This window comes from Melanotaenia boesemani, chromosome 8 (genome assembly GCF_017639745.1).
Source record: "Melanotaenia boesemani isolate fMelBoe1 chromosome 8, fMelBoe1.pri, whole genome shotgun sequence".
NCBI classification, from domain to species: Eukaryota; Metazoa; Chordata; class Actinopteri; order Atheriniformes; family Melanotaeniidae; genus Melanotaenia; species Melanotaenia boesemani.
The window spans coordinates 28,329,661-28,401,749 of record NC_055689.1 but is presented as its reverse complement, the minus strand read 5'-3'; the positions used below and the strand labels follow the sequence as shown (position 1 = coordinate 28,401,749).

Here is a 72,089-nt window from a genome sequence, read left to right as displayed (position 1 = left end):
AATGTAGATATTTTTAAATCCAGGTTAAAAACATTTCTTTTCTCATGTGCCTATGCATGAAATCTGCATGTTAACTTTTTAACTTATCTTGCTTCTAATCATTTTAATGTAATTTATTATTTTATTGTGATTATGTGTTGATGCCTTTTACTATTTCTAAATATCTGTAATGTCTTTGTTTTATGTAAAGCCCTTTAATTGTCCTGTACATGAAATGTGCTATACAAATAAACTGCCTTGCCTTGCCTAGCTCCAACAATCAAGCAGACAACAAGCTAGGTAAATCCTCCTGTTTCAATCTGATGCATCTAAAAAAAACAAAAAAAAAAAACACTTTGGGCTTTTCTAAAAACACATAGAATGTAGATTAAAACAAGTATAGATTTGAACACTATTCTACAGTATAGACTAATTCCTTATTATCCATATTTACAGCAGTAAACATCATTTTAAATCCAGAGCCTCTCCAGAGACTTTAAATCCAGTCAGAGTTGTAACAGCTGAGCTCACTGTTCATCCTGCTCAAACACTGAAACGGGAGTTTAGCCAAGGACACACGTCCACCTCAACAAGCTGCAGTCATCGAACAAATTCCCATCCCAATGGACAGACACACCTCCTCCTGTTGTTGTCGGTTTTGAAACGACCTTGGACTTTTTGTGCTGAGAAAAATTCAAACTAATCCCTTTTCAAGTTTTGTTTTTAATCAGCATTCCTCTGAGTCCTCAGAGAGTTTTCTAAAGTCATACCAAGTTTGTTTGGAGCTTCTTTTTTCATCAGTGGGGCTGATTTTTGTTTTGTAGATGACTCCTGTTATGTTTTATTAGTTGCTGATGATTCTCTTTAATGATAATTATCAGAGCAATAAGTATCTATGACTAATAACTCTTCATCAGCTGGGATTTATAACACCATCTGGCCATACTCACATGATAATTAAAGTAAATACAATAGTAAATCTGTTTTAGCTTTTTTTAACAGTGTAATTACCATCAGTTATTAGAGAACAAAATGCTTATGACTAGAAAAAGTAGCATAAAGTGTATGACAGAGGTCATACTAACATTAAAGTGTGAGACTGTTCATGTACAAAGGTTCTGCTTTGGTTGAAGATTAATTATGAATCCTCACTGTAAGTGGCTTAAACTCATCAAACTGCTCTGTCCCCTGCACAACGCCTGAGCAAACAGAAAGGACAGGAAGTCATTCACTGGCAGGATTTTCCTTTAGAACCACTGCTTAAAGCAGGTTGGATTAAAAATGACTGAATGCAAACAAAGCTGAAGGAGAATGCGAGGATGTTTTAGTTATTTGTAGTGGATTTTACAAGCTTTCTGTTTCTATATAAAATCCTTGTCAGACTGATTTATTTTACAAGACAAACAGAATAAAAGAAAGTTATAACATAAAAGACAACATTAAACTATATATTTTGCTGAAAACAATACAATGGAAAGTAAAAAAAAAACTTCTTACCATACTCTGTTAATGTCTATCAACAATCGTGTTTAACACTGTGCTAAATTGCCTCTACTTTAAACACACATTCAGAAAAATATTTTCTGTAATTTAATGCTCCCAGAGTCTTTGTTGGGGACAGGTCTTGACTACAGGTGGGTCAGTTCAGTAACCTGATTTTAACTTACTAAGCAACTTACAGCTTACTAAAAAATTTGCCTGTTTTTACTGTATTGTATCAACAGAAAGAGCCAAAGTTTACAAATATTAAATGTTAACTAACCTGTATGTATGTTTTTCTTCACTTTTACATTACATTATCACCTAAGTTGTAATAACAAAGTCAATATTACATAAAGTCTAGACCTTAAAAAAGGTCGAATTTGTATATAATTTGTATATTTGTATATATATATATATATATATATATATATATATATATATATAGCTTCACGTGACAGTAACATGGATCTGATTGACATGAGACTGATACATTTTTGTTCTAGCTAGTGCATCCAATAAAAATACTTTGGAGGATAAATATGAGATGAACCACAAACCTTAGTTTCCTCCTCAACTGAGTGATAAACACAACATGAGAGAAAACCTGATCAGCTGATCACGGCCAACCGGTCACAGAACTGCAGGAGAGGGATGAGGAATAGAAGCGGAGGAGGAGAAGGCATATTAAAACAAAACTGCAGGAAAAGTTTTTTTCTTTTCTTTAAATGAAGGAGTGCAGGTGTTGATCCCTCTCACCAGGAAAAGTGTGGGGGATGAGGGGGTGTTAATTCTGTTAAAAAAAATTAACACATTTAATTACATAAATTAGTTACCACCGTTAACGTGTTATTTTTGACAGCCTTATAATTCATGTTTTATTAACACATGAAAACCATGATTGCCACAAAACTTTTTAAATGATTGAGCAAAAAAACTTGGATCAAAGAATTTCTATTAAAAACTAACTTGATATTGGACGTACACTGAACGTTTTCCACAAAGGACAGCGGCTGCTAATCCAAGATGATAAATTCTAAAACTTTGTCTGTTACTGCGATGGCATTCTGGTTTTCTTCTGCAAATTCCTCATGTTTTTAAAAGCATTTGCCAGCATTTGTAATTGCTGTGGTCTGTTGCATGTTTCTTTTAATGCAACAAACTCCTCATGCTCTTTCACGTGATTTCAACCAAAATGCTTTATAAAGTTGCTGGTGGTAAATTTGGCAGCATTCATGTCGCCTCTGGGAACTTCAGCCCTGCATATCAGGCATGTTGCTGTCTTGCAGAATGCTGCAGAATTTTCTGTAATGACGCCAAATTACTAACAATGTCAGCACAACAGCAACTCACATGCAGCTTCTTCTCCGCCTACAAACTCAAAACAACAGTCATGCAATTGCGTAACTTGCTGTGTCTGTGTGTGGCTGTGTTGGACAGGAAACAAAGATTTAGTATTCCATTTCCATGGTTTCGGATGATGTTTAGACAGAAATACCCACCAATACTGATCCCCTTACTTTTGGCAGGAATGGCGATTATTTCCGATGCTAGTATTGGTATCGACCCAACTCTAATATAAATGGGCCTCATATTATAACCCCTTCAGAAAAGAGCTTTTCATTCAACCATCACAGACGCATTTACACACTAGGTGGACAAGAGATGAAAAAATGGAAACACTAAAAATTGAAAAAAAAAACCATCCCAGTATGTGCAAAACATAAAAACTATTGGAACATCAATGAAACAGGTTTTTGTTTGACCCTTTTCAAATAATGTCTGACCTAGCAAAGTAAAACTAAACTCACGTGACTCGCAAGCTGTTTCTGGCCTGAGCTAACAAAGAGCTTGTGTCTCATCAGCATCTTCACAGATAAATGACAACTTCCAGTGCCCTCTCCATTTTCCTCTTTTTGATGTCCACTTCAGTAGTTTGTTTTTTTTTTTTCTTATTCAGTATTAGTTTTAGAGCCTGTACTACTACCCTATGAAAATTCTACTTTATTCACTTCAAACCAAGTAACAAAAACAAGTATGATTTACATTTCTTTGTCAATCAATGCTAACCTGGTTATTGTTATACAGTACACACAACTCTTTGTTACACACAGAATCTCACACAGTCAGAAGAAACAAGGTCACTGTGGTTTTCAGCATCTTATCCAGGGACACTTCAACACATATGGAATGGGAACTTTTTTGTAGCTCATACAGTAAAAGTTCAATCTAAGGGCTGTCTGTAGTATTTTATAGCATAGTATTTTAACATAAACAGTGATTCTGTTATTGGTTAATTAATTATTCATACTGCATTTAAATCTAACAGAACATTTGTTCTGAAGATTGAGGCGATCCCCTCTATTTATGACTGGATTTTAATGGACTGCACCACAAACAGGCTGCAGGTTTCCCTCATAGGTCACATCATTTTGAACAGTGAGGATGTTCCAACTTATAATTTAACAATTTTTCCACCACTGCCTTCATAATAACTTAAACTTAGTGTGACAAAAAAACTACCAGAAAAGTTTGTGATATGAGAATTAGAAGTCTTGAGGAGCTTGACGAGTGGAGATGTTCCACAGTCAGTGGTTTTATATCCATCAGGACCATCTAAACCCGAAGCCTGCCTGCTCTCTGTACTGTAAGCTGCTGCAGATAAGTGCATCTGCAAAGTGGCATAAACGTAAGAGGACAACTGAAATGTTGATGTCTGCCTCATTCTGCTACCACGGTCTTCTCCTCATCATCTTGTTGCAGAGACAAAGATGGCCAACTAGTGCTGTTAAAAATAAAAATAAATACCAAACCTCCTGGCTGCCTGGTTGAGCCAGCGCTGTCAGTCTGACGGCCTCCTGATAGAATCCAGAGGAAACTGGACTCTTCCGAAGGTTTATCAGCAGCAAGCAGCAGAGCAATTACACCACAAACTACAATAGAAATGATTGCTGGAAACAGCTTGAGGAAATTTACATAACCTCTCTCTCTCTCTCTCTTTCTCCCCCTGTCAGTGTCTCTGCTTTTGAGTTTTCTCTCTGCAACCCTGCAGCATCCCAGCATTATTCTCAGCTAAACCTGTTCGCTTGAATTACATGGAGCAAAAGGATTTCCTCACTTTAATCAGACTGTTGTGATTTCCAGGAGAGTGTTGCTCTCTGGCAGGTTTCAGTTAAAGAGAGATTAGTGATGAAAACATGGAGAAAATGCTGCTTTGGAGAGTTAGGCTTCCAGCTCACACTGACTTAACCTTTCTCTGCCAGACACGTCCTCCATCTCCACTGGCAGCAAAACAGCTTTTCATCTCATCTAGTAGTTTTTGCTTAGAATAGATTAATCCAAATTCTGCACGGTATTGTACTTTTATGGAAAGAATTAAGTTTTCCAGAAGGCTGCTGTTATGCAAATGAGTTGAGAAATCAAAGAGTGAGATGCTTTCTATTGGAACTTGTCAACACCAACTAACAAGAGACATGGAACTTGTTGGAGGTAATCATGCAAGACGGCAGAGCTTCAGCCGACATGGTGGACAATCTTAACCGAGCATGTAAAATCACAGGTTTCGTTCGACAGTCTCTTAAAAAAAGAGCAGATGTTGCATGATGTGCAAAAAAAATAAAGCTTTTGAATAAATGTTCAGCTGCTGCCAGGCACTTTAAAAAAAAGAAACCAAAAAAACACAATAACTATTTAGTTTTAAAGTGAATTTAAGAGAACGTGATTTGTTTTGTGCCTCTTTATGCTCATTTCAGACAGAGAGGTGAAGTGTGGTGACAAATCCCCACATGGATTCTTGATACTTTATGCTAATCTGTGACCATTTGCTTCCATTAGTCCTTGACAGAGACAGCTGTACCCTCAGGCTTGCTGGAGAAAGTTTCTGGATTAATGCCTAACACACACTCACAAAAATCACACACGTGTTGATCTGACTTTCTGCAGTGATCTGTGTCAGAACCCCAGCTGCCAGACATTTATAATATTTGTCATCCACAACACTGCAGCAGTTTCTCTGGAAAAGAGCAGCACAGTTTGCCATGAAAGTCGCTCAAGAAAGCGAAATTCACCTGAAAAAGTCAGACTCAAACAAGCGCTATCTCCTAATTAAGTCATTCCACAAACGCTCAGCTATTCAATGTATTATTTACTTCTAAGCTGTACTACGAAAAAATCTGCCAAATAAATAAAATATCATTTAACTCAATATGTTCTGCAGAGGGAAACCTTTACTCCTGTTCCAGTCAGCGGTTCCATCTAAAGTCAGTCTTTGTTTTTTAATGTTTATCCCGTGAGAAAGGGCTGATCATTTATCAATAAATGTGAAGCGAGAGAAATGTCACAGCATTGTTGTGGATCTGCAGATTGGCCTTTGTGGATAAATCTCATTTAGTTGGTAACATTGCCGTTCTGCTGTCAGTCTTTAAAACCAAATGTCAAGAGAAAGCCGACACCTTTGCTCCAAATGATGAGGGATCTCAGCGAGACGATCAAACGTTTAGGAGGCAGAACCACTTGCTCACATTTTGTATAGCCTAAAGGCTTCTCGACAACAGGCTTCGATGGAGAAGAAAACAGAATTGATATGGAAGGAACGACAGGGAAACTGAAAGAGTTGTAGTTGAAAAAACCAAAATGCATGGAGTGTTACATTGGTATAAAAAAGTATTCATCTGGTACTCTTCAGTTCAGGGATTCAGGTAAAACTCGGAAAGATAAATGAGGCATGATGACTATAAAGCTTTTACTGTATCATGGCTAGTCTAATAAAAACATGGCCAGGCCAACGTGTTTCAGCCTAAAAGAGCTTCGTCAGGGCAAATGGCAAAAAGAGTTGTAGTTCTTTGATTACAATTTATACCATACCATACAATACCATATTAAAAATCCCCAAACCTTCCCACTTAATCCTTCATAAAACTGAGCTCCAGAAAATCAGTCAGCTTGCAAAATAAGCGTCACTTCCTCCAAAAGAGTAGATATTTTATTTCTAAAATTAGTTTTAAAAATGGTGTTAGGAATCATGCCGTCTGTGCAGTGCTTCATCATGTGGAATGGACTGGTAAAAGATGAATCACTAAAGTAGAAGTATCTGAATCAATAGCAGGTCAGAGAGGTGGGGCGGCGGTTCAGGGAACAGAGCCAGGTGAGTCGAATTTATCAGACTCACCCTCTTTAACTGAAGTAGAGTGCTGAGGTCATGGACGGCTAATAAACAGGATACTGCACGCCAGCTGGCAAAGATTCCTTAAATACTGGTATTATATATTAGGATCAGTGTGGTTTCCAAGTTGGATGACTTCTATAAACCACAACTAAACCAGTGTGTTAATTTAATATCTGAGAAGCAATAAACTACTAATTGCTTTAACATCTGTGGCTGTCCATGTGTGTCTGGGAAAAGCCACATTAGCTGGAGTTTAGCTGCAGTGTCAGTATCAACAAACAACTTTAGTTTTGGCTTAAAGGAGAAAAATCAGTGTAGAAACAATACTCATTAGGCCTGTATGCACAGTTTTGCTTGCAGTTTTCCTCTTTCTAGACTATTAACTTTTAACCTGATTATATTATAAAGGCATTCTGGGTTTAACTATTGGCCAAGGATTAAACAGCCTTAATAATCAGTTTACTGACAGAATCTCTTCCTATTTACTTGGTAGCATTTCCTGTTAGACACGTGAAAGGGCAACCAAGTATTACCACAGTATTACCACCTATTAAATAAGTTGTTGACTGACAATGTAATGAAACTTAAAGATTCTGGTGGTTGTTGAATAAATGTTTAAAAGGTATGTTTTATGTGATTTCCATGTAATGATGGAACACAGCTGAAAGCATTTCTTTGAGCATTAATTTGAATTGTTGAAGAGCTTTTTATGTAAATGCCAACTGCCTATTGTCTTGTCTTAATTGTGGGTATTATTCTTTTTTTGGTGAGAATACATTCCTAGCTGAGCGGCTACAAATACTACAGGTGAAACATTAATAATAAACGTTTAACACCAATATAAAAATGTTCATTTGTGCCCTTTGGTTTCTATAGGCTAAATAATTGAAAGGTCAAACCCCACAAAAATGCTAGTTTGCGATTCGACCGATGTGCAACATTTCATTATACAGAAAACTGGACAAATAATTCACTTTACAGAGAAGAATGTTGTAGTGTGTTATTAGAAGAATGTAATTGTGTTTTGATGACAGCCATCAACAATTTAATCATCCAGCTTCTTCCTTCCAGTATTTAACAAAGAAAAAATTTGAAAAATGTTTGTGTCTCTTTTTGTGCCAGAAAACCTTAAGTTTGTGCCATAAAATCAGTTTATGGCTCAACAGTTTACTTGTCAGCCCTATCATTTAATAACGGAAAAGTCACTGTAACTTTTGCTATTTTTTCCTAAACAGCAATTCAGTTTTTACTGGTTCTCAAAAGATTTAAAGGTAAGTAAAATGTGGTAACACTCTCAGTTTATACAATACAGAGTTTATAGAGCTATATTATTCTTATTTAGAATGCAGTAACTTTGCATAATGCAAAAAAGGTTCATCTAATGAATGCAAAGACAAACCAATTAGATTTTCTTGGGGATTCACATATATTTAGTATAATACAACACCCAGATGGGTGAAAATTGTCAAAATGTGTAACTTGGGACGTTTCATTCTTTCATTCAGGTTAATGAGAATACTTGGTAATAACTAAAAGTTGTTGATGGCAAATACATGACATAATTATGTCAATAAATTCAAAACCATTTAAGTTTATTCAGGCCTTACCTGCAAGCAATTCAAGCATCTTACATGTATTTTCTAAGTTACATGAAATACAAGTCATTGTTTAATATTTCATAGTATTTACCAGTTTACTATACAAGAGTATGACGTCAGTCAAACACAAATGCATGTTTACAAGACACTGTCAAAGAAATCGCAGCAGAAAGTGTGCTTTGATGCAACTGGCTCAGTGGTGAAAAAACTAGTGAGACCAAATGGCTCCTTCGGCCACATCTTCTTGTATCCAAGAGACCTGACAGGACTGACCAGCTCCAGTGTTCTGCCTGTGGTCCCGATGTTTTCAGAAAGACACGATGCTGTTGCAGCAGCTCAGTGGCTCACAGAGTGGATTCGTGCAGGTGCACCTACTCCAAAACAAGTTGTGAGTGATCTTTCTCTTGTATTTCTTGGTCCTCTGGTGAAGGGTTTTACTCCCCATCATAACCTCAAGACTTACATCAATGAGTGCTTTGGTGTCTTACAAGGAAACCAGTGAATGAGTGAGGAAAAATATCCAACCGACTAATTAGTGACCAGTTATCCGCAAGAAAGGCTCCCTTCATAACACACTCCATAAATTAATTCAGTAACAATTTAATGCAATGATTGTCCCATAATAAACTTGTTATATCTTAAAAACCGAAGCAGCACAAACTAATTTTTTTCAGCACAAACCAGCACTGACTCAGCACAAACAAACTAGACCATTTTTGTTCAGTTTGGACAAACCATCACTAACGCAGCACAAGCGATCGAGACCATTTCCACTGTGTTTTGTGTGGGTGGGGGGCCATCTTCACGCAGGTCTTAAACAGCTTTCCATATGCACGTTCACGAGTTGCAATATTGACTTGAATGCTAGTGGTGCTCATGCGAACAAGAGCATTAACATGCAAACGGTAAACACAATGGCGGATGGTTTTGCAGATCGTCTCTCGGACCTACTGGCATCTGTATGATTTTTCCTTCCCGTTGCACAGTGATAAACACTCGTGCCTTAACAGTTGTCATACAAGTGGAAGCATTTTGGGGGTTGATGCCCTGGAAATACAATGTGACCAATAGGTTGACCTTTTCACCATTTCAAAGTCTAATTCCTATGTACTCCTCCTTGAGGTGACCTGAGCGTTTTTGCTGTGCCATGCTTCCGCCGTTTGCAGCAAGTATACACATAAACGTAGCGGAACATTGACGTGTACGCTTGCGTTCACAGCAAATATATCCCAGCCCTTTAGATAGCAAAAAAGATTAAAAACTATGTTTGGAGAAGTAAGAGCTGATGTGAATACGGGGAAGATATAAGACATACTTTTTATGTATGTAGGTTTTTTAGTGTTTTTCCCCCCCAGAAAATTTGTCTACTGCTACTTTAAAAAACAAAAAAAACAGCAGTTTTGTGTTTGTTACCAGAAGATTGAACTTCAGCACTGATATGAAGCTGAAGTAAATATAAGTGTGCAAAACTGACATATCTGAGTCATTTCCAGTTAGCTGAAAACACACCTTTTTTGAGAATCAGATGTTTGCTTTAAGTCTTTTTAACAATTATAATCAGAATTGTCCGTGACATTTCTTTCTTCTGGTTAAATATGATGAATTTATGGTAATTTTAGTGCCTTAAGCAGCACAATTACTTAATGCCCACCTTTAAGATCCTCTAGATAGTACTAGTTCTTCACGCTTCATACCATTCATCAGCATTGTGCCAGTGTCTCATATTTAAAGCTTTGGTCAATTTAGTAAACAAGATTTTATCTTCAGATGTTGGACCACAGTGAGAGCATTATATGAAATACTTGCAAATAATTACATTTTTACATTGAATATGCAATATATTCACTTGATAAACTGACAGTTTCATGTCAGAACGACAGGTCTTTCAATTTTGTCTGTTAGGATTCATTCCAGCTTTTTTTTTTTTTTTACTTTACATATTTCCATTAGCCAGGTTTGATTTATCTGTATGCATACAAATGTAATCGTCAGTGCTTAATGTAACTCCTATCACTATTTTTCATTTCCCCCTGGTGAGTGACATAAAGACAGACTGAACACAGCTGACTTTGGGGATAACTCCTGTTGAGATTGAAGGTCCAACAACAAAAAATGTCTGGCGGCATTTACAAGAAAGCAAATGCTCATCTGCAGTCTGAAGCAGGGCTCCTGACATGCTTTCACAGTTTCTGAGCAGATCGGTTTGGCAAACCTGCACATCACATCATATCAGCAGCTTCACAGGGTCTGAGCTGCATAAATTTGTCTGACCTCTCTATGTTATTTCACAGGTCTGCTTTCCAGGGAGCGGTCAGGAGACATGTGACCACAGCTTATTGTTGGGGTACATAAATTTGCCCTTAGGCTTTTAAATATTTTCAATCTTTTTTTTTTTTTTTTTTGACAGAAAACATATTAGAGTAGATTTTATGTTTATTTACTGCAGGCAGATATTACTTTGTTGAATATTTAAGCAGTCATATGTTAAGTCAGAGGCCACAAAAGCTGGTCTAAAAGTCTAAAAAATGAAAATTTCTACAATGCATGAGGTATTTGCACAGAATATAAATATCTTTATCCTCAGTCAAATGCTTTGTATTCTCTCATAAAATGTGCCCTCAAAGTTTCACTGTCAACTAACGTAAAAATCTCATTAAATACACGAGGCACAACCCTGCCACATTTTTAAGTGTTCGCAATGCAAACTGTGACTTTGTTTGCCTGAAATGTTTTTTTTTTTCTTCTTCTTCTTTTGGTAGCAAACTGGTGATGGACCTGCTTATAACAAGTTAACCATCAAAAGGTTTTACTGTGTTGTGATTGGCTAAAACAGAAAAGAAGCTTTAAAATTCTTTTGAAAAATATAGTTACTGCAGCGATCTCCGATGGACTGAAACTACAGAAAATTACTGAGGTATAAACAGAGGAAAATAGCTCCACTGTCTCAAAGAACCTCAGTGCATCTGAGCAGTTTTTGTTTTGTTTGTCTCTTTAAGATGAAAGCAATGGAAGAGATCAGAGATCAAGTCATTTGGAGAATGCTTTTCCTCCTCGACTGCAAGTCTCTTCCCTTCTGTTTGGCATGTTTATCATCAATAAAAAATTAACAAAATAAGGCTGTCACTTTTTATTTGAAATTTTTAAGTTCTGTTCAAACATGGGATAACTTTGAACATCAGTAATGTGGTCCAAATCACAAATGATAGTGTTTCAGACCATAGTTTGTACAAACAGATGCACCTGGTGATCCAGAGGATCTGCTAAGTGAGTAAGTAAAGTTTTTTTTGTATAGCACCTTTCACAGACAGTCATCACAAAGTGCTGTCATATTTATGTTGACAGCTCTCATCTTTGCACAAACTTTTCAGGTAAAAGGGTTTTCTCAGGATTCATCCCTAATGGCTAAAGGTTCTGAGAGTAACCTCAGAAAACCTCCAAACTTCTTTGGTTTAAGCAGGTATTGAGCATTCCTAACTGAGTCCTAATTGGGTCCTGATTGGGTCCTAATTGGGTACAATTACAAACAGAGACACCCAACTCTTTGGAAAAATCCTGAGGACAATTTATTCAATATTTGTTCACATACCGTTTATAGTTTTCAGTGTTACATTGTTCTGGCTTAAATTGATTGTCATTTCTTTGCAATTCACAAAACATATGGCGCTATAGTGGCACCATTTAATCTTTTACTGTAAAAACAGAAGTAAGGGAGGCCCCAAAAGGTCCTCTGACATGATGACACATGACGAGGTTTGGAGTTCGATTGACTTCTGATCCCTAACATGGACATAGTTCGTGTTCAGAAGATGGTAGAGGTGGTTAAAATGATTTTATTTGCAATGGTAGAAGGGTGAAACTGATAAAGACTAAATCTCATTGGTTACCTGATTATATTAGTTTCCTCTCTCATTCTAAGATAATTTTCCACTGAATTGTCAGTTTTAAAAATACCAGTTTGATATTAAATTGAACAAAGGCCCTATGTCTCTATTGTTTGGACTGCCAGATGAACAACTTAAAAATGCTCCTATTAAGATACTTTTATGTAGAAATATAGAGAAATATACAAATAAAATGGCCAGACTGAAAACCTCCAACAATGTCTGGGTGGCATAAAATTATTTTTGACATAATACCAATGGAATTCTGGACGCGCAGGTCTAAATAAAAGATTCTGTATGATTTGGCCCCCATTTTAAATCATTTAGGTACTAGATTGACGTCATTGTTTTAAGAGCCCTGATGAATCACAGCTAGGAAACTGAATAGTGTTAGGGCATGATTGATTTGATAATGGGTTGCTTGAATCACACGATAAAGATTTAAAGTAAATTATGCTGAACTCCACAGGAATGTAAGACGTCATCTCTAATGGAGACATTTGATATATATTTATTGTTATATTTTTCCTTTTTATGTGTGAGACTCCAACAGAGACATGACTCACAGAAATAATGTGTTCACACAAATATTACACAGAAACTATAAGACTATCAGTAAGACAATTTCTCAGTCGTGGTGTTTAGGTGAGTTACAGATAAAAATTCCAATAATATTCCTGATTAGCATGTTGCGGAGACACATTTCAGCCTGTTTAAATGCAATCTTCAAGTCCTTCCTAATTCTTAATATTTATATTCTCAAAAAACACAATCTCCCTCACATAATTTTCTTTTTTCCTTTTTCTGTAGCCTTTCTAGTCAACATTAAACTCTGCTTGAGCCAGTGTTGCCTGATAACGAGACAGAAAGAACCAAATCTGTGAAAAGAAGCTGTCAACAATGGATGTTTTTTTTTTTTTAAAAAAACAAGCTCAAAGTGGACATGGGTAACAAACAGAAGAAGTGTAAGTTGCAAGATGCTCCACGATCCATGAATGTGATTATTTCTCTGAATAATGAATATAGTATGTAATAATATTCTGGTTGTGACATAAAAAAGGAAGATCTATATTGTGTTAATACAACAGAATGGACCTGTTCCAGAAAGCAGGTTATGTTGAAACTATGAGCATGTTAACCCGGAGTTGGGCAAAATTCTGGGTTTCCCTTCTAGAAAGCGAGGATACGTCTTACCCAATCTGTATCCATGGCAACTGAGTCTGAAGTGAACCTCCTTATTGGCAGGTTGAAAATAAAGGAAGCCTGAGTTTCTACCCGTCTCCTCTCACCTGAAACAGCTCTCAGACATGTGCTGTCCATACCAACGCGATTCCATAAATTTAGAAGCTGAATACAGAATAAACAGAGAACATTTTAGAAACATGTCGAATTACACGTCTGAAATCATAATTCCATAAATGTGATTGTGCTATGGGCCATCTTCATTTATTCTTCACCAGCAACACATAAACTGATATTTACACAAATCTCAAGTGTTCCCTTTACAGTATCCAAACAGACCTTGTGGTTTCAGAGATTTACTCATTTTATTGTGGGTATGCAATCTTTAAGCAGAGGCCTAAAAAATTGGCACAGGGCTCAAAGGATAGAATTACAATATATGTGATTAGTGACTGGTTGTTGTACTAAATGTTCCTTACCTCCTATTCCGAGTGACATTCAACTTCCAAAAAGTGGACAAAGAAAGTGGAAAGTGTACATTTGAAGGAGTGTAAAGAAGACAGAAAATCTGGTTGGGATATTTCTTATTAGAGGTATTTATTCCAGTTTGATAAAGCCAACAGTACCTGACTCCCAGGTAAACCTCCACATCCCTAGTTCACAATCTTATTTCTCTCGTCCGTCGGTTACACAATCATCACAAAATAGTGAATTCTCCCTTGTGTCACATTGTGAAACACTCCAGGCATACAAACTTATATTTACTATTTGTACAGTATATCATTAAATCCATTCATTCACTACTCCAGCCACCCCCTGCTCACATGCACACACAAACACTGTACAGATTTATCAGGAGACGAGTTCAAAAGGCTGCTCGCCTTAATGTTTTATCATCTGGTAGTCGTAAAGAAGCAGCCGAGTACCGTTGTTTGCTCTTATTTGTCAGGTTGGTTCTCTGACAGCTATGAGATGATTTGTTCTATAGGTCAAACTGAGAATATGGCGTGCAGATATAATACAGTGTTATTAACCTTATGTGTTCAGAGGACCTTGGTCCTGTTTTTCAGGGACAAAATGAAGGAAAAAAATGCAGTTTACAAGAAGTACAAAGAAAGCAGAAGAAGCCAAAAAAGTCTTCCCTCTCTGCATTGTTGTAGCTTTAGCTCTCCTCTTAGTCTATAAACATCTAAAGCAAAATTAGGGCCAACGAGAGGTCAGCTGTTTGTTTTTTTTCTGTTCTCCCCAGTGTGGTTTACACCGGAGTGACTACAAGCCATGACATTTACAGTACAGTACATAGGGGTCCCATTACGTATCAAAAACCTCCAATACTGACACCTCGTCTCTAATACAGCCGACTGAGGTTTCTTCGTCTGCTCAGTAGTTGCTTGGCCCACAAAATGTAAATGAATCCAGTGTCAGGACAGGCAGACGTCACCTTTGCAGTAAAGTGGCACAAATGCAGCTGCGAGAGAAAAATAAGATACTGAAAAGTGCAAAGAGACTAAGATTTGGTCACTAGTTAGAGGAACGTCTATGTTTTGGCTCATGGGACATATTTTTGCTGGCTTTGTGGGTCCAGAGTCTGTATGAACGGAGAGCCAGATAAGCCAGGTTGGTTTGAGATGAAGAGAAGCTGAGCCGTGCCAGGCCAGGCTTTTTTTTTTTTCTTTTCTTTTCTGGTAGGGCCATGCCTAGTTAAGGAAGAGCTCTGCATCGGGAGTGGAATGAAAAGAAGCTCATCCTCTGGCATCTACCTGCCGAAAATGCTCTCATACTCCAGCAGTATAAGCTCTACTATCTGGTTTTGATAGACCATGTGGACGGCCATGTTCCAGGTCTCCGTTTCAGGTCGCAGCAGCGTGGGGCCGAACACGATGGCCACGCTCTGGGTGTTCATGCGGTTTTCCTCGCCATGGTCAACCACTCTGGAGGAACAGGAAGAGTAAGGTAGGATAATGATGTTTTCAGTTTTTAGTTCCAAATGAGATCAATCAATGCAAACACTGATTATATGAGTCACATACTGTCATATAATAAATTATTCATGTGCAAAGAAATGATACCTATGCAATTATTAAAGTCAGGCCATTTTAAAGAAAAAAAATAAAATCTATAAAAAGTTTTTCTTACTTCCTAAGGTGTTTGAAGAGGGCCTGCATGGTGTCGTGGTTGGGCTTGGGCAGCTGTCTGACCAGCTCTTTGATCGACTGTACTCGCTGCTTGTAGTCATAAATTTCTGCAGCAGGAGAGAAAAAAAAAAAAAAAAAAAGACATCAAAATCTGCATCCGTCAGAGTTACACACACTTAAATTTGGCTCGAGAACAACCAGCATCTTGTGTATTGCTGATGTTGAGAACAACTGGACATTGAACATGTTGTAGTTTATTCACAATTATTTAAAATTTATCCCAATTACTTAAAAGCAAAATTAATACAGTAAAAAATAAGAAAAATAAAAAGACTAATAATATAATTATTAAATAAATGAATAACAATAAATGAATAACAACAGATAAGTAGAAAATACAAAAATAAATACATAAATAAAAGTAAATTAATAAAAAATAGATTGATTAAAATAATAAATAAAAAAAAGACCAGAAGTATTTTGTACTGCGGTGTAAATATTCTGCTAGTTATCCATGTGTGGGAGATTATTGTACATGAAACTGAATTCACTGCATAGACGTCTTTAAGTTACTTTAATGCTGGTTTTGTGAGATCATGCTGTGCTTTTAAAAATAAAGATTTTACACCCAAATGTATGTTAGAACTTTATTTCTAATGTGACTGTTTTTACAAAAAGAAAGAACACCATCCCTTGTGTTGTGTTTCTGTTTTTTTTTATTACATTTTATCTAATTTTGTACTGTTATTGACTTGTTTGTGTGCTGGGAACTGTGAAGCATGCTCACAGCGTCTGGACCAGCTTGAACCTAGTTAAGTGTAAACACGAATTTGGTCAGACTAACAACTTTACATATATATCTTAAACGTCCAGTATTGGTAGAAAAACAGTGATTTACTTTCTTTTTGTCCTGTAAACGAGTGAAATGTGGGCTGTAGCAGGGTGAGGGTATCCAGGAGAGACGCCTGATCTAAACACCTCACTACTTCTTTAGCAACTGTCAGTCTGGTAACCAAGGAAATGGAAACAAAGCCCTTTTGGCTACATTTCTCTACCTAGAGTGGGTTTTTCCTATGACAATCGAGACTGAATCTATCACTAAAAACAGAAAAAAATAGGCATCCTGCTCAGTGCTGGCAGCAGTGAACTTCACACATAAGATATAAACAGAATTCCACTAACATCACGCTAAGTATAATTAGCTCACAGTCAGAGTATAAGCACGAATAAGAACAGAGGTCTAGCTGCATGCTGTACGTACTGATAGCGTTGACAAAGTCGTTGAACAGAGCGTAGGTGAAGAGCGGCTCCGGCAGCTCTCTAAAGTACATCTTTAAAGCTCCGGTGGTCACATGGATGTCCTCCCACTTCCCGTCTGCCAAGTTCACCTTCTCGTCTGGACACACAAAGCCAAAATAACTAATTATATTCATTTATAACTTTTCAGTTTCTCTGTGGATTTCCTTCACTTTTTTCTTAAATGATGGTGAGAAACAGTTTCAGAGGGCAGGGACTCACCATGATTGACAGCAAAGCGTAGTTTTTGAATGACGGCCAGATTGCCGCTGACTCTGTAAAGCCCGTCAACAGAAAGTCCTGCAGGGCATCAACACTTTCAGTAAAGTTTGTTCACCAAAACAAAACAGTAAGAGCCTGTCAGCCACACCTTATCTCTCACTTCCTGGGTTAATAAGAGGCAGTAAACCAAATCATCTTTTACAACAGGTAGGTAAACAGAAACTAGAATCATTTTATTGATACTCGAGTCTAATAATAAAGACCCACCACTGTTCTCCACGTAGTCGATGCACATCTTGACAAAACTGGGCACTGTGCTGTTTTCCCTCTGACACAAACTGGACAGGCTGCAGCCAAACAACTGATCTGAAGAAACACAGAACCACTGTTACAAAATACAGATTTTTAAATTGGCCTCCAACAAAATCATCTAGTGCAACAAAACCGTTCTACAGGCACTTTAAATCAACCTCTGCTGCCCTTTTGGGTCACTGGAGGACAAAAAAGTCCCCTCCCAAAATCTGCTAAAACATTTCAGATTAAAATTTTTTCCACTTCTTTTCTTACTCATTCACTTAACTTCAGTCATTATCAAAACTACAAAAAATGTAATTATTCTAATTATTTTAACCTTTTAAATTCCAGTATGATCACATGAGTCAGAAAATGAGGAATGAGATAGCACAACCAGAATGGTGACCAAAAATTAGCTTACCTTAAAGAACTAAATAAAAGTCCCTGATGTCTTTAAAGGTTTAAATGTAGGATGCAAAACAATGACAGTAAATATTCTATTTCCTCAACACTGACAAAGTGAGGACATTTAATAGTTTTAAAAAGAATCTTTAAAATATTCCAGAAAACAATACAAACAGTATTTATAGTATACAGTCTCGTGAACGTGCGAAACCTTTTATGTATCCTTTGTCTCTGACGGCCTGCAGGGTCGGACGGCGGGTGAGGAACTTCTTCAGCTTGTGTCTGGTCTTCTTGTTCTCAGAGGCGTCCACACTGTTTGTGCTCTTCATGGCTGTGGAGGAGAGATGGGACATGAAGGCGTTATCCACCACTCACCCCAGAACGCTGATCGCCATGCCAGCTGCTCGACGTTTTGAAGGAATAAAACTGATAAGCAGTTGTTTTTATAGAGCATGTCGAACACATGAGGTGTTTTTGTACTTTGTGCTTTCAGTTTTGGTCTGGGAAAATCTGTGTTTGGAGCTCATTGTTAATTTTTCTTATTTATAGCCAGTTTCTCCGCTCCTCTTATGTAGCATTTTATCCGAAATTGATATGCATGTATGGTAGAGTGAGGTCAATACCACACAGACCTCTGTTTTTCTTGGATTCTCTGTGTTCTTTCTCCTTGTCGTGTTTCTCCACACCAGGCGACTCGGGCATGTCCTCCTCTATGGCCTCATCAGAGTCCCAAGGCTAGCACACACACGGAAACAAGGAAACACACATATCAAAGAAGGAAATGAGATAAAGACTGGCTATAAAAGAGCCCTTTGGCTTCTTAGCAGAAGTAAACAGTAAAACCAAAGTCAAACTGAGCATTAAAACACTCTTTAACATCAGTTTTTATTTTAAACTATCGTTTTTAAGTTGATTCTGTTAAAATCAACTGTTTCTTTGGTAGCTTTTATCTTTCTCTTGGCTGGCTTTCAGAGTATACAACTAAATTGCCACGTATCAGATGGTGTTGTTCCTCTTAAAAACAACAAATCCACTGATTTCACTCATCTAAGTTTTATTCCAGTCAGTCTGGCTGAACCCATGGAGAGGGTCGTGACATGGTGAACATGTCCTCACATGTGTGCTGATGGTGTCCTGCAGCGCTCTGAACCAGTCGTTGATGACGCCGTCATTTTCAGACTGGATCAGCAGCTCCGTGCCCACTCGAGTCCTCAGCTGCAATCAGGAAAGAGACCACATCGTTCCCTTAAGTTCCAATCCTTCATCTTCATGAAATCTGATACATAAATCATACAATTTTTTAATGTCTCTGTTTGTTCTGAGTATTTAATCGACCACTGATGATTCAATCTACTTCACACTTGATTGTTGAGTTGAAAAGTGAGGTCTTAAGTGGTTTAGGGGAGTGATTCTCATGATGTGGCTAACAGCTCATAAGTTATGGTGCTTCTTGAACCATCTTTCCTGTCCTCTCCTCCCTTGAATTGGTCAGACAGATACTATCCCTGCCTGGTTCTGGTTCTGCTGGAGGTTTTTCTTCATGTTAAAAGGTAGATATTCCTCTCCACTGTCACGCATCACCATGTGTGTGCTTAGGATTGAATCAAAGAGAAGATTTGATGCAATCCATGGATTCCTCCACTAGGTAATTATTTTCAAGTAATTAGCATAATATGAACACATTTTTGTTAATTTGACTAATGTGGATCATGCAATACATTTGTTTTAATTGGATTATAGTTGGACTACAATTAACTAGACTGGATCGTGTCTTTGAAGATGCAACTATACTACAGCTGAATTGAACCAGTTGTAGCCTCGGTTAGCATTAGCTCAGTTCCTCTGACCCACATCATGTGTACATGCACTCCTCCGTACCTCTAATATCCTAATAGCAGTCCTCTTTGTACATTAACGTTATGCTTCTGTTTCTACTGCTCTGTAACAGCAACCACCTGTCTGCTTGTGAAAAATTGGGAGAACATGTATATTTTAGCTAGAAAACAACACCCTAGCTCACACTCCATCTGAACCACTTTACTGTGGAACTTCTGGTTTGCAGTTTCACTTTTCATCCAAGACAAAGCAAGCTGATGAATGAGAGGACATTTTGGGTAAATCTTTCATGTTTATGGCTGGTTACCACTGTAAGGTTCAGGTTGTGAAAAACAGTGCAAAGGTTAATCATTGCGGTTAAGATATCTGAAACTTCTTTTTTTTTTCTCTGTTTAAAAACTACATATGAAGTACTTGAATTTAAAAAGTCAAAAGGAAAACACTAAAGAAGTGTGCCTATTCCCACCTCTAAAACATGCTTTTTGCTGGACTTGTCTTTGGACGCCCAATCCACTGAGCCTCCTCTCAGGTCCACAGTGAACTCTGGTTTGGATTGACCACCTCCAAACTGGACGGAAACAGAAAAGATGGCAGATTAACACTCAGGAAAACATGTTTACAATCCAACAATGGTTAAGAAAAAGATGAAGTGGTAAATGGAGTGGAGTTAATGCACATTTGTCCACATTGAGAAGCAGTGGGAGGACACTGGACCTCCTGAAATAAGAAGGATTCAGGCCTATTTTGGGTTAAACAGGACAATTTGAAGCACGACTCATTTCAGAGTTGCCATGTCCAGAGTTAAGGTAGAGGATAAGCCCTAAAAAGCCTGTTTTAGCTTTTTGGCCTTTATATGATTAATTACCAACAGCTTTTACGTTTGGCCGATTTGCTCCCACAAATCTGTTTTTCTTTGTGTGATCATTTCAGTTTCACCTGATACCCAGCTCAGAGTAAAAATGGTGGCGACAAGTTCATCTTCTATTTTCCAGGTTACCAAGGTGATGATTTAAGTCCATGTGATTGTGGGAAAAAATAATACATAAAAAAGTAATGGTTATGGCTGCAGTTCCGTTTTTTATGTGGAAGAACTCAATGCAACGGTACAAAAAATGGAGCAAACTAATCCTCAATGTGACTAAATACACTCAATTTTTAATGGGAACAATTGAAAAAAAAGATAATTATGCTCAGGAAAAAGAAGCTATGTGGACACAAGCCCTAAGATTCAAAGTCCGCTGTCAGAGCTGCTCAGACTGTAGCAGGAAGATAAATAAAAGCAACTGTGTGACTGTCAGTCAGTCAGCTGTTCATGTTGTCATCTGCTGAAACCTGCAGGTAGAAACAGAAAGCATCTTTACCCGTAAACAAATCGCTATGATAAAATAGTCCAACCACCTTTTCTTCTTGATTTCTGATACTTATATGTTGCTGTGATGCGCTATGCTGACTGAACTCTCCAACTAAAGTCTTTTGTTGATGTTTCTGTTTGACAATTTGTGGAATGAAATTAAAATAAAAGAGAGAGAAAGACCTGATTTTGGATGCAAAACTCTCACTTCATTATTGTCATGTACAGAAGTTGCACTTTTTGGGGATATCTGATCACAGCTGGTCTCTCGGGAAGAGTGGATGCATGTTGATGTTGGATTTATAATTGTCTGCTTGTGATTGGATCATCTACAATAGACGATCTGCAAAACATGGTCAGCATCTCCGAAACTCATTTTTACCAGAAGATGACCCTGTCACTCACCCAGCTGGTCCCGCCTCCTTGTCCTTTAGCAAACAGCAGCATTGAACCGTCAAGGACTGTCCATGAGGAAGTCCAATTCTTCCTGCAAAATAAACAGAATTATAAACCAAACTGAACTACAACCTGTCTTGTGTCTGCTAAACAAACATTTAAAAAGGCACAAATTAATTTATTCTTCACCAGTTACACATTTACTGACATTTACACATCTTAACAAATCTCACAAGTATTCCTTTTACGATGATGCCAAAAGTATTGAACTAGGCCTTGTGGTTGTAGAGATGTACGCAGTTCATTGTGGGTATGCAATTTTCTGGCCTAAATAATAGGCATATAGCTCAAAGTGTTCAACAAAGCTACAGAAAAAAACCCTAAAATAACAAATAAAATGAAAACACAGACAAAGGGCGGAGTAAGCATCACTTACCGTACTCTCTTGCCATTCTCAGTAATCTTTGTCACATTCAGAACTCCACACTTTTCAGAGGGCTGCAGAAGAAGAAAACAAATGAAATGACATGGTGGGGAAAAAAAATAAAAAAAGAGAGATAATATGGTACATTAGTGTCACTCGCATGAGCTATTATTGACAGCTTCTGCTGGATCACAAAACAGTAAGATGCTGTCAAACCTGGATAACCAGAAAGCATTTGTCACTATTTGGAAACATCACCACCCATCCCGCCACCAGAGCAAGAACAGCCTGAAGGAAAAACAGACTAAACCACTTATCCTGTTCAATAACGGCCTTTTACCTCTTGGAAATGAACGTGAAAAACATACCAGTGGAGCTTTTAAATTTAGAAAGTGACACACAAAGATATTTCTGGATGATCAACCCACCAAGAAACAGAAATCTCACTAATCTTTTTAATAAAAGATGGGAAAAAAAGGGCCAAGCAAGACTTTAAAAGCTAACTACTCTTCCTAAAAATTTTCCTAAAAAAACCAACATTCCTACACAGGATCAATTACTTTAGCTTAGTTTTTTTGTGTGAAATATTAAAAGGCCATGAGTCTTGTTTTTTCCTTTTTACTCCAGGTCACAATCTTAAAAAATTCCAGGATTTTCAGACCTGTGTAGGAATGCTGCAAAAAGCTGCCAGATGTGTTATTGTCTTAAAACCCTGGTCCACGTTAAACCCACACGAGGTTAGTGCTGAGTACTAACAGAGGCGAGGGGCTTGGGAGACGAGGAGCAGGAGTCAGAGTCGGGAGAGGGGGGCTTGGGGCTCAGAGAAGCTTCCTAATGAGGAGAAAGGAATGAATTAAACATAAAAAAACACAAACACTGTCAAACAGACAAAAGAAGGTTAATGAGAGGATGATGCAAGGCTAAGAAGACAGAGACAGCTGAAAGAGTGTGTTGTAATTAGCAGGGAGATTATGAGCCTGTTTTTACTGTGTCAGGTACTTGCGTGCTGATCAGGAAGCTCAAGTGGATTATTAATTAAGATGTGGGTGCTGGAGGGGTGCTCATTGAGTGGTCATGCAACTTAATACCATGTCGAGATTGGAGCGATTGTATTCAGGATAAGTCATAATGTGCTGCAAAATATTTAAGGAATTGTTCATGTGTATGATTACAGTTTTTTTTTTTTTTAGCTCAATCGACTCATGACAGTGAATAAAGAAAGGGATTTTTCTTGGGTGTGATTTTTTTTTCCATGCAAACTGATTGTGAGTTTGGATTTAGGAATGAGGTGCTGATTACTCCATCGGCCGGACTACTGACTTGGTGTTTGTACGGGTGTGGCCGGGCGGAGCCTGAGCGTAAACGCCGGGTTTTTAACAGCCGCTGCAACACAATCAGTCTACAACTGAGAATCTTGACTTGTCAAAAGTGATTGTAGTTAATGCAAGAGATAGAATCTGCATTTTAATCTGAATAGTTTCTTTGCCGCCAAAAAAGGGCAACAATGAGCAAAAGTAGCCCAAGGAAAAAATAACTTAACATTCAAGTTTCATAGATTTGCTAATTAGGTCGGTCAGACCTTTTCGGCTGGCTCTAGGTTGGAGGTGCTGTGTCTCCACTTCGTCAGGACGATGGGCTCCACATTTTTCCTGTCCAGACTGCGACTCTTCTGAGCATCTCCAGGCAGCGGAGGTACGGGGAGGCTGTACTGTAGGGAGGAAAACAGGTGTTTGTTGTCTCTCCTAAATATGGCTCACGATATTAGCAAATTCTCTGTTATTCCAATTGGACAAGCACAAATGAATCAATGAGAGCTGCAAACCATCTCTAGACTATATCTGAAATTAGTAATGTATATTAACGTATTTGTTTACATATTGTAAATTGTATTGTCATAGCAATAATTCCTATCATTGTGCAGCCTGTAGTCAGACCATAACGCTGTACTCTCCTTCTACTCTGCAAACTGATGCAGAAGCAGGCTCATTATGTATAAAGAGAATAAAATCCATCAATGCTGCAGGAACACATGGCGGTTTGGATGCGTTTATTTGTGCTTCATAGTGTAAACACTGTGAAACAGACCGTAAAAGAGGGTTTATATGTCAGATTTATTGTTCTGTTGTGCAACCTGTGCAGCCAGTCTAACGTTCAATAGCTTAATTGTTCACTGCTGCAGCTCCACCTCACTGGCTCATAAAAACTGGTGAGAGGCCAAGTTTGACAATGAAATGTGCTAAAACTGTAACTTAGTCTGCCTTTAAGCATCACAGCTGAGCTTTCTTCCTCAAAATATATTTAGAGCTGAAACTATTTTAATTGTATTGATTTTTGGTAAGAAATTGTTTGCAAATCAGCCAAATCAGCAAAGGAAAAATGTTTCAGTACATAAATGAATTTTTTCTATTTACCTGCCTTTTTAAAAACTGAAATATTTATATTTTGCAACCATAAATTCTCTTATTTTTTACCATTTCATGCAAGAATTGCTCACTTTTACCATCATTGTGTTATGTATAGAAATTCAAACAGGTGATTCTGGCCTGCCAGTATGTTGTTATCAGCTTTTCTGCCAGTACAGCTTTAATGTTTATTCCATTTTTGATGAACTAAGAGGATTGATCAGCGTCTTACCTTTGGCAGCTCCCATTCTGACCTGGAGCCATCGGCACTGTAGTAATAAGGTCTGCCCTGTTCATCAACATGTTTTAACCACTAATGGCACAAAGACAGACACACCAGAGAGTGAGCAATGGTGCGACTCCCAACATTTTTATTTTATCATTCATTTTTCTTTTAATATGTTTTAACTCACTGACCTACAGAAAAACTGTCAGTGGGTTCAACAGTAAGACAAAGATTTTATTTTTATTTAGACTATTCTTTAAGAAATAGAAAAGTAATTAAAATACAGAAAGCACCGTAAGAAGAATTATCCACAAATCAACCCAAAACCCACTTCCCGATGCACAAACCACCACAGTGTAGACACATCAGATGCACTCTGAGCAGCAGGTACCTTCTCATTAGTATAGTCGCTGACGTACAGCGTGTGGCCATACTCATCCATCTCCTCTGACCAGCCACGCGGCGGCGAGCCATACTGGCTGTCTGACTGGCTGGAGTAGGTACTGAAGCAGGTGTCTTCCGAAGACAGAGGCTGGAATCGACCAATGGAGAGCGAGAGGAAGGGGAGGAAAGACGGCGAGAGCGAGAGAGGAGTGGTCTGACATTAGTGTAAAGAGAAAGAGAGAGAAGGAGAAAACAGAGGCCATATTTCACCATGGAGGTACAGAGGAGACAGTCATGCACCCAAAACCAGTAAATCATCACAAGCTGCCCAACACCAGTTAGATACAGAACAGAGACCCAGAAAAGCCCCGAAAAGCTAAAGACTCTAATGTAATTCATTTTAGACAGAGTGGTAAAAACCTGTGGGAGACTATCTACAGTAAGATAAAGTGACTGCTTTGGGTCTGTAGGTGGCAGTGTGGTGCAGCTAAGTAAAGCAGAGGCTGACTAGGAATCAGTGATGACCCCCCCACCACCACCACCACCAGAGGATGCAGCTTTAGGTGGCTTGTCAGTTAAGGGGTGTGTTTGTGTGAGAGCTGATCATAATCACAGTAATTCACTGCTGAGCAGCTGCAGCCATCTGATCGAATTTCTACACTGAGCCGCATGTAATTTTCATTTCTGTTTTTCCTTTTTCCAATAACAAACGACCCTGGTGCGGGTGGCTAATTGAGCTGCGTGCCAGACAGAAAACAACATTCATTCTGACTGAGTTTTACTGATAATTCAAATCTCTCATAATAATCTGTCATGGCTGACAGAGCAATCCTGCAGCCGCCTGGTTCTGTCTTCAGGAACATCGCTGTTAGTGCACAGGCAGCCACATTGTGTGATCAGGTACTACCATGACAGCTTTGTTATCTATTTAAAGTGATTCGCTGGAGATTTGACACTGTATAAATGTTTGAGTACCTGAGTGCTTGTAATTCCACACTTGTGAAGACCAGGTTCCTTCTACTGTCATTATTATTATTATTATTTATTATTATTACAATTATTGTTATTATTGCAATCAATGTGAATATTATTAGTAGTGACATTGTCATATATGTCATTTCTAGATAATAACTATTTATTTATGATTACTATTTATACTTAGACATATTCAAAACAGTAATATTACTTGAAATTTGCCAGATTGTTTTGAATTCTAATTCCTTTATTGTAATTTTCTTTCTTCTTTCCTTCTCTTTCTTTCTCTTCCATCCTTTTATGTTCTGTTTTTGTTTTACCTTATTACAGATACAAACTGTAAAAAAGTTTTGCAACCATCTGCTTCTTCTTAACCTTACCCTGCTCCCATTATAATATTTTAGAGTAATACTTTTGATTTGTGTTGTTAAAATTAGGATTCTTAATTAAATATTTGTCGTAATTAGGTCTATTTGGTTAATTGAGGTTTTCAAACCTCATCATGGACTAATTTTCCATAAATGACTGAAACGCTGAGACCAAAAACAGAGGACAGAAAACAGTCCAACATCTGAAATGTCCTGATGAAGTAAATAAAGATGATTTTACTGAGTGGAGTCGCTCTAAATATTCTTAAAGTTCAGAGCCCAGAAAACGTGCTGACATTAATAAAGACGTAGAGAGATTTTATTTATCTATTGAGGCATGCCAAGGACCAACTTTATTATGTGCTGCCACTAGTTTATTCAGCCCACCTGGTGTTACCACTGAAATTTCTTACGATAGATGCTAACTGTACCTCTGAGCTCTCTCCAGTGCTGTGGCTCTCTCCTCTGGAGTTCCCGGTGCTGATGTCTTTGGTTCTAGGTGGCTTCCAGGTCTTCTCCTGGGTGGAGCGGTTGTAGTAGTAATGCCTGCCGCTCTGGTCCTTGTAGGTCTCCCAGTCACCAAGGATGTGCAGGGGGGACCCTGAAGGTTGAGGGGGCAGATTCGTCTGGGTGATTTTCAGTTCCTGGAGGTTGGTGTAGACCGGTGATTCTGACCGGCCGTGGCCTGATGTAGATACAGTCTGGGTGAAGAGAAAGGGAGATTTAACTGAGTCATTTTGAAACTGTTCCTGGATTGCGATCATGATCCTACTGAGCTGCACTTGGAGATGTGTTTGTGGCTTATGTTACACAGTCTGCTGCTCTGGAGCACAAAGGGAAGGACTGAAAGTTCATGAGAGAAATAATAAGCTGTATTTCAAGCTGACGTAGCAACTGCTGGCCACACAGGAGGTGATCACTGAATGAACCCAAGAGGATGAGAGGAGAAGGAAGTCGCTGTTATATAACGCAGTGTTATGGACCCATGTCAGGTAGGAATGAGGAAGTAAAACTGACATGGGACGCATGCGGAACGTTAGCGTGACAGTTTGACCAGTCTGATCCCAGCAGCTGTAAACAGACAGAACAAAAGAAACTGTACACACAGAAACAAAGATCTGATATGCAAGAGAAAAAAAAAGATGATCCACAGCACTTTGTTTAATCCAGAAATTAGTCACGAGAAGCCTGATGGTGTGTAGCGTGAACTGTGTGGGACATACGGTCTAAAGTCAACAGAAGAATGCAGACAGGCGTGTGCTTCCATTTAAACTTTATCAAATCAATCTTATTCCAGCTGATGTGTTTACATGGATGCTGATGAGTTGTGTTTACATGATGGGGAGATTTAATATGATTTGACACGTGCAATGTGTACTAATTTGGAAGAAGACACTAACAAAGACCTATTTTTTATTTCGAGCCTTTCCGTCTTTCATCAAGATGCTCCATAATCTTTAATTCTTTCTGTTTCCGATCAAGACGTTTTATCCACCACAGTCTAGTTCCGCTGCCACCATTTATCTTTCCTTGAAACTCATCTCGTCACCTAATCCCCAAGCACGCGCAGAAGCAGCATACAGCACAGACATCCGAATGACAAAACATGCTTACTTTTTCCTGTTGAGTTGATCGTGAAAAAGTTAATACCACTCCTCTCGATGGAATTGAAGATTCTTTCCAACTGAGACTGATTGGATAAGTTAAAGTGTTTACATGAAGCATTTTTTCTGACTGGCGGTTTGATCGGATAAAAAGTGCTCCGCACTAACAAACGCAGCTGCTGATTTGTATTATGTTTTGAGATTGTTCTGAGAGATGAATATGACCAGCAAAGTTATATAAAAACGTACATCTCTTACTCGGTTTCAGCCATCTGTTATTCACAACTAATCAACTTATAATGAATGAAATAAGATGGCAATTTTTGTCACATTGACGGCAAATTGGAGATTTAAAACCAAGATAATCACGCTGATGGCAGAAATGATCATTACAGAGGTGTGTGGTATCTGTGTAGGAAACAAACGCCCCCTTCTACCCAAAGGGAAAATATCTGAGTACTAGCTTGCTGAACAATAGGGGGCCCAATTCCTGAATAAAAAGGAGCAAAAAGAAGAAATGATCTGATAAAATCTGCCCCTTTGCTGCAGCAACTATTTTACGAATGATTCGTTGATTCGTTCTGAGGTAAAAATAAACAGCTAAAAAAGTGTATTCAGACATGTAAAAAAAAAAAAAAAAAAAAAAACTGGTTGCTTTTTTAGAGTTTGAAGGATGCGTATGATTTGTTTCAGAACCCGTTTTAACCTCGCCTTGTGGCAAACCACGTCTGCTGGAAGAGGAAACCAAATACACTGCAAAAATGTCCCTGTGAAACAATTTGCGGGCCTCTTATTTTATAGAGAACCATAAAAACAAAGGTTATAATAAGCCTGCTGTACGTGTCACTAGTTAATTTTATTACTGATGTTATTACTTTAAATAAAGTTGCTTCCTAGTAAAAACTAAACAGGATGAGATTGTTATTCTGAGATAATTCAGCATCAGGTGATTATTTTACAAGGCAAAGGAAAAAAGCTTGTAGTAAAAATGCTTTGTACATTTTTATAAGAATAAAATAAACAAAGTGTGCAGACACTGAATGTTGAGCATGTACAATTATGTTCATCAATGAATTGAAAATGAATTAGCTTAAAAAATAAATAAATAAACAGTAGAGCTTCTCTCAATCAACACCTGCAATTACAGAACCTAAACCAGTCGAACAGGAGCTCCTGTCCAGTTAAACAAGTACAAATGCAGCCAGCATGCTGTCTGTAATAACACAGCATCATTCAAAACCCAGATGAACAACTGAGCCGGTCAATGAACTGCTGCTCATGATTATTTCATGTTGACATTACACGGAGGCTGCCTGGCTGCAGAGCGACAGGGTTGAGAGTCATAAATAATGCCAGAGGCCCGAGGCCCTCCAACACCAGCTCTGTGATGTTTTTATTGCAAGGGGATCAATAGGGATGAAATATGCAGGAGCCGAACAAACAGCTGGAGGTACCCAAGGAGACTGGGTATTCTCTGGACTACAGGAAGCTGCAGCCGTTCAATACACTTCCACAGTCTTATCATACAAACACTGCTCGTTATTTTAGAACATTTTAAGCTTTTTAGTGTACTTGTTGAAGAGCACTTTTTTAAACATGGAGCTGTGCTTTAAAAATAACAATTGTTATGCTAATAAATTTAAATACATATTTTATTACCTCTGGTGGTGAAAAACTAGTAAACACGTCGTCTTCTCCGTGTAGTGAGATGACTCGCATAAGACTTCTCCTTAACCATACCATTGCCATCGTCCCTTGTTATTTTGATTTTGAGTCGAGCTCTGCTGCAAACAGCGTGCAATACTGGTGACACTTCTGTCTTCCTGTAAAAAAGCTGCTTTAACATGTGATGTAGTGCATGAATCTGTCAAAGGGGAAGTCCTGGTGGTCACTAGACCGTTAAAAAGTCAGTGAGGTGGTAACCCACTTCAGCATTGGCCACAAAACCACATTTTCTGCATGAGGCCAACATGAATTTAGACTTTAGATGAGTAGAAGAGAAAAATCCAGAAAGAGATGCTCTTTTTTCCCAAGGAGAATTACCAATTTTCACAACTGTTAAACCTGTGTAGGATTTAAACAGATGTGTTCCAGTATTCCCGTCTGCACAGGCCTCACACATTGGAAATTTTCCTAAATTGAGGGAGGAGAGGTTGTAGCTAAGGAAAAGCAAATCCCTCTTATGCAACTAAAGTCTCATTTAAAATGCACACAGTCTTTTAAATGTGCATGAGAAGTATATTCTTGAACAGCTGGTGCTGGACGTCTGCTTTGAACAGACTGACCATCTAATCAATACAAAGCTCCAACACCACTAAACCACAGATGGACATTAAGAGGTTTGACCTCTCACTGTAAGGAATCTGCTCTTTAGTACGCTTTAGGTAAAGGTTTCCAAGGAAACATATGTCCCCACCTACAAACATTTTCTGCAGAAAACATGACTTCCTTAAGTGCAACACCTCACCAGAAAAAGTGCAACTCTGCACGTCTTGGGAAACTGCAGCTTTTGTGAAGTGAAGAAAAATGGGAACAAATATCAAATAAAAAGATGCTGAATAAATACTGAGGATGTTGTGAATAATCGCAAAGCAAAAACAAATTCTGTGTTTTGCTGAAGAATCAAAACTTAAAATTTTACATTTCACTTAATTTCGGTTGTTTGAGGAGCATCAGGCTTTTAAATGTTTCTCCAGAGATGCTTTCCTGGGTTCAGGTCCACACTTTAGATGGATTTTACGAATATTTCTGTGCCTTTTTGACACTATCCCCGAAATGTTAACATTTGCCCCAGACAGAAAGTTTTTTTTTTTTTTTTTAAACTCAGGATTGTTCTTTTTTTATTTTATTTTTTTTATTTTATTGTTTCCAGTACCTTTTGCAGGTCATCTCTACAGAAAGATGCTGCTATCATCATGTTTGACTGCAGAGATGGTACTAATAATGCTCTTCCTGCAGGTGCACCTGATGGTTGTCTGCAGTGTTTACTAACAGACCATGGGATGTTTTCTGTCTCTTTACAGCTGTAGCAGCTGGCTGTCTTTTGTTTTGATTGTACAGTTGTGGTTTTCTATCTTTTCAATCCATTTAAAGGCATATTTTATCCTGTCCTGCAGGTCTACAAACAAATCTCTCTATCCCACAGGTTGGTTTTCATTCACTTATCACCACCCCACATCAACATGCATGTCATTGCTTATACTTATGAAAATACAAACTTTTTATTCTTTATAATTATCTTGTTGCTTTGTCATTGTGGATAACTGTGTGAAGATTGGTGAGAAAAACGAAGTCAATTTGAAATATGAAATAAATGTGGAAAACTGTATGGGTGTGAAAACCTCTCTTACATAACATTAACTGAGATCAGTTAAAACTAAACTGAAGTCTGAGACCTCGGATGGAGCTGATGTGTACACAGAGACTGACCCACTAATGCACTGACCACATAAAGAAGCTTAGAGGAGCCTGAGGGTACATCACACAGCAGCAGCCGATTAACAGTTCTGACTGCCTCTCGGCATAAAGTACTCTTAATTTACTATTTCTGTCCAGAGCAGTGCTTAATGGGTAGAGAAAGAATCGAAGAGATGAAAAAGCTACTGGTTCTAAGTGAAGGACAATAGTTTTATCAGTACTGCCTGCAGAGCTGCATAGTAATCAGCCAGTCCAGTGTTCTTCAGCTGGAGGTAGAAGTCATCAGAACAAAGGAAAAAAGAAGAGAAAATAATAAAAAAAATTAAAATAAATAAAAAAATTTAAGAAGGAGCAGACTGAGCTCTGCTTTAGGCACTGAATGCATTAGAGTTAATATTAGCCAGGAATGGCTGCAAATGTTTTGAGATCACACAGTTTATATTCTGACTATCTGGTGAGAGAACACTGTTCATTTCATGTGAAGCTGTTGTCCTGATTCACCTGAAGTTGGGTCACTCCAACACTGCTGGGCTGCTTTTCGAAAGCAGATGGCCGGTGAAGTCATTTGGGTGCTTTAAGTAAAAGTTTCAGTTGTGGTTTCAGTGGTTCTTACAGACATGTTTGTTCATCTGGTTTCTATGTTTGTCCTACTGAAATTGCAACATTGGGAGAAACATGTAGTTTATTAAAATCTGTTTAACTAGAAGGCGGGATCAGTAATAATTTCATATTTTTCAATAGTCTTTTAACTGTAAGAAGCCAAATATTTTATGTGACTATCATTCCAAAATGAGACTGTCTTGTTTTAACCAACATTTGGTAGTAAAGCATTACTACCACCACAAGGTGGAGTCAATTTACCAAACTGTGGACCAACATCCAGGAAAAAAGAGTAAGAAAAACATTGTTGCTGGTATTTCGTACAAAATGTGTGGCACTGTGAGATCTGATGCTCATAAAGCAATAATATAAGAAACATGAAGTCAAACACCATCAATAGGTTCTGTGAGGAAAATGTTTGTGAAAAATAAATAACAAATAAATAAATATTAAAAAAAAAGGAAAAACAAAAATGAGATCCAGTGCTACCTCTGCCAGGTAAAGCTAGCATATCATAAGTCTACCATAACTCTGCATTTGAGAGCGAAGCATCCAATAGAAGGTCGATCCACATCAGAAGTCAGTAGCTTTGTTAGCAGACAAAGTCAATTTTGGGGAATTCACGGAGCCTCAATTTACAGTCAGCTTAAGACAGCAGAAAGTAAAATAAAACTGTAGGAGAGTTGAGTGTTAGGTTAGCAACTGTTCAACAGCAGTCTCAGCATAGATTCATGGACAAAGAGTTGTATGCTGCCAACACATAGCATGTGCTCAACTGGAAAATACTCAGCATACCTGAAAACCTGTCAAATGTGCTTTCCACAGAACCTGAACACAGTGCGCATGACGATGTCAGCAACATGTTGGTAGCTAACAACAAACATTTGCCAGGAGGGTATTCAAAGAATGGTCAAATAATTTGCAGGGATTGCAAATAGTATTTTTATAAATCCCCATCTCTACTAGCAAGCAGTTTTATCAAGTAGTTGATCAGTACAAGAACAATATGCATCATCATGAGCATGACAATAAGCTATGGAGAACAAGGTTGATGGTAATGGTTCAAATTAGCAATAACATATTTAACAGATCACATAATCCTTATTAGCCAACTCTACAACAGCATGATAAGATGTTTATTAGAAACTCCGTTTTACTCTAAATATAACATTTAGGTTTTGGATATTTTAAGACATCTTGACTAAAACTGAAACCTCATGCATGTTGGTTTAAGACAGAATGATTTAGCTTTGCTCTGCAGAAAAATATCATACCCAAGCAAAAGATAAAGCTGCTGCATCCTTTAGGTGGCAGCCTGACAACAGAGTTAGTCAAAGTCTTAAAGAGATGCACCAGTGATTTAAGAGGAGGAGCTCGTCAGCTCCTCTCAACTCCCATTTTCTGTTTGACACAGATGAACCTGCTCTGCTGCATACCACAGAGAGACAGGCCATGCAAACACATAACACACATACAGGTAAACATACAAAGAACACTTTAATACTATGCTACTCTGTGTGTGTGTGTGTGTGTGTGTGTGTGTGTGTGTGTGTGTGTGTGTGTGTGTGTGTGTGTGTGTGTGTGTGTGTGTGTGTGTGTGTGTGTGTGTGTGCGCTTGACTCATAGACACACATGCAAGTAGAACACAGAGAAGACCTAGCTCTGCTCCACTTCCTGTTTATTCAGATTACAGTTTCGTTGGGACAAACAGACATTATGTGTTAGAAACTTTCACAGGGCTGTTTACCCACATTTGTGGCAAAAGGTTAGACTTGTTTGTTTTAGATGCCAGAAGGTAGAGACTGCTAGAGCTGCATCAGCAGCTAGATGTGTGACAAACGGATGATGAAACCAGAGTGGAAAAGTCACAACACCAGACCGAAACAGGAAGAAGGGAGAGTATATCAGATAAGCTGGAGGCATGGAATTTAGCCAGGCTGTCATTCATGATAAGAATGCCTCTACAGATGCATCATGTGAGAGATAGTGAATTAAACAAATGTGTGATTTGATAGAAGCTCTCTACAGTATGTATCTACATCTTAAATCCTCTGTGAAGAAAAAGAAAGAAGAGGAAAAAAAAAACCTTTAGGCTAGATTATCACTGCACAGAACTAAACATGAAGGGCAGGAAACAACAGCAGGTCAACAACAAAAGGTCAAACACCAGAGTCGCTCATATAAGTAAAGAAATGATTTTCAGCAAGAAAGAAAGAAAAAAAGGATTTGAGGGAAATTAAAGGAAGTTGGAGTGACCTCAGGAAGCACGACTGACCCACAATACCACAGTTCAACCATCAGGTGGCTGCGTCCATATTCAGATAAAGAAATTTAAGATCATTTAAAGGGAATACAGGCGCAGTCTCTCCTGTCATCAGCTTAAAAGTTGAAGGATTTTCTTCTTTAATGTGGTCACTTTCTTGATTGCTAATAAAAATGTTGTGCACAATGTAATAAATTGATTTTTTACATCAAATTTAGTGCAAATGAAGACATATTTTCTAAAAAGCAAGGCAAACATCCATATTGGAATATTGAAGAATTGTTGGACAATTTACCTTAAATAACAATTTATGGAAAAATAAGACAATCAGCCTGTTTTAAAAATGTTCATTATATGATATGTTAACACACAGTCCGGTATTTATTTCTGTGAAATTAGGTAAAATATATTTAATTTACAAAAGTACAACTATTCACTCTTAAAATACTGGAAGCTCTGAGTATTTGTGGTTTTCTGTTTCAATAACTTTACACATTTTTAATGCGCAATGAAGACAGATTAATTTATTGTTAACGAGACAACATCCACCGATGGCCATGGCAGATATTTTAGGATGTGTCTTACTGCATTTAATTTTGCTTGGCACAAATCATAATTAAAATAAAAATTTAAATACAATAAAATAAAAAAGAATAAATAAACGAATAGAAATTTTAAATTTAATTAAATTTAGTTAAACTGACATGTTACAACTGGCAAGTCATTGGCCTACCAATAGATTAAAAGGCCAGAAATTAAATTTTCCCCATCTTCATAAAGCATTATTTTCTACTTTGGCATGTAAAGGAGAATAAACTACAAAAACAGAATTAGCATTGGCCAAAACTTTTTAGTCCCAGGCCGACACTGAATACCTTCAATATGTCTGTTCTATTAGATCATAAGTATATTTGATCTGTTATGAGCGTGATCTAAACAAGAGTTTTACCAGAGGTTTCTTATAAAGAAGAAAAAGTTTGTTGTTCTTTCTCACAGATCAGCTGCGAAACTGCTAGAAAGGTTCGTCCACTGAGGACCAAGTCCAGGTCTGGTTCTGAATTTAAGTTTGACAAAGTTTTATTTCTATGTGAGCTGCAAATGAGTCAAATGTAGTAGAGAGCAGGAGCAAAGAAAAAGCACCACAAAAAGTCAAAGAGGGCAAGAAAGTTGCAAAAGGATGTTTTAAAAAGATCTAACAGTCTAACAGTTTGTGCTGTACATGGTTTTATTTAAGATAAGTATTATAAAATTAAGTTTTCTAACCTTTCTTTAAAATAAAAAAAAACAGGCTGTCACCACACGTAAATAATTATTTCATAAAACGTTCTTAATTTTAACAAAAGATACTTTTGATTAAAATTAATTTAATAATAATGAATTCCTTTATTAATAATAATGTATAACACAATTATATTTTCTTTTTTCTTCTGCTAGGACTTTAAATAACTTTAAAAATGTTTTGAGTGACGATGCAAAAAAAATAGGCTGAAATAGTAAACATTTCCAGATGTGTGTCTCTAAATGTGTGTGTGGGTTTAAACAGCAGCTGTTTGGACGCTGCTGTTTCCTGCAGGCTGGAACAAAGACGGCCAATACTGCAGCACTCTTGGTTTTAAGGTAGTAATGCTTGAAATTTGGATATATCTACTATTTAAATTAGAATGTGATTCAGATGATGTTTGGAGTTGTTGTGGATCATTTTACTCTGAGAGACATTTATTTTATTTTCCCAATAAAGCCTAGAAACAGCTTTCTAATGTCCTCTGAGGTGAATGCATTATATACAAGTTGGTACTGTGGTTGTAAAATTTTTCAAGGCCACAGAGAACTTGAAGTATTACAGCAGAGGGCTAGTCGACAGCTTCAACTGGATGATTAATCCTCTAATCTACCATCTACCTGACTGACTGCAAATGGCTGCAAGCTGAGGAAAAGCTAGTATGAATATTTAGGGTGAATATAAATGGATAAAGGTATGGGCGTTGGGGTGTGTGTAAATGTGTAGGGAGTTATGAAAGAGGTGATGACATGATAAAATGGGTTGTGACTTACAAAGATTCATGTTACGTGTAGCTTTCCCCTCAGATCTGGGCTCCACGAAGGATTTTATGAAGTTATCTGACACTGTTGCCAAGAAGGAACTATTGCCATTTTTAGAGAGGAAAATTTTCATGAGATAAGTAAATGAGTTCATTTTAAACCTTCTGTGGAAACTTTTAAGCTCCATGAAAGTTTTAAAAAGATTTTACATATTCAAACTAAAGGAGTGAAGTCTTCAGCATGAACAACAAAGTCAGTACACATGCCTGATGATGTTATTGCTGCAAGAGAAGCTGATTTTGGGCATGCAGGTGCCTCGTCACAGCTGTGAACCACCAAAACTACTTTATCCTGCTCCTTTATAAGGACAGTTTTCCAGTCTTATATTTAGAGGATGCTGCAAGATGACACGTTTGATACATCCCACAAATAATCACTAACTTGTCGCATGGGGGGTCGCGAACACCAACGTATGTTATCTTGGGGGTCGTGGGTCAAAAAGTTTGAGAACCAGATTCAGTCTCAGCTCTTTCTTGGGAGACTGTTATCTATCTGCCGACCTGTTGGAGTAGACTAGATCACGCCACACACCAGAAGCGGCAGCAGAATATACACATTTATTACTTATAAATGATTATGGTGCAGAATTGTCCGCATCGCGATGCATTGTAGAAACTATTAAATTCAACACATTGCGTTTATACTCGTATTGAATACTATACACATGACTGAATCAGTCAGGATGAATTCTGAGTTATAGTTGATATATACTTTTATATGTGTAATTTAGAACATGGTAGTGCACTATGGTAGATTTAGTCCACTTAGAAAGTTACACATTGTCATTTTAGATTATTTCGATTCATTTGCTTGTTACCAAGTGGAGCTATTTAATTAATTTTCACCAAATTTACCAGTTTGAACCCAGGTCTTCCTGACTGGAAGCCCAGGACCATATAGCTGCTTTCTAGCACCTACAATTTAAACTAGCGGGCTGGCTCAGAAAACCAAAAGACAAGCAATGAAACTCAAAAAAAAAAAAAAAAAAAAAAAAACTTTGGAAACGTTATTTCAGCCATTTCTCTCCTGTAAGAATAACAGCAGCATACATTTAAAGCGAGGTGTAACTTGTAAGGTGTTTCTGTGTAGTAGTGCATCTAAACGTGTGTTAAAAAATGTGCAAAATCCCCTGGAATGTTCAAATTTTAAAGCAACACTTGCATGAACAAAACAAACCCAGGTGGTTAGACAGTTGCACAGACAACGTTTACTTCTCATTGCCTGCAGCACAAAATGTTAACAGAGCACCTTGTACAGCATACCAAACATTTTACAGTGAAATGGAAATTTTAAAAAGCTGGAGAGCAGAAAACCTGCAGTTTTATGCACCTGTCCATTCATTTTTACTTTTATGTGCAAATCCAAATATGCCCATGACTGCCTGGTTTCCACTGAACTCTGCTCGTTTTTCCAAACAAGTTCTTCAAGTTTAACAACAAACTTTTGGCAACATACAGCAAAGCAACTCAACATCCCAACGAAATCTGTCAGCATCTGCAGTACATACTGTAAGGGTACTTCACGTTTTGGCTACACTTTGATCTGAGGTCCCTACAAGGTCTTGAATGGCTTTTATGCTCTGGTCTTGTTGAACTCCTTATAAATCACAGTGAAAACCAACTCCCTGGTTCATTTGGTCACCTCAAATAAAATATCTAAATGGTTTCAAGTTATTTTGCCCCTCTTAACCCAATTTATATACAGGACATGTTTAGTATTTGCATGCAGCTTAATGTATAACAGTATGTTTTGTTGTTTGTATACAATGTCTGTAAAACTGTTATTGTAAAGAAAAACATTTAATCTGTCTCAGTGAAGTCAAAGCCTGCATGGCCTTAAATTTTCCTCATTTTAATGAAAAGAAGACAGAAGTTATATTTTTAGTCCTGGTGCTGGTGGGTCCTCTCCTGTTGACTCGGGTCCTCCTGCTGTTACAAAACTGGGTGTAAAAATGGACAGTGATTTTAATCTAGACAGGCAGTTCGGTGCAGTGGTTAAATCTAGCTTTTTCCAGCTGAGGCAGCAGGGGCAAAGGCAAAACGCATTCTGTCTAAGCAGGACTTTGAAACAGTAATTCATGCATTCATAACAACACAGCTGGATTACTGCAATGACTTATACTTTGGTGTCTCTTAAAAAATCTTTGTCCCATCACCAGCTGGTGCAAAATGCTGCAGCAAGTCTGTTGACTGGAACACAAAAGAAAGAGCACATTTATCCTGTCTTAGCCACACTGCACTGGTTGCTTCTTCTTTTTAGGTTTCATTTAAAAATCCTTGTTTTTGTTTTTAAGTCTTTAAATGACCTTGCTCTGCCCTACCTCTCTGAGCTGCTACACATGCACTCCCCCTCCCGGTCCCTCTGGTCAACGATGCAGCTGTTCCTGGAGGTGCTGAGGACGTGGGTGAAGCTCAGAGGGGACAGGGCCTTTTCTGTGGCGGGGCAAGAGCTGTGAACTCTTCGTCACTGCAGGTCAGACAGACTTCATCACTGTCCAGTTTTAAATCCCTGCTTAAGACTCACCTCTTTTCACTGGAGTTTAACCCAGTATGAGTTTGCTTTTATTGCTTGTATTGTTTTAATTTGTATTGGATACTATTTAATGTTTTAATGTTGTAGTTATTTTATGTTCAGCACTTTGTTCAGTGGTTGCTGTCATAAAGTTGGCTTGGCTAAACAAGGGCCAGTCATTAGTTTTTGCATTTAAATCTATTAAAAAAAGTTTTAAAGAAACCTTGCAAGGATCTGAGTAGTGGTCAGTCCTTTTTTTGGAATCATGTGCTTTTTCAGTTCACACACAAATCAACAAAAACAGACTTGAAAAAATAAATAAATAAAAAGTATAAAATTCACAAACTTAGTAACACTATGAAAGCTAAATACAAGACTAAGTAATAGAAATCTAATGGGAGACTGTATGAAGATTTTAACCTTCTTCGTGCAAATACAATCATAATATTTTTTAAGTTTTTCTTCTTTTTTTAACACTCCGATATTTTCTTCTTAAAGTGTGTTAAAAGGCTTCTGCCTGATGAATTTGTGCGACAATATTCAAAGTTGATAGATTTCCATTCATTCATGCCGTTCATTCTGTTTAACTGATTTGATTTGAACGTTTGAACATGGAGGGTGAATCTACAGTCTGTAAATACAACGAGCGGATTCACAAGCTTTAGCTTTAAACATCAATGAGGATGAACTAATTCAGGTGGATCAACATGTGCACTAACCAAAACTTGATCAACCAGATGATTTTTCCCAGGTTTGTTACCATGACAACACTGAACCAATCAAACAGCAGTATTTACTGACAGAAGGTGGATCGTACATTTTGTAAATCATTAAACACTGTTTGATGATTTCCAAACACATAACAATGGACTCTGTCTCACTGCTGAGCAGCTGAACACAGATGTCCCTGCCGAATGACTAAAAGACCAAATCCAGGGGGCAAGAACAGGACTGGCTATTATTTCTTCAAATGCAGGGACTTCGGTCTTTCAGGGCCAATCGGTCCAAATGTGCTGCACATCTATTCATGAACATGAATGAAGCCATGCGTCCATTACGTCAGAGAACAGGGATGCAACACAGATATGAGCTCAGCAAAGTAAAATAGCAGGATAAAAGGAGGCTCAGTAGGGAACTGCAATTAATGCTTACAAGCAGACTTTGTTCATTCAGAGCTAAATGTTTGCCCCAAGTCGGGCTGAAACGTTGTAAGACACGTCCTGTTAACAGAAATGCTGGTTTTTAGTGCTGCTTCTGGGCCAGAACTCCCAACAACAGATAACGAGTGTGGGGACCACTTCTATTAAAGGAAGAAAAATAAAAAATGTAACGACAGCACTCTCAAGAGGCTTCAGCTGCAAAGTAATGGAAATAGAGAACACTTTATTATGCTATTTCGACTCTTCTGAGCTTTTTACAGTGTTATAGTGTCAAATACTCATCAGACAAATGACCAGGGCTGTTTTTTTATCACATAAACGCATGTTCGAGTTTTCCAGTATGTCTCTAGATTCAATTTCCACGGTGCTGAAAACAAAAGTTTTTAGAGAGTTTTAGAGACTCAGTGGTTGGTGATCTTCTCCAGGGTGTAAACCTTCACTGCTCAGTATCACCGTGGTGGACACTGCAACATTTTCAGTGTCAACATGTCACACAAGAAATTCTTCAGCTATGAGGGAAAGCAACATTTGTTCAAATTCCCGGAGGAAGCAACGGTTAGACAGCAATGGAGGAGTTTTTTTTTTACCTTTGGAGCTAGCCCCAGGGTTTCATCAACGTTTGTGTTCGTGACCGACACTTACCGGAGACTGCTGGATGAATAAGGGTCGGTACAACGAGGAATTTGGGACCAGCCTTTAGCTGAAAGGAGGGGTCTGTTCCTACAATCAAGGACTGCGTTTTCAATCCTGAGCCACAGGCTGTAAGTAAAGCCAAAAAAAGGTGTCTGTTTTATTTTGAAAGTTAGTGTGTGAAAAATGATCAACTAAAGGAATTAACCCACACAGTGAGTCGTCTATAACGGCCATGAGGTTAAACTCGTGGGTGACAAGTGAGATGCCAGCAGGGCTCATGAAGGATGGAGTCTGAATAATGTTTATATACTGAACCAAGACACAAATTAGCTTGTAAAGTTCCCATTACAATGACGCAATGTTTAACGGACAAACAGAAGAAAGAAAGAAAGAAACCAGAGAAAGCTCGGTTGGGCTGTAAAAGCACTGGACACCCCGAGTTTCCCCCCTGAGTTTCCATTAGCCAACTACCAATGACAAAACCCAACGGGGGAACACATAAATGAGTGGGCCATGGAAAATGATGAGTCAGGCCTGAAGAACAACACATGCTGCCTTTTTTATAAAGACAAAAATGTTTTGAAGATAAAATAATGGCAGAACACAGGAATGACTAAGTGAGAAGAATATACAGCTAAACAAGAAGGCTTGTGTAATGTGGTAGCAGCTGTGATTTAAAAAGGTTTGTTTCCAAATAAATCAAGTGCACAGCACAGCTCCAACTACAATAGTTTCAAGAGAATAAATAAATTTAATATCAACCGTGAAGATAGTTTTTTAGATGCCTAAACAAGAGAAAGCTAACTTTCCTTTGCATTTCTTATATAACACTGGCCTGATTGGGTGAACTAGGTTGCTGGAGTGTATATAGGACATGCTTACAGATGGACCCAGTTCAGCTTTATTTAGAGATCCAGCAGTCATGCAGAAACTTGTCTCTTGTGCTTGCAATGCACAGAAATGAACAGTGCCTAGTCTTGATGTACTTTTAATATAAATACATTTTAGTTTTCAGCTGCTTAAGGCAGTAGCAAAGGGGTTTATGTGTAGGTAACAGTGAATCCAAAGGTGTTTCCTACCTTTAAATAATCACTTTAATATACCGAAAAAACACTAGGTTCATGAGATTAAGTAACTCAACTACATAAAATAGATAAATCAAAAATGGCAAAGAGATGAATTGTGAAAATAACTGGTTTCAATCTTTAGTTCCGTGGAATAAAATCAAACATGAGTTTAGAATAACCAAGAATACATAGGAAAACAATAGGCAAGTACTACACGCCCTTAAGGCCAGTAAGCTGTTTAAACACCATGCAAAACAGTGAGTGAAGAGGCAGTAATTTCCAGGCAGGAATGCAAGGCAGCCACATGCGTTGACACAGAGCAATTAGAAAAGCTTAAACTGTAATTGAGTTAACCTCTGTGTCCAAATGTAACTTAAAATTCAAGAACAGAGAATAAGAACCAGAGGAGGGTGAACTAAAACTAGTCACTGCAAAGATGTAACAGCTCTCAACATAACTTTATTTGGACTGAGCAAAAACTATTTCAATAGTGCATGTCTCAGGAATGTGCAAAAGTCCCAGACTTTCTTGTATTTTCTAGTCATCTTGAACAACGGTTCTCCAGATTTTCTGAAGCTCTTTCAAAGTTTTTCTTTGGACATGAGCTGCTGATTCACTTATTTTCAGACCATTTGTTTGTTTGTTAAGCCACTTAATATTGACCTATGGATGATTCAAGCATAGAAAACAACATCCAAACACAATGTGTTTGTGTGTGAGTAAGAGAAATTAGCCACACACAGCAAAGTTGTCTTACAAAAACTTCAGAAAATGCTTACGGTAACAGATTTTGACAAACATAAAATAATAGTAAAGTATTATTTCTACATCAACATGATGATTCTCCAGAAGCTGTTAGAGGAAATCTTTGCATATCTCAGCATAGTGAGCAATGTGAGCTTGAATTTAAGGAAACTAGCAAGTGGAGGACAAAATAAGTGTCAACCCTAAAGAAAATTATTTAAAGCAGATAAACAGTAACGACCTGAAACAGGACCTGAGAGATGCATCTGGACCCTCAGTTCATTTGCTGTTTCATGAAACCCCATCAGAAATGGTCTCCATGGCTGTCAAGAAGCCATTCTTCAGAAAGGAAAACAGGCTGAAAAGGCTGAGGTATGCCAAATCACACAGGAACTGGACTAAAAATTAGTATCAGGTCTTATGAAGAAACCCTCCCACCCAGAGACTGGACCTCAGTATTACTGAGGCGGGATCATGCTGGCAGAGAACAAAGCAAAAGGTAGCCAATGTTCAATGAAGAGCTTTGGAAAGTAATTCTCCATCACTGGAGTTTCTCACCAGCTACCCATTTATCATCGTCGTCATCGTGTATTTCACTTAAACCCCAACAAATTGCAAAGCAATGGCCGTGGAAAGTCAATGAAACCGATTTTATATTAAAAAGGGAAACCAGAGTCAACAGGCTGAATTTTCCTCAAAGCTATTTTAAACATAATTCATTACATATGTTTCTGTGTAACACTTCCAGTTAAGTAATGATTCATTTTGTCTTTTCATTTTGCAACAAAATCTGGTGTGAAAATCTGCACAAACCATTATCTGTTATCTTTTTTTCTTCTTTTCGTTGTGCATCTAAGTGATCATTTAGTACACACACTTCTTATTTACAGCAGGATCATGTAGCAACCTGTTTTTGCACACCTTAAAGAATGTGGTAAAGAGAAGGGGAAAAAAAATGAACGCCCTCAAATATTTCTCCTCCAGCTACCACGGAGAAGCCACAAGTCTAGTTTTCCTCACAGCCGCATGCCTCAACAGTACAACTCTTTTACAGAGGCAGGAAAAAAAAGATCCTTCTGGCTAAACATGATCATACAAACAGCTTGTAGCATACCAGGACTTCTGCTTTTTATTAACTACTTTGTGAGGTTAATAGAGAGAGTTTTATGTCAGTAAAGGAACTGAGTATGCAAAAAAGAAGCAGCATCTCTGCTTCATGAACATATCCAAACACGTTTTTATTCTTTAGTTCATTTAAGCCTGAGACACCATTTTTTGGGCTACAAACTGGAAGGTCAGTAAGATAAAAACAAAAAACAAACAACAACAACAAAAAAACAATAAACTAGGTCACGCATGGCGTTAAATCCCAGCAGTGATACTGGGGCAGTTAAGTCCAGATGCTACTACTGTGTCTGTTAATGCAAAGTGTGCTAGGGCGAAAAGGACGTCTGTGTTCAGAAAGCTTCACTGTAAAAAATAAAAGCACAGGTTTAAAAATAGAAACGGGTGGAAAAATGACAAAAACAGATAAATATTGCACAGTACAGGTGGTGCTGGCTGTTGTAGCTTGTCTTTAAAAATGACTCCAAGCAGTTCTGCCTCCCCGGCTTTCAGGGTGGAGCAAAATATAGAGAAGAGCAACGTGAGAATGAAATGCTTCGGTGGCCATGCAAAGCCTGCAAGGTCATTCTGATGTAAACCAGAGGGGTAAAAAGAAAACTCTTGCAATTTATCTGAGCTTTGAAAATAAACTACTGCATGTGGCTACCTCATTTAAACATGTCCCCACCTAAAAAGAAAAGTTGGATGCGCACCAGAACTGGACGAGTGGCTTAGAGACTAAATTTATATCAGTAAAAGAAAAAAAGTCAAAATGACCTGAATCTTATGCCTTGAATGGCTGAATCTTAGTTTTCAGCACTCTTTACTTTAATTACTTTGTCTTTAAATGAACTTATAACTTTATAAATCTTATTATTCTCTGATCAAATCAAATCTAATTTTATTTCTAAAGCACTTTTCATACAAAAAGTAGCACTAAGTGCTTCAACTAAAATCAATTTTGGCACATTAAAAACAAGTCTTTACACACCAAAGTATAAAACCTAACAATTTTAAAAACACACACCTGATCAAATTCTTGCTGTAATGCACTCATGCACACACACAAACAAAATGCATCGCCCCTCTAAAATTCATCTATGTTGTTTAACATTACAGCTCTTTGGTAAACGCTGAACAAACAGAACACTGAACAACAGTCATCATAAAAATGTAAAAGAGAAAAAATAAGAAAATCTAAAAATCTGAGGACTTCAACATAATCATAAAAGGGCAAAAACTGGTTTCTGCTACATCCAACAGTTCGTTTTACACAGAAAAACCCAAACGTCAAACCAAATCATCAATAAGTTTAAGACGGTGAAGAAGGAGTAACAGTAGACTTGTAGACAGTGCAGCTTGTCTGTCTTTTGAGATGCAGGACAGCCACCACAGAAGAAGAAGCTGACGCTAGGTTTTCCACAAATGAAGACGGCAGGTTAACTACAGACCACCCGTTAAAAAAGTAAAGTTCAGAAAGGCTAATTTAGGTCGAGCAAACACATGAATCACACATTTTGCACAAAACCTGAATATTGTTAGTTGGTGATCAAGTCCTATTTGCCAAGATTGTGTTTAAAAACAAATTAAATCAAATTCCTTCCAATAAAAGAAGAAAATAATAAAAAGAAACCGCTGCTATCTTTGTTGTAACTGTCCTTCAGGGACAGAACCGGGAGCTTTCTTTTTTTCGCCCTCTCTTTGCTCATTTTATCTCCAACAAACTGATAACCAAAGCTGCAGATGTTTGCATGCTGCGTAGATTCAGTTTCTCTGTCAACACTTCTCAGACACATCTCCTCTGTTCCAGTTTGAAACAGAGCAGCAACTCCAAGCATCAGATTAAGCATGGATTTAATAGTCACCTGACTATAGTAAGAAGGGCTGGCAGATAACAGCCAGTGTTGTGTGGTTTGACTTGTTCATACAAAACTCCAACTGATCTATAGCTTTCTCCTTTTCAGACTACTTGTTATTTACAGGGCCTGAACCTGTATTCCTTCTCTTAAATGTGCATGTCTCTGTAAATGTGAAACACCTGCTCATGTCAAACCAGTTAAACAATACAAAGGGGGTCACTAAGTTTCCCAATCTCATTATACATCTAATGTCATCAAGCACTTCTTATTACTGCAGGCAAGAGTGAGGGGAAGAGAAATGGAGGAGGCACGTCTCCAAGAATAATCTACTAATCTAATCTGAAATGGAATTATAGCAGTGGCTAAACCTGAACAGGAAGTTAAGGAGCTTTCATCCTGCTAGAGACGCTGACACTGTGCAGCCAATTCCCTCAGAATGACTGCAGGTCTACACGCTCATTCAGTAATCTTCATTCTGGATCTTTTACCAATTTGATCACCATCTCCCACTGCGAAAGAAATTCTATACAAACCACTTTGAAAGGTGCAAACTTGGAGAGACACAGGAGAACACAGACATTCAAGGCTGCACAGCTGCTGTCAGTCTAACAAACGCAAACAAAAACTTTAAAGCAGGGGAGACTGTGTGCATGGATAAATGAGGTACCCAGCTTTGTCAAGTGTTGAGTAAAACTTCAGAAACAATAGAACCATATGCTGGAGGCGTGTGAAAAACTCATTGTCTTGAAAGGGAAGTAATTAAAGGACAAAGAGACTAAGAAAATGCTATCAGAGAGGGTTTTTAACTGAGCTGAACCATTGCACCCCATCTGGTTCCAGGCAGAAAGGGAAAAGATAGGAGGCTCAGGGTGTGACAGACACCTGTGGACCTCAGGGGACTGAAGCCCTGGGGTGTAAGACTGTGGGTGGTCTGCTGGAGCTGGGAGGCAAACATCCATCCATCTCCCCTGTGCACCAGGTAGGAATAATTCAAAATATTTTCAGGGTCCAGTAAACAAGTTTTGCTGTTTGATGTGCTGTGTTAATGCTGTTGTTTATAATTATTCATTAACATTCAATACATGATAGATTAAATCATACAGCAAAAAATTTACATGTTTGTGGCGGATGGCCTCTCAATACAGCCGTCTTGTAAATTTGCGGCTACTGCAACAGCCCGCCCGCCCGCCCACCCACCCTGACTCTATTAGCATATCTGGAACCAATGTGGGATTCAGTGTCTTGCCAAAGACACTTCAGCATGCAGAGGAGTTGGAGACTGAAATGCTGACCTTCTAGTTGGAGGAGGACTGATTATTCATGACCCTGTATATATGGAGTTGTGGCCATAAAGGTTTTTACCAGAATATTTAGAAAGCTAAACAAGGTTTCTAAATAAGCCATATTATCACGGTTCATATCAAAGTACCACAGGCAGCTTATTCAGGTCTCTCAAAAGAAGACATTATGCACATTTCTGACATTGGAGACGAAAATCATTACAACTGACCAAGCAACAAAAAAACATGATAATGAGCACCATCAGGATTTCTGAGTATAAATGAAGTAAAACATTCACTTGCAGTCAATTTTGCAGGTTTCTTGGTTCCCATATTAGCAGCAAACGCTAAGACCATGTGTGCCGCCACATTTAGCAAAGACCAGATGTTTTGAAAGTAACAGCAAATTACTTTACTACGAACATACATATATGTAGAAACTACGTACGTACTTTAATAATGAATTGGACAATGTAGACCAGGGATAATGCATTTTAGAAGTGCATGTGGATGAGTCAGATTCAGTTCTTACAATTATCTGATTACTCCCAGATATTGGACTTTGATGGTCTTGTTAGTCACCATTCCTGTAAAAATTTATTCAATTCCTGGATTTGAAGGTCTGCTTTCACTTGCCTGTTTGTTATGGCATAATTAGGCTTATGGGCTGTAAAATTTCTGCAGATTAGTGGCCCATTTTTCAAACGTCAAAAGGGTTTTGTTGTGATGTAAACAGACACTTCAATCTCTGTATTTAGTGTACATGTAAACTTAAATTTGAATCTTTAATCAAAATCTTTGATTGAGGAAATACTTGCATAAATAGCCATTGATCTTTACTTTAATCTGTCTTGCCCACTGAGGCTAATCTCCCCAGTCATGTGCCAGTATCACCTAAAACACATTCACTGGAGATGTCTGATTTAACACTGATCTAAGTGTTAAAACACTGAAAGCATCATGGAGCTTAACACCAGGAACAATGCTGGGAGTCCGCCCTATGAGCATAAGTCTATTGCCCCAGTGCATGCTGGGAGAGCTGCCAATACAGCAGTCATGTGGAAGTTGATTATGGTTCCAACTCTGTTTCAATAGATAAAAGTCACCAACATTTGTCAAACCAAAAGTAAAATATTAATGATATTGAAAGGTGACAGCCAGATTTAAGCCAGATGCATTTAAAGAGATGAACCCTGGGTTTAAATCTGTAGATACATAAGGAAAAGGTGAATCAGCCAACTGTTAGACTACACTACAAGCTGCCGTCGCTACACTGAGGAATACTTGTCTTAGCATGTCTAATAAGGTAATAACTGATATACCTCCAAATAAGGAGGCCCTGAGCTATGAGGAAATGTTGGAACCTGTTTCATTTCAAGAACACATCCACAAGATGTGGCAATCATCAACAACTGCATTCACATGCCAATGTGGGCTCATCATCTTGTGTAGGCCGAAAGTCCTTAAACCTTAAGCACATAGGCTCACGCTTTGATTCAGTTACTCACGGTAACCTGTTGTAGGTGTGTCAATTTCTTACTTCAGTAATCTGCATGACCAAAGGCAAGGCAAGGCAGTTTATTTGTATAGCACATTTCATGTACAGGACAATTCAAAGTGCTTTACATAAAACAAAGACATTACAGATATTTAGAAATAGTAAAAGGCATCAACACATTATCACAATAAAATAATAAATTACATTAAAATGATTAAAAGCAAGATAAGTTAAAAAGTTAACATGCAGATTTCATGCATAGGCGCATGAGAAAAGAAATGTTTTTAACCTGGATTTAAAAATGTCTACACTTGGTGAAAGTTTAATCTCCACTGGCAGTTTGTTCCACTTGTTTGCAGCATAACAGCTAAATGCTGCTTCTCCATGTTTAGTCTGGACTCTGGTTTGGACTAGCTGACCAGAGTCTTTGGATCTAAGAGCTCTGCTAGGTTTATATTCTCTGAAAATATCACAGATGTATTCTGGGCCTAAACCATTCTGGGATTTGTAAACAATCAGAAGGGTTTTAAAATCTATTCTGTGACTGGAAGCCAGTGTAAAGATTTCAAAACTGGTGTGATGTGTTCAGATCTCTTAGTCCTGGTTAAAACTCTAGCAGCAGCGTTCTGGATGAGCTGCAGAGGTTTAATGCTCTTTTTAGGAAGTCCTGTTAAAAGACCATTACAGTAATCCAGCCTACTGGAGATGAATGCATGGATGAGTTTCTCTTGGTCTTTCTGGGAGACTAAACTTTTAATTCTGTTGATGTTTCTGAGCTGGTAAAAAGCTGTCTTAGTGACAGCTTTGATGTGGCTGCTGAAAGTCAGGTCTGAGTCTATCAACACTCCAAGGTTACGAACTTGGTCGGTGATTTTAAGAGCCCGAGTCTCCAGGTGTTTGCCAATGCTGACCCTCTTCTCTTTGCTACCAAACAGAATAATCTCAGTTTTGTCTTCATTTAATTGTAGAAAATTCTCCTTCATCCAGGTATTTAACTGAAAATGTCTCTAAAATCTTGTCATGATTTACATAATTACAATAACAGCTTTATTTATCAAGCAAAAATAAATAACATTCACAAAAAGCCATATGCAACACAAGAGCAAAGCTTAAGCTGGGATGATCCTGCTATTGATGCACAACCATTTCATTTTACTGCCATGTGCACAGTGGTTACGTTATCCTGTGACCTTTACAGTGTGTGCACGTACCGACGCTGCCACAACAAGCCCAGATACAAGAGAGGAGCTTGAACTTTGTGGAATGTTTAAAAAAAGGGATGGGAAAAAGAAAACTCATTTGCAGAGGATGCGGTGACCCAGTTACATAAAGGCTTTCCACTGTAAGCTCTGAGGAGAAAGTAGGTCTTTGTAATTGAAGACCAACCAGTCTGATTGAATTGTCCTCATTTGAGCTTTAGCTGTTGAAAACCACATAAACATATGTGCAGATCCTTTACATCCCACCATTTAATCTATGCCGTGGAAACTAGGGTAAAGGCTACCCTTATGTGTGGCAACGGATAAAAAAAAACAAAATTTTTTTCACAAGTTGAAAGAGTAAAGAATAGATGTAAACCTTTAAAATATCTACCCAAAACAAAATACTGATGGGTGTGATACCATACATAGGTACATATACATAGGCTGTACATACAGAGCTTTAAATGCAGGCACAATGTGTCAAAAATGGCTAAACCCACACACACCACAAAATATGAAGGCTAAATTTTTTGTGTTTAAGTCAGTGACATTTTCTTTGAGAAGGCTGTTTTTACGTTTGACACCCATGAATTGCAGCTTAATTCATCAGCAGTTAAAACAGTTACAACACTGGCCGTCTCGATCTAAGCCGACAAATAAACCAGGTATTTATGAAGACCAAATTCACTAGAAGACAAAGAAATGCCACACACACTGTATAATGTTACACATCATCCACTCCACTCACAACTGTTAAATAAGCATATTTCTATAATTACTGTTCTTCCTGCTCACAGTTGCTGTGTCAACTGAAAAGGACAATAACTAGTAGTTAGGCAAAATTAAACTAAACAGAAATTAGAGCATAATAACAGACTGAGAAATTAAGAGGAATAATGCAGAGTGAGTGGCCTACATCATTTACAATCAATCACTCATTTCTCTCACAGTCTGGAAACAGCTGTTTGATTTCCTCATTTCTGGACATCTGCACACAGAATACAGTGGGAGGAGACCGTTACCACACCACACTCAGACCGAAGCTCTAATATACAAAAAAAAAATTCCATGTTGTCAAGTTAGTCATTTCACACGTTGAACTACACAGAGAGCAAAGTGCACGAAGACCGTCCTTCCTGCTGGAAGTGATTGTAGTGCACAGGACAGAAAGTAAACCTTTATTTACACTAAGCTACAAGATTACAGTGAAACTGTTAACTATCATTTAGTGGCTCCTGAGATTAGGTGATATGGTGGTTTGAAGGGGCTGATCTCATTGCCTTAGGGAAATAAAAAAAAAAATTCTTTTTGTTGTATACTGAATTCTTAACAGCAATCTAACTTCATGGTCCTTTGATACAATGACAATACTAATCAAATGTTTAATATTTAGCACATAATGTAGGAAATCTTTCCCTTTAATGAAAATGAGCCAATTCTATGTTTAGAAGAATTTTAAGAAAATGTCCAAAGTTACTGAACTAAAACATTTTCATAGTTTTAAATCAGTTCCTCTATCACTTCAAATTTTCAATGTCTATGAGTCTTTTTAATGCCTCTGAATGTACTGAATGTCATGACACCCGAAACCATGAAACCAGAGGATTTCAGAGTGAGACGTGTCATTTAATGTCACAAAACAAAGCTGAGGTGAAAGATCATGCTCGTTAAGCTGCAGCAAACACCAAACAGCACAAAAGAACGGCCGCTAAGGAAGGAATTTATTGTTTTCAACCTACATCCTATTGATAAAATCAAAGGGGGGATGAAACTGCTGCAAAACCTTTCTAGACTTAGAAGGACATGAGCACACAGCAGTGGAGGAGTGGCAGAAACTACCAGCAGACAGGTGCAACACACCTGTCATTGTTGCCAAAACCCAAAACAAGCATTAATGAAGCATGACATTAATCATCACCCTTGTTTGGTCTTTTGTCTGTTTTGGGTTTTTTTTCCTGTGATGTATCAGAATTTTAAACGATCTTTTATAAATTCAAGGGTACCAATATCTCTGACCAAGACGGGATTGTTTATCAGGAAAAAATGTAGAAGGATTTTTTATTTTACTAAACAAACAATATAACTGCATGAATAATTAAAAAAACAAAGAATAAAACAAGTTATAATTCCAATTTGTTTCCACTCTCATAAAGCACTGCTCAGTAAAAAGTTATCCGTATATAATTAACAGGAATATACATGCCAATCACACAATTTATTTAAAATCTAAATAACTATAACTGAATATTGTGTCCCGTCTGCAGCTCCTCCTTCCCTGCTGTGCCATGACTGCTGCTGCCCGAAGCTCTTCTAACCAGGCAGCTGTCCAAACAAATGTTACGTATCTGCTTATGTAATGAATCAAGGCGAGTTCTTTGCACATCCTCTTAGCTATCCTGCCTCATGCCATCATCAGTTCAAGCATCTCAGGATATGTTTTAACCTCCATCTGGTCCTCCTGGCTACAGATTTTCACAGATTTAGTCAAAAAAAGTAAATAAAAGGCAAAAAACGACAGCAGGTTGAATTCTCAACCATCATGGATCACTGTGAATGCTCATGCTGAGCGAGTGGATGATAAACGCAAGTGTGTTAAAAGCTTGTGAACAAAAGCTGCAGGATCAGCTGCATTGTGTGGATGCATTAGCTGAGTTTGAGCGTGACTGAAAGCTTGTGTTGGTAACTTTAAGAATCTGCAATGTGCATGCATGAATGGGACAATAAACCAGATGTTTGCTTACAACTAAAATGGCAAATCCAACAGTGTTGTAATGTTCCTGAAACCACGAAAGCTTGATTCTTTGAATGACACTATGTTTGAAAAATTTACAAGTCATAGTTTGGTCACATTATTTGGAGTTAAACATGCTGAGGGTTGTGCCAACTTGGCAAAACATGCAGCAGTACAAAAACAAAACAAACTTGCAGTTCAACTGTTTTTGTGTTTTAGAGCGTCCCACCTGCCACTGCATGCACAGATAAGGAGACTGCCTTACCGTCTCATTCTCGTCTGGGTACATTTTGTCCTGTAGCTGAGTTACTGCCGTCGCAGAGGAATAGTAAGTCTTGTAGCCGGCGGTGCTGACGAGGACAATGATGATGCAGAGAAACACAGCAGCCCCTGCCTCCTCACCAACACACTCTGACTGACATATCACTGTGGCAGACTGGATGATGCCACGCCGAGACCCCGCATACCCTCCAATATGCTGACGGATTCACTCATTCTTACATAAACATAGAGAGAGCTCAATGATGCTCGGTCTCCCGGAGCTGCCACAGAGCACACTGCCTGACCTGTCCTTTCATAATGCCATAATACTGCCCTTCACAACACACAACGCAGCAGCTGACATACACACACACATGCACATACACACACACACACACACAGATATCCAATTGAAGCTGCCAGAGGGATTAGGAAAATCTCCACAGTGAGGAACATTGTGCCCACTCTGCCCATTTAAACACTTGCATATCTTCAATCAAAGAAATCATACTTAGCATAGTAATGCTTATATTGGATTATCAAATTACTTCTATGGAGGGCAACCCAGCACCATCCAGGATATTTTGATTTAACAACCCATCCAGCACATCATGATATACTTCATCAAAGCCCCCCAGTGAGAGGGGGCACCTCTACTGAATCTACATTTATGTGCCTTTTTTGTTTTGTTTTAGTGTTATTCTTTTGTCTTCCATAACAAAGACAAGATAAAATCTGTTCTGAGGACATCCTTGTCTGGACATCCAAAGCCCAACCAGCTGCAATGTAAAGTAGTTTTTCAAAGTAGTGGATCACCTGGATGTTACTATGTACATACTGTGCAGAACATTAATGCACAGTCAGAATTAGAGGAATTAACACTTACAGTAGAAAATAACCCCATAATCTTAAAAAGACAAGTATATAAAGGCAAATCAGGCTAAAAATGCTAATGAAGCATTACTTAAGTGTAAAGAGTTAAGATAAGGTTAACGAAGCAAACTGAAAAGTGCATCTAAAGAACTAAGACATGTCTTTATCACAGATTGAACAATGCAGCCATTCTTTTACAATCAACGCTTGTATTGGATCCCTGTAAGGATTACCATAAACCAATGAACAGGACACTTTTATGGCAGTACAGGATTTATGTCACTTGGGAGGATGTAAGTTGTGGGAATTTCATACAACTGAATGAACCAGAATGGCAGAGCTCAATTTACAAAATCTATTCACAGAGGATTTGTCAAATGATTAAAAAAATACATTAGATTGTATTTATTTTACATACAAGTCTTATTGGAAGCAGCTTTTATTTAAAGTTAATTAAAAAAAAAAACATGTGGAGGTATGTGTGCTTCTTTTGTGGTGTTAAAAATGAGTAAAACTGCATAGCATCGACATGAAGAGTTAAGATGGAAGAGCTTGAGTTGGAGCTGAAAAAAAGCAGGTGAATTAAAAAAAGACACTAATAGAGTCCACCCGCCTGGCCGGCCTTTGTTACACAAGAACTGAGCAGGTCAGACTGCCTGAAGCTTTGTGCGTTTATGTGAATCCCAAGTTCAGAACATTACAGAGCAGAACTACAAACCCCCTGGGGCTGCTTCATAACATCAAAGTTGAGCAAAGTTATAACACTGTCTGTAGTACTCCGTTGAGAATTTCCTTTCTCTACAACAAACGTTTGCTGACTTCCCTAAAAGAAGACATCTCTACAATCATTCTTGGGTTCAAATCCCCAAACATCAATATCCACAATAAAGAAACTACACAAAAGCAGTTATCACAGGTGAAAGGTGCTGATTAAAAAAAAAAAAAAAAAAAAAAAAAAAAACACACCTTTTTTCCGGTTTCCCAAGCAACACTGCCTGAAGCTAAAGCAGGTATCTCAGTTCTAGGAAATATTAACTGCTTAATTAAACTGTCATAGTTTGCAAGTTTGCAGCCCTTATAAGCACAATGTACAAGTCAACTTCAACTCCAAAAAAAACTGAGGTAAACATGGCACGATAAGGTAAGGTACAAAAATAATCCAGTATCAGACCTTTTGAAAGCACCCCCCTGCCCCGCTAAAAAGCTTGTGTATTCACATCAGTTGAGAAGCGTGCTTAACTACACAGTGTTTAAAAAGGTGTGGCACTGCAACGATACACAAACGCCGACTCAACTTCCTGCCACATTAGGTAATCACAGAAATGAAGAAAGCTTCCCCCAATCAATCAAATCCTTAAAGAGTAGTTAGAGTGTTTTAGCTGATTACAGGCGTCATACAGAAGTGAAGGGAGTCTTCAAGGCTGAGTGGTGTTATTAATGTGAAAGTTAAGGGAGGAGGGGTTAAATGAGGTGCCGACAACTTTGAAAAGTAAAGCAGTCAGCAAAAGTCCAAAAGTGTCAATAGCCTCTGATTCAGTTACAATGCTCAGTTTGACAGAAGCGCTGTAGGAGCGTCTGTGTGAATGAGTGGGGCTACATCAGTTTGGACTTTTTATCATTTATATCAAGACTAAAGCCAACTCACTATGTTAGCAGACAAACAGCCACAGATTAGAGAAGTTTCAACAAGTTTGAATGAGGACAGTAAGTCCAAAGAGGCATCAAACTTCATGTTAAAGATCAAAGTGTGAAGTTGCAGGTAGTTTTCTGACTCACACTCATGTGTTAAACACATTTTCACACGATCTGACTTTGCATGTGATAAGGATATGACGGCTTTGCTGATTCCTGCAAGGGAAACTCATTAAATAACTACCTAATGACCAGCTGGAGCCCTGTTTACCTGTATCACATAATAGTTTCATCCATAAAACAACATTTATCAAACAACCATAGGATTAAACTCCTAGGATAAGCCTGCTCTCATGACCTGTACATCACACATTTCACAACAGGAAAATCATCAATAACAAAAACTATTTCAGTAAAAAGAAATCCAATCAGAAAATGCCACATTTTAATAAAAGGTTCTGAGACAACAAATGATAGCTATCTGTCAGACATGCAGCAGCCAGGCAGGTAAAAAGTGTTGCTTTTATGGCGCAACACTGAGGGTTAAATTTAAAGTTAATATTAAACTTGTTATGTGAGGTTCTAACAAACTGTTCAGCAAATGATGAAGGATTATTATGGCCCTGAAGGCAGTGGGATGAAGAAAAGCAGTGGATGAGACAGTGCAGTGAAGCAGCAAATTAAAACACACTGAGACCTTGACAGCCATTATACTCACCGACTACAGGGAAGCATCTGCTTCATTGAAGATGCTGTCCCACGTGGCTAGAGGCTTTTTGACATACTGTATGCATGGAGGTACCCAGTGATATCTCAGCTGTTAACTCCAGCATTTTCCAGCTAAAAGGTCAGTGGCTAACAGGTTTAAGAGAAACTCAGTAATAATGTTGCCACAAGGATGCTTCGCCCCCGTTTTTTTCTATTCCCTGCATCCTTTAGTCTGAATCCTGTACCTTTTTTATAAAACAGTGGAGAAAGTGTGGAAAAAGAGCAAGAAAAAAACCAAATCTACATATTTATCTACCTGTTTTATCATTGTACTGCTTTTCAGAAAGATGTTGCATTTATAATCAAAAGGTAAAAGATGCTGGCTCTGGTCATGACAGAGGAAAATAACACTGCATCCATTTGATTAGCTGATTCTTTTCTCTTTGCAGACAACTCTAAAAGGTTAATGGCCCTAAATGAACATGCAATGGTGAGTCACAATTACTCCTCAAACCTCTGTTTTCTTTTAAATGTTTCTGCTGTTGTAGTTTTTAAATTAACAATCTGCTTTAACTTGACATTAGGCGTACACAAACTGAATGAAAGGATGCCAATGTGCTACAGTATGTAATGAAAATAAAATTAGAATATAGACTAAAATAACATGAAATAATTTATAAATGCATGAATGTGAATCATGAGTCAGTCACATGCTTAGCTGTGTACTGGAGTGTACTAAATTTTAACATCAGTAGCTCATTTATCCGATAGGAAGTAGATATATATTATATATAACTTTCACCTCTGTTTTTAGGGTTATGTGTTATACAGGGATGGATACATTTTTAACTGTATCTGTTTTTATTGTCAATGCCCTAATGAATGTTGTAATGCAGCACTTTTTAGCCAACGACAAATTTCCTTCTGTGCAATAAGGTTTATGTTAACTCAAGGCTGTAAGCCCATGTCAGTCAGCTTTAACTCAGGAGAAGTAGGACATTATTTTTTGTTACACTTGATCTGACAGTGTTTTCTAAGTAGGTTTCACTACTAAGATGTGTCTATGGAGCAGCATGATGTCTGCATCTCAGGCAATCATGCTTTTGCTGATACAGATTTTCCACATTATCACTGAAAGATGGCCAACATCTCATTAAAACTACCATTAATTATATTGTGTGGATCTGCTGCAGTAAAGGGAAAATATATTCTCAATTTCAATTAAATTAAGTAACTGAGGTATGTCTGCAGTACTATAAGAGCCATCAGTAATCATATGGAAAATGTTAAAAAACGTAACAAGCACTTGACATGATGATGACTATAATTAAAGAAAAAGGTGAGCTTTGGCATCTGGTGCAGTGTAGCAGCTAAGATATGAGCACACTCATCCGAAGTTTCTTGTGTCAGGAGCTGGATGAGCTGGCAAAAAAGAAAGAAGCTCCTGGATACACAAACATGGCTTCCTGGTATTTACACTGCTGCTTTGGTTTAACACTCATTCTTTCCCTGTTTGCCCCTGTCACAATTATTCCCTTATCCTTTAAGAACCATCACAGAAGAAAAGTCAAGAGCCTAATGTATCACATGAAAGGGGAAAAAGTGAAGCTGGAGACTGGGAGGCTCAGTTTATTTTAGAAAGTCCAGCCTCACATCTGAACTGGTGTCACCAGCAGCATGCTGTCAAGAAGGTTATGGAAAAAAAAAAACAATCAAACCAAAACTGCAGCAGTTTCTCATCACCACTGTGTGGGAACCACCCACCTTCTGGCTCGCATGAACGTAACAAGACTGTGGATCCAAATGACTAAATACACAATCAATCACAGAATGAAGAGATAAATGTTTGCCTTCATAAATCCACTCGATGACACAAGCACTGCCGTATCATGGAGAGGTTTCTACTTTGTATAGATATTAATCACACAGACAAGATGAGTTCAGCTTCCTGATCTAAGATTTGGTTTATAGCAGTAAAACATTTCCCACAAATGCAGCACATGATGGAGAGAAATCATCTTTTTCTGTAGCAGGACACTAAATGTCACCTTGTGAGTCCGACAAATCTTGGCACAGTTTGATCACATTCTCAAAGATTACTGTTGCAGAAGAAAGTAAAATCAGCAGCACTTTGGGGTCATCAGCGATAGGAAGTACAGCGTGCTCATCTGGCTGAGGGGTAACCCAAGATTACTGATGTGGTTGCAACATGTACGATATTGTAACTGCTTGTGTTATGCAAGTGTCACCTCACAAGGAAAAAAATCCAATCTGTAATCTGTCCCCTAACAGACGTACTTCTGTAATAAAGTACAAGTACTTTGTTTGTGCACTTAGGTATGTTTTCATCTGTACTTTACTTATGTAGATTTAGCTTTGGAGACTTTTATTTAACATTGTGCAGCAAATATCTCTACTTTCTACTTCACTACATTTCTGCATTAAGCCCTGTGTTATAAGTTAGTTACATAAGCAGGATAATATAAAGTTCAATGGTCATAATCAATACATAAATCCTGTTTCCTCCTGAAAGGATTTATGTCATTATACCAAAAGGGGAATTGGTCCACTAAACCAATCAAAGCAGGAAGGTAAAGTCAGACCCTCCTTCAACCACAGCACCAGTATCAGCACCAGTAGGACTAACTGGTGGTAAAACATCCAAACTGGATTCTGAAGATCATTCTTAAAAAATATAACTTAATTTTGATTCACAGAATAATAAGTCCTATTGTGAACTGTGAAACCCAATAAAAACAATAACCTTTCAACCACCTAATTTCTTTGTTGTTGAAGCTTAATTCAGAACCCATTTTAATTACTTTGAGCTAAATCAGTTGGATAAACATATCTTGGTTAAAAATCTCATCCAAAAGAGTTTACAGGAAGAAAAAAGGAAAGTACCTCACAAAACATATTTATGACCAAAATATACGAGCAGAGATTTAAAGAAAAGTATTTTCTGCCACACAAAGCTGAACTGGTTAAATACATAACTAAAACAAGTCTGACGGCTTTGACCTTTGTCTGACATTTAAAAGGAACAAAGAACAGCTGAGAAAGGAAGGAGCTCCATTGTGGACGGGGCTGTTTTATGGACTTTGAAACTGTATATGTTCACTCTCTGATAACATTTAACACAAAGCATGCAGAGTCTGTGATTATGCTGGTGTGTGATGCTACAACTACGAGTGAAGTTGGCAGATCCTGTAAGAGGCTGCCTGACTGTTGCAGCAGATATAAAATGTCAAACATAAAAATGCTGCTTAGCAGCTGCACAGCTACAAAAGGGGTATCTTTACATTTGTCTGGGAATGAAATGTATCTATTATCTAATACGGAGTATTTTAAGGTCAACCAATATTATTGATTTTAACCATTTAAGCCACATAAAAACCCTACAAACAAGGACAGAGAGAATCAGCTGTTATATCAGGTCTTAATCGGTTAAAAATGTTTTTATTCACATGTTTAATGTTAAAACTTCTTGAAAAAGAGGAATAAACTAATGACCTGTAAAGAACAGGATTATGCCTTTTTGATTCAGTGAATATTGCATCACACTCAAACATATTAGGTTGTAAAGGATTTTAAAAGCAACGCCTTACAAAATGGATAGTTTCTTTTAGAAAACTTTAAAAAAAAGAGGATAGGTTGCATCAGTTCAGCTAGATTTGAACTCCTACATCAAAAAACAAAAATATTTCTGCAAAGCAACAGATGTTTCCCTTGTAATCAACATTTCCGATACCTTCCTATTGCACAACTGTAAAAACAAAGCAGTATGAAAGAGTGTAACATAAGCACAACTTATAGAGCAGAATACGGTCCTTAGCAAGCACAAAACACCATCTACAGCCAGCAGCACTGCTGAGACCTGGTTTCATCTTTCTCACCTCTTTTGTTCTGCAGCCGGCGGAGCAAATCATTTCTAGAACATCCTGACAGACAAAACTGGTGCAAAGCTGCTAATTAAAAGCTTTGGCCTCTATAAGACAGCTTTCATATTTGGCTTTTTTTTTTTTTTAAATGAGTCAAAAAGTAAGATTAATGAATTTAATACCAAAGAGAAAAAAGAGATTAACTGCCTACTTGAGAATTATAGCAAAAACAAACAAACTCACCTTCTGTGTAAACTACAGTTTTCTGAAACTGATGACTCCAACAATCAAACTAGATCTTGTAATTAAAAGTAGCCCCAGCGTTTAATTTAAAAGCATAAAAACATGAGGTGTGACTGTACCTGGAGATGTTCAGTGGAAGAGCTGCTCAGTTCATCACCAGACTCTGAGTCATTGGTGCGCCTCTCTTCTCCTGCAGAGTCACAGTGATGGGTGCTGTCCACGTTCAGCGGGGCCCTGACCATCTCTGGGGATCGGGTCCTGACCATCTCTGGGGATCTGGCTCGGGTGCGGGGAAGAGTGCTGGACGATCCTTTTTGTGAAGGTGGAGGCCCACCACCGTGGACGAGAATATCAGCCAGGGCTCGGTCGTGATCGGTGGGGCTGCTTGGAGCATGGTGGTGGTGGTGGTTACTGTTCCTGCGCTGACTCAGAGGACTGAAGTGGCCTGCGGAGGCGGTTTGTGCTGAAGGAGAACGTCTGGTTTTGGAGTCGTGTCTGTGAAGGTTCTCAGCAGGCCGATCATGGAGTCCCAGCTCCAGATTGGCTGGTTTTAACCAGAGTGAACCCCCACCATGTGGAGGTGTGTTTCCTGTGGCGGGTGGAGGATGTGCGATTGGCTTAGAGGGCGGCATGAGGGCTTTGCGGACTTCGCGGACATACTGAGCAGGTACATAAAAAGCTTTCGTCCCTTCATCTTTCCTCACCTGCCACCAGTCCTCATTGGTTTTTTTGACTAGCATGTAACATTCCCCCTGCCGGATGGTAATGAGGCGGTCCTTGGACTTGTACTCATAGTCATAATCCACCTCGATGTAGACCTTGCCCGGGGCAATAGGCAGTTCTGCCATGATGCCTCTGACTGTCCACTAGGCGACTCAGCGGAAGAAGGAAGCATTCATTACCATGGCTTTATAAGCAGAACTGGAGAGGAAACAGACAGAGCTTTAGGTAAATATGACATTTCAAAAGTAATTCAATAATAATCTATTGTCTTAATATAATCTTTATAAAAGTTAAAGTAATTACTGAATTTAACATGACAAGTTGGAAATTCTCAACATTGTTGTGGAGACTGTGCAATCAGTCATTTCCTGTTGATACTTACTGGACCTCCACGATAGTGGGAGAGAATTCTGGACCAATCCTAACCCCAAAATAAGGTCTAAATTTGACCTTATCAATCTTTGTCAAGATTGTTTTAAGTGGAAAATTAGAAAAGAATTTAGAAAGTCATACATATATCTGTAGGGGCTTTGCAGATGCTGTTTGGAAGAAGAGTAGCATCGGTCCTAACCTCTGTGTTCACACTGTGTCATAATGCGGACTGATAATCCTTATCCATCAATAAAATACTTGTGTGAAGGTTGTGCTGAAGGCACGGTTTATACCAAACAAACATTCTCGGTGGGAGTAGCCTTTGTTAGTAACTGTGATGTTTATTTAAAGGGTGGAGGGCCGTATTTTTATGCTCATCTCCTTAAATGAAACACCTGACTACAAGCAGTTGTATGTTTATGTACTTTTTCTCAGCTTGTGTTCAATAAAAAGAGAAAAAGGAGTTTTACACATTATCTCTTTGGTAAAACTGCTTTCATTATAAATTTTAACTTTAAGATCAGATTTTATTTTTGATTAATAAATATGGTCATGATGTGGAGTATTTGTACCTCCTAACTTGCTGCCTCAAATGTTTGTGATTGCTATTAAATATTATTTAATAGTTTAGTTTATCTAATTCATTCTTGATGCAATCCAACAAAAACAGATAAAAGATAATCCAAATACAAGAATGAAAAGGAGCAGAAAGAAGAAAAATGTATATAAACTTTCCCTGTTTTACATGGCAATTTAATCTAAATACCAGGGGAACAACAATATCACATTTTTTTCCAAACAGAGTACAAGTACTTACATTTAACTACCTGCCAATACCAAGTACCAATATAAGTTTAATAGTTTAATATGGCATGAGTAATAACTTTGTTATTTATGCAAGAAAAAAAATGAACATGTTAATTCCACAGATTAATATCTTTGCCCTAGTTTTTGACATTGGTATCAGGTTCTGTAGTATCAGAACACCTTTACAAATACTAAGTACGAGTACACACATCAGTATACTGTAATCGGTGTCATGCTACTAAATACATATACAAAAATAAAAGAACAACCAAACACACAAAATAAGGCTAATATTGCCTCTTACTCCTGCCTGACAGGGCTTGCATCATTTTAAACCATCACAACACAGCAGGAGACCCATTAACACATCCTACATCTAAACTCAAACATCTACATTTTATTAATGAAGCTGCCAAACGAATAATTAAGAGTACAAAAGTTTAAAACAGGGATGTTCCAAAAATGCTAGCCCACGAAAATAATTACACCTTAAAAGCATCCTAAATGAAAATGATGAGGTAAAGATAATTCAGAAAATACTACTTTTTTTCCTCCCATGTCTTCTACAACGAAGCTAAAGACACAAACAACGGCTTCTTTCATAGCCTAATACTCCGCTAACCCAGTCAGAACAAATAAGATACAAAGTGAGGATATTTAATCCTCTTCAGAGGCCGAATGCTCTGCCCAGCGCAGAGCTTCAGAGTAGCACATGTGATTAGCTAGAAGAGGAGGGGGAGCAGATAGTAATGTGAGTCACACCATCTTCTTCCACTTTACTCCATCGGTGTCTTACACTGCCAGATAACGACAGCGAGTCCAGCAGCAACACAAGCTGCTGCCGAGCGGTGAAATCAGTCGAGTCACTCACATAGTTTCCTGCTGAAGTCACGAGTAAACACACACTCCCTCTTACAACAAGGAGGGGGGGGGGGGGGGGGGGGGGGGGGGGGGGGGGGGGGGCAGCATACAGTCGTCATAGCAACTTTAAATATGCGCACACCTCCACTGATAATGACAATAAGAGGTATGTCATGCCTTCATCTGAACACTGAGGACTAATCTGAGTTAAATGAAAATAGACTAAAGGAACAATGATTAGATTCATTAGAATTACAGGATACAGGAGAAATCTTGTCATGTACTGCTTAGGGCTGTGCAAATAATTGCATTATATATTTAAAATATAATTCAGCTTCTAACTATAATGAAAAACAGAATTAGAATGAAATGATTATAGAGCTGTTTTTAATGTCTCAGTGATTTTCTTCCTCCTCTCCTAAGATCCAAACTTACCCCCTGCCCGGCTGAAGTAGGATCTGTTCTGCCTTAAGTCAAAATGTACGGACCCTGATTTTAAAGACGAACAGCTGAATACAAATCATGACTAATGATGAAGATTGTTTAATGTTTTTCCAAAGTTAATTAAGAAAAGTTCTGAAGTAATTATGGTCTTGACATTGACCAAAATAGTTGTACTTTACAGGAAAACTAATTTTCTATGACATAACCAGTCCTAGAAAGCGACTAAATTTAATTCAGTTCAGTTATAGTGCATTTATATAACACCAATTTACAAGAAAAATTCATCTTTGGGCTCTTTAAAGGGGCTGAAGAATCAGAAATATCAGCCCAATATCAAATTTCAGCCCAATGAATAGATATTTTATAAGGATTTCCCAATCCAGTGGCCACAATCATGTCATCTACCAATTTCTGCTGTTTCGTGTCAGATATGACAGTATCTCACAACGCAAGGTAATTAGTCTATCAGTACACATGTGCTTTACTCATGTTATTTATCATCATGTCATTGATAAACCAACAACTTGTATTTTTCTCACTCAAATAAAATAGTTTTACCTCATCAACATCACTGAACCAGTGGCAGACTGGTGGATAATGGGAGACAGGAAACAAAGCAGCATGTTCCAGTAAAGTGTGAAATAAAAACCCAAACATGTTGCATCTAGTGTCGTTGCATTGGATTGGCAAGGGCGGAAAAAAGGTTGCTCATATTGTAATTAAGTTAATATTGTTTCATGTGAAAAGAACTGAAATTCACTACAATTATTAACAAAAACATGGAAAAACATTTTAATTAATAAAAAGTTTTACATGCTTGTTTTTTTTTTTGTTAAAAATGTTAAATAACTTTAAATTACTTATGGCAAGCATATGAATGAGACTTTATATCAGCAGATTCTCTATCTGTAGTGAATGGGATTAAGATATGGCTTACAACAAATACAGTTCAATGTGCTGACTGGTTACTGATAGTTCACATGTTTTCTAGTATATGCATGGGTGAAGTTGGTATATTTCTAATTTAACCACTTCAGTGGACATTAGTCAACTAATACACTGCAACTCACTGAAGAACAAATAAACATTTTCTATTATTTAATGCATATGCAGACATTGTAATTACCAAGTTTACCTCAATGATAAACAGGAAAAAAAAAAAAAAAAAAAAAAATAAAAAAAAATATATATATATATATATATATATATATATATATATATATATATATATTGTATCAATATATTATTATTTCATGAATATTTAATAGAGTAGACAAAAATAAAAATATAAAAAAGTTATATATATATATCAGTATTAAAGACAGATAAATGTTTTATAAAGGTCTAGAAGATTCTTTAGCTGACCTTTAACCCCAGCTAACAGCCCAGGCAGTGTACTACTCTGAGCTCTACATAAAGCTGCGAGAAGAACCAGGATACGATAATCGCAGCAGTATTACAGTCCTACAAAGTCATCAGTGAGTCGCATCCAAACAACTTATAAAACAAAGATTACGTCGCTGTTGAATAATGCACACAGACACGTCCCATGACGTTTTCAATCAGTGTCACTTCTTTTTTTTTTTCCTTTAATCTGGCAGAGCTGCTACAAGCTGGCTAAAAAAAATAAACAAACATGCAAAGTATGATGTTCAGAATGATTAAGATGACACTGTGGTTTTGATGGCTGTTAGATAATATTCTGATGAATCAATTTAAACATTGAAATATCAGCTCACAGAGTTGATCTAAACAATGTTTGTCTGTTGCTAGAAAATATTATTTCTATAGTTTTTGTCGTCAGTTGTGCATTAGCTTAATAAAGATCTATGATTAGGTGTGATTAGGTTAACAGTGCCAGGATTACTCCTGATGCACTGACAGGGGGGGTAATATTACAGATTAAGTCGCCGGTTCGGGCACTAAAATCTATCAGCTGAATACGGAGTCCATTAACCAAATGAAAGATCCACTGTGCCAAAATCCGATCCACGGCAACAACAGGGAACACAGGAGGCTAGTGAGGCATTAGGCTGAGCGATGGGGATATCTCCACTAGTAAAGGCAGCTTTCCTTGTTAACCTGTGACCTTCTAATACAACCAGCTGAACTGAACCTGTTTCCTTCTATTTTTACCTAATCCTCGTACATAACACAGGTTGACTCTAGTTTGTTAGATTTAGTGAAGAAAGACTGAAAAATTACAGAAAAATCCTAAGATTTAATCTTTAGTTGTACTCAGAATTCAGTTACATGTTCAGTCATGGTGTCTAATAACCATTAACTGTATTTAACATCAAAGAAAGAAAGCACAAAACAAATCATGTGCACCAAATGTTCCCATGTGACAACAGAGATTAATTAAAAAAAAAAAGACTAAAATCAAGAGCTCACAGGATTATAGAAAGAACCAAACAATGTCCTAAAGCAGATGGGAAATTTTGGGCCTTGAGTCATTGCAGTAGTTAAACAAGATTTCATTTCCTGCCCTTCTTGCACAACATTTCTCTGGCGACTTTCCTTGTCATTCTTCTACTCAGCTTTGGCATCCTGCCACAGTTTTAAAGTAAATCACCAACCATGCTGACAGCTGACTTTCAAAAATAGCCCCTCAAATTAAAACACCTCAAGTCAAACGATGCACCGCCTCTAAATCCAACAAGAAACGTAAATATTGTTTTATTTTTGTATTTTTTTGCATTTCTCTGCCATTACAGTTAAAATGTAAAACTGCTAAACATAACTGGATCAGAATAAATTACTACTAATTTTGTTTGATATGAAAATGATTCGCTGATGTGAAATATTTTGATAATTAAGACATTTTTTTCTAGAAAAAATACCAGACATATTCCGGATTTAGCATCTTAAAAATGAGGCTGCTTGTCTGTGTTGTTTCTGTACTTGGTTTATGTACTTGCTAATAGACTGAACATCTATCAGTTCTTGTTCTGTTGCTCAGACAAAACAAAGCAGTTAGGAAAAGTAAAACGAACATCTTGCTCAAACAGACATTTTATATATGAAATCTAATTGTCTGCTTATATAACTAATAATCTAATAAAAATGATGTTCTGAAAACACAGTGGAAATTAAAGTGAACTAGAAGGAAAACAGCAGTTTAATTTACCTTAATTCCTCTTAATTGAAAGACCTTTGGCAGGTTAAATATGTCGGAGTCATTGTCTCTTTCACTTATCCCCGCCTAGTCTAAGCTCAGCGCCGCCATTTATTGACAGCACAAATCTTCTCACAGTCCAATCAGCAAAATCATGGGAAGCACCCTAATTTAAAGTGATGGTAATAAGATTTGCAGTGGGACACGGGGTGGACGAGCGGGTCAGGGGGGTAAAACCACGCAGAGCTGCAGGACATGAAAGCAGGGCCTGTGAGCGATGGGAATGTAGGGGAGATTCTGCATGCGGAAAGGTTCGTGTGTTGACAAATCATCTGCTCTTAGCACTTGCAGGAAAAACACACCCTGGCATTTTTTTCCTGCCTCAGCAAAGCAGGAAGTGGCACCTAGGAAAGAGGTTCTCATTGTGAAGCTGTTTAGCTCTTCTTACTGAACAGGACAAGCGGAATTAAGCCTCACATGATTCCTGTTAGAGGAATTTAGACTGTTTCTATCCAGAGCCAGGCTGCCAGTGATTACTTTGATTCAGTTATTTTCATTGAAGAGCAAATCACTCGCCAATTATGGAGGTATTTAAAAGAAGGGAAACAAAGCTGTCCTGTTCAGGGACAGAATGGATGTTTTCTAAATTAAATGAAAGCTTTTTGTCACACATTTGGAAGTAGATGGAAGAAAAAGTTGACGGACATGGCATATTTTGAAGAGTTTAGAAGAAAGTTGTAACCTATGTTACCTAAGACACTAAACAAGATCTTCCCATGACTGATCACATGAGCTTCATGAGTCTGTTTCTGTCTCGAGAAACCAAACATGGCTAAGATTTGCAGACATGACCCGATAAATAAAACATACCGCGTTGGAGGGAATTCCTGAAGACTTTTTCTGTTTTCCTTCCCGTACAGCCAAGGCTGCTGGTTTTGTTTGCGTCTTCTTCCTTGAGTTTTGTTTCAAGTTAGCAAGAATCTCCAAGTTTGCTACAGCAATTAGCCAAGCTTATGAACTCCAAGCAGTTCAGTTTAAATGAGTCTCAAATATTTGCCACCAAATTGTTTTCTCCAATGGATTGAAACCCAGCTAATTAGTCAAAGTGAAAGAGATTTATTTTAGTGGTGAACCTACAGAAACTTGCAGCTTTCGACAGAAATACAAGTACAGAAGTTCCCCTACTAAGAACTAGGGGAAATGTGATCCTTCATTAAAATGGAAATCAGGCCAAATTTCATGAAACTTGAATGAGAAACAGAGAATGAGCAAAGAAAGAAATTCTGCCGTAGATCCAGTTAAACTTTCTAGAAATGTTTCAGATTGCCATCTGAGTTTCAGCTCAGTTTGGCAGCCTGTTCTGGAAATTTCCTGGTTTTTCTGGGAATTTAAGCAACAGCAGGAAGCCTTTAAAAAAAAAAACAACGTACACAATCGCTGGGAGGACTTAAAACAGCAGCATATTAAGACGTCACACATCTGCCTTCGTCATTGCATACAGAGGTGCAATGACTGTCCAAATTCACTGTTTGCTTCACATCTCATTGTATCATGTTTGTTTGCGTGTGCAGGTAGTGTCTTTTTACTGTGTGTGTGACCAATCCAACATAATAAACCCCCGCAGTCACATATGTTTCCGGTTTGCTCTCTATCCAAATGATCCTTAACAATACAGCTCTCAAACTTTCTTTCAGTTCCTCATGGCTAATTAGCATAGCTAAAACAAACCATTACTAGCATACAAGTTTATGTAATCAGCTTAGTTTCAGAGTCGTTCGTGTCAGTTTCAGAAACATCATGAGTAAACAAACATCTTAAATCACCAGATTAATTGATGCTTTTGACTAAAGCATTTTTTTTGTGTGTGTTTTGAATTGCAAAAACTCTGCTCCGTTGTATAAGCATGGCTGTGAATAGCTAAGAAATCCAAAAGGTAAGTGAGAAAAAGACACTCTCTAGGGAAAACTGATGAATAAGGTGTAGAATCAGGAATAAGCAAAACCAGTCAAGTTGTACATCACGACCTTCACATGCAGCCACACCAAATATAGGCCTACATTGCCCCAAACAGCTCGTATTCAGCACAGGCTGCCCCAGTTAGGCATCTCTCACCATGACTTTCCTCGAGACTCAACTCCCTGAGGTTCCCTGCAACTCTTATAACCACAGTCCGTCACACGCCAATCCCCCACGGCAACCTCCAGCTCGCTTAAATGAGAACACACACCATACAGTGAACACATAATAAGAGTATGTTTAAAGGCATGCTGGGTCACTGTAAGAGCTGGTAGTGCCAGAGGAAATCATTTTCTACCCACTCAGTGGCAGATTTACCATCAGACAAAACCTAAATCAAAAACACAGGAATATAAAAGAAATCCATTATTTGATTTAAGAGCCAATGATTCCCAGTGGATTTTGTCATTCAAATTTCTAACCTCTAAAGCATGGCGAAAAACAGCTATAAAATTGGCCAGAATTGTTCAAAATTTTACTGCAAGTGCACAACTTTAAAAGGAAAATGTGTCATTTTAAACCAGTAAAGCAAAAATAATACTTTTTTTTTTAAAAAAAAACGACTGACCAATCAAATTGCAGATTAGTTGGCGTCATTCATTCCTAATAAATGCATCATGGTTATTAAAAGGAAGGAAGAAGGAACTGACTGCTTTCAAAGTAGTATTTAGGACATTTCATTATAACTGATGGTAGCAATGTATCAATGTGGGCTCTATAGTGTCTTAAAGAATAATATATAAACAAAGTAGTTAATATAAATGAAACATCTGTGGGTTTATTGTGATTCAGATTGAAATTTTAAGCCAAATACCTTGAAAATACCTCTTGCTGTCACTGAAAACTGATTTAAATGCGAGTGCAAGGGGATTTCTGCACCATGACAAGTTAATTAAACTACTGCCAGGTAATCCAATCATGAAAAAATACCGCAGCAGACTTTCTTCACATACAGTAAACATAATCTTTGTATAGTTAGCTAAATTTGTATTATTTAATGTCACAAATTTAGTACGCTTTTTTCTGAAATGACAGCTCTCTGAACTGCTATATCTCAACTTTAACTTTTGTAACACTTTCTTGCACTTTCAGCATGGTTATAAAAGGTCTAAACTTAGACAGGATTTATTTATTTCATCATACTAACACCAAGTTTCAGCTTGCAGGTCCACCGTATTGTTTAAATCCTTCGCTAACGCTAGCCAGCTAATTAGCTTTCTGGCTACAACATTCCTGAGTGTCCCAAACAATCAAAGATCCGCACCTTAACGTACCTTTGCTTTTACTCCTTAGAGAATAGCAAAATTCCGTCCGACACTCCTTATGCGAACTTAAAATCCAGGAAACTTTCCTCCCAACCGACCTCCGAACCAAATTGTTTGCCTACTTCTGTTGTTTTGTCGGATATCGGTGCTCCAGCCTCCCCTGTCCTTCCCTTGCCGGTGTAATCCGAAGCAGTTCTCGTTCCCGTGGACTCTCGCCTGTCCTGACAACTTCGCAAACTACCTTAAAACAAAGATCGTCTACATGCATGATTCATCACTGTGAAACTTTTTTTTTTTTTATGTGGGGAGGATACTTGTCCACTAACCGCATACCTGGTGCGAGCACATTTTTAAATTGACATTTAATAGATTAATAAGATTGTTAGTTTAAAGGGGCTAGTGTATTTTCAATGGATAACGAGTTATGCATTCAGTGACTTATTTAATTATTTATAGTTCAAATACCGTAAGAGTGAGCACTCTTCGTCAATTTGTGCGCTGCGACCAAACCCTGAGGTATTCATGAAGAAAACGGGGAATTAGCGCAACCTGGCGGTGACAACGTGGAACTACAAATACACTGTACGCCACTTTAACTGTTTCCAAAGCTAACATGATTTTCCATACGTACCTCTTAGATCTTTATTCTCATTTATAAAAAAAAAAAATCCTAAACTGCCTTTAACTGTCTGTGCAGAAGCACAAAATTCTTAGATTTAAGGATCACAACAGATTTTTTTTAACAGATTTAATTTCAAAGTCTCCTTCTTGTTAACATTATATACGGTAACAGCAACTTTAAAGTAGGCATATTAATAGTTTTCTTTATTTACAACACAATTTATTTAAGTGAAAAATAACTAAATTAGCTTAATATGTACTGGATAAGCTCATAGCCAGGACAAGTTTATAAGCAACAAACTGAAAATATTTTAAACTGGTTTTATTCAGGGAGAACATTTCAGCACTTTGATGTGCTGAAATGTATGAAAGTGTATGAAACACCAACAGCTACCATAAAAACCAGGAGAAGAAAATAAAAATCTGAACTTCACAGTTGCTGCAGAACAGAAGTTAAAGACGAGCAGGATGATTTATATGAATGATGCATCCTGTAAGCTTGGGTGTTGCTTTTTAAACGATTGAATTTCTCAGAAAACAGCAGAGAAAACATCTCTATTGCTTGATTGCAGTCACAGTAGATGACTGTGTGTTCCTATAATGTCACCTTAGGGACTATTGCATTGAAACTGCTACACAAATATGGCCATGGGAATCCCAGACAATCTCTGAATGCATCCTGTTCACTCATGATCAGATCATCCAGCGCCAGGTCTGAACAGAGCCCGAATCTCAGAGTGGAACAGAACATTAAGACCATGCTTGGAGTTACTACATTTTTAAGTTGACTCCATGGGAAAAAGGTTCGCAACTCAATCTTCAAGTGTGACCTCCTGATAAAATAAGATGCTACAAGCCTAAAATCCTTTGTGCATGTTTAAGACAGAAGACAGATCATGACTGGTGTGATTGCATTATTTCAAACACATTTATCTATTAAATGTCAGCTAAATATAAATTCTCAGTATTAATAAGTGTTTAGCAGTCTTCTCTCACAACAGACTGGTGAACTGTCCAGTATGCCTGCTCATAGCTTGGCCAGGCTCTAGTCCTCTGTGACTCTGGATTAAAATAAGCGAGAACAGAAAATGGACTTTCAGTCAGTCCATCTTCTTCCTCAATTTATCATCATTATTCTCCACTAAATTTGATTAGTTTTGGCCAAACAAAATAAAAATCTATCTGATTGTTAAGCTGGGAGTGTGCAAAAAATCCTCTACAAAAATCCAAATCCTGTTATTTTATTTTTGTTGTTTGTTTGATTATTTATTTATTTATTTATCTATTTTTTGTATAATTCATTCACATTAACAAATTAATAATAATAATAATAATCATTCCAGGTACATTCAGCAATGTGGTCTCTATCCTGAAGAATTCAGGGTCTATAGATGCAAAAGACGGACATACATTCACCGGTCACTTTATTAGGTACATCTATTCAGTTGCTTGTTAACATAAATATCTGTCAGCCAATCACATGGCAGCAACATATTTAAGCATGTAGACATGGTCAAGATGACTTGCTAATGTTCAAACTGAGCATCAGAATGAGGAAGAAAGGGGATGTGAGTGACTTTGGACGTGGCATGGTTGGTGGTGTGAGTATTTCAGAAACTACTTGGATTAAAGTATCGATGTGGGATTTACAGAGAATCTGAAATAATAATAAATATCCAGTGAGCAGTAGTTGTCTGGAGGAAAATGTCTTGTTGATGTCAGAGTTCAGAGAAGAAAAAGTAGACTAGTTGGAGATGAAAGCAACAGGAAGTCAAATAAGCACTGGTTTCAACCAAGACATGCAGAACAGCATCTCTAAACACACAACAGGTCCAACCTTGAAGCAGATGGGCTACAGCAGCTGAAGACCACACTGGGGGCCTCCTGTCAGTAAGAGCAGGAAACTGAGTCTACAATTCACAGACTCGCCAAAACTGGACAATAGAAGATGGAAAACGTTATCTGGTCTGCAATATTCAGATGGTGGGGTCAGAATTTGGTGGAAACAACGTGCCATCCTACCTTGTAGCAACAGTTCAGGCTACTAGTGGTGTAATGGTGTGGGGGATATTTTCTTGACACATTTTGGGCTCCTTAGAACCAACTGAGCATCATTTATATGCCACAGCCGACCTGGTCCCTGGACCACAGTACACATAGACAGACCACAAAGATAAAATACACAACAAAAGTTTTGTTAAGACGAATGGATCCAAAATGACAGAATAAAGTCATATGAAAGTATGAATTTTACATTTCATTCCCCATGAGAACCTCGCTGATCATAATGCTTCACTTTAAAGAACTAATGAGATCGGTGTTAAATAAATTCATCTACTGCCTGAATGCATGCTGGGAGTATGGGGTGCCAAGTGTAAAAATTCAGTATAAAAGTTGTAGCTGACACATTTTCATTATTTATCTCACTTTTCTCACATTTAGCACATTTTTCCTACATTTTCCTACATTTAACATAACTTTTAACCACATGTAT

At 37.9% G+C, this 72,089-nt stretch overlaps 1 protein-coding gene across 8 annotated transcripts; it reads right to left on the bottom strand.

The window, feature by feature from the left end:
- Positions 1-14,920: 14,920 nt before the first annotated feature.
- LOC121644518 (rho GTPase-activating protein 12-like) lies at positions 14,921-69,195 on the bottom strand. 8 transcript variants are annotated; one of them, XM_041992508.1, is made up of 18 exons: positions 68,974-69,195; positions 59,488-60,289; positions 26,429-26,698; positions 24,662-24,868; positions 24,277-24,357; positions 23,222-23,350; positions 22,399-22,473; positions 21,655-21,716; positions 21,228-21,309; positions 19,938-20,039; positions 18,752-18,850; positions 18,268-18,370; positions 17,847-17,966; positions 17,204-17,302; positions 16,937-17,014; positions 16,680-16,814; positions 15,420-15,525; positions 14,921-15,214 (listed from the first exon to the last, which is right to left on the bottom strand). In XM_041992508.1, exons 2-18 carry the CDS (start codon positions 60,214-60,216, stop codon positions 15,040-15,042), a joined length of 2,652 nt encoding a protein of 883 aa, XP_041848442.1. In that variant the 5' UTR covers positions 60,217-60,289; positions 68,974-69,195; the 3' UTR covers positions 14,921-15,039. The 8 variants fall into 8 exon arrangements, with proteins under 8 accessions (XP_041848442.1, XP_041848441.1, XP_041848443.1 ...); XM_041992507.1 differs by having other exon boundaries at positions 68,984-69,194; XM_041992509.1 differs by having other exon boundaries at positions 24,662-24,802; positions 68,984-69,194.
- Positions 69,196-72,089: the final 2,894 nt, after the last annotated feature.

What these genes read in the sequence shown, in the direction of transcription:
- LOC121644518 (XM_041992508.1), bottom strand. Translation starts at nt 60,216, where the DNA reads ATGGCAGAACTGCCTATTGCCCCGGGCAAGGTCTACATCGAGGTGGAT. An exon ending in CGACTACGTGGAGAACAGTG is followed by an intron (nt 17,015 to 17,203) that starts GTGGGTCTTTAT and finishes GATGCCCTGCAG; the next exon opens with GACTTTCTGTTGACGGGCTT. An exon ending in CGACTTTGTCAACGCTATCA is followed by an intron (nt 15,526 to 16,679) that starts GTACGTACAGCA and finishes CTCCTGCTGCAG; the next exon opens with AAATTTATGACTACAAGCAG.